This window comes from Colius striatus, unplaced genomic scaffold (genome assembly GCF_028858725.1).
Source record: "Colius striatus isolate bColStr4 unplaced genomic scaffold, bColStr4.1.hap1 scaffold_48, whole genome shotgun sequence".
NCBI classification, from domain to species: Eukaryota; Metazoa; Chordata; class Aves; order Coliiformes; family Coliidae; genus Colius; species Colius striatus.
This window is the reverse complement of record NW_026908529.1, coordinates 282,407-353,665: the sequence shown is the minus strand read 5'-3', so window position 1 is coordinate 353,665 and position 71,259 is coordinate 282,407. Positions and strand designations below refer to the sequence as shown.

The window sequence follows — 71,259 nt, the reverse complement described above, 5'->3', positions numbered from 1 at the left end:
GAGCTCTGACATGAACGTTTGCTCTCTTACCATACTGTTAGAAGCTCAGATCCTGGTGGCTGTCAGATGTGGGGGTTTCAGAACCTGGCATATTCTCTGCTCCTGACATCTACAGCCTTCACCACAGGACAGGAAAGTGGTGTTTCATTTTTGCTGAGACCGAAAATGGGTTCCTGCTACTTGTTTAGTGTTGAAGAGTGTTTTCAAGGCTGTAATTTGTAGTCTCACCCGCTCTAGTTCACACAGAGGAAGCTGTTACTCAGCCTGTGTGTGTTCTAGGAACGCAGGCAGGGATAATTTGTCCTGTTGTTTATGAATGTAAATACTGTTTTAAGGCAATGGTAACCGAGAGTGTTTTTCCTATTCACAGAGCAAGCTTTACATGGAAGGATTTAGAAGCCTAAAAGAAGGAGAACCAGTGGAATTTACTTTTACGAAATCTTCCAAAGGCCTTGAATCAATACGGGTAACAGGCCCTGGAGGGAGCCCCTGCTTAGGAAGTGGAAGACGACCCAAAGGGAAGACAGTACAAAAAAGAAAACCATTGGGAGATAGGTAATTATGTTACTTTGCTATTCCTCCTTCCCCCCACCACCCCTTTTCCCTTTTTTTTTCTTTGCAAGTGTTTATTGAAAGTCTGTTTTGATCATGTATCCATTTGTGAAGACAAACCCTCCTGTGTACGGGCTCTTACGTGGAACTCGGGCGTTTGGTTAAACCCCTGAAGCTGTTGTCTACGGGACTACATAAATCATCCCCTCCACTGGTTTTACTACAGAAGCTTTTATTGAATTAGAGGCAGCCTGCAAAGGAATGTAAAACTGATTTGCAAATATTGCTGTTAGAAGAGTGGTCAGGCTGAAAACAGGTGAAGTAACGTCCTGCTTAGGTGGGAGCTGTGCGTGCTAGAGGCTCGTGTGTGCAGGGGGCTTTTAAACTGTGCATCCGTGGTTTTAGACAGAGGAAAGGGTAAGTGGTGCACTCAGGGTTGGGATGTGTGTAATTGATTAATTATGTTTTGATGCCTGATGGGCTGAGGAATGGTAATAATCTTTTACACCTTTCAGGTTAGTCCTGAGAGCTGGGCAGCAGTCCGGCTTGCACCGCCTGCTCTCTGCCTCTCATGGCTTGAAGAAGTTCTGTGATCCTCTGAAATAGTTTTTTCTTATGTTTAAATGGAACTTTTTGTGTTCCAGCCTCATCCCATCACCCCTTGTCCTATTGCTAGCTACTGTAGAAAAAAGGGATGTCCCAACCTCCTGACACCCACCCTTTAGATATTTATAAATGTTAATGAGATCCCCCCTCAGTCTCCTCTTCTCCAGACTGAACAGCCTCAGGTCCCGCAGCCTTTCCTCATATGAAAGATGTTCTGTACCCTTGATCATCTTGGTGGCCCTGTGCTGGCCTCTCTCCAGCACTTCCCTGTCCCTCTGGAGCTGAGGAGCCCAGAACTGGACACAGGACTCCAGATGAGGCCTCAGTAGATATGGCAGAGTAGAGGAGGAGCAGAACCTCCCTTGACCTGCTGCCCACACTCTTCTTGATGCATCCCAGGCTGCCATTGGCTTCTTGCCCACGAGGGCACATTGCTGGTTCATGCTTAAGAGCCTCCTACAGCTCCAGCTGAGCCGATGTGGGTAAGGAGATGTGAATAAGGGGAGTGGAATGAGCTGGAAAGGAGAGCCCTGAACTGTTACCAGAATGAGAGAAGCTCATAGAAACCGTTCTTAACAGATGGATGGGACCAAGGCAGATGGGGAAAGTCCTGCCACCCAAGAGCTGGGAAGCAAGGCTGGGCTGGTGGTAACACGTAACTGCAACACAGCGGACACGTCCACTCCTGCACTTGGCCAGCCCCAGGGACCTACTTCAGACAGGTCCTGAACAGCACCAGGGCAAAACAGGGGACAGACCAAGGGAGAGTGCCCAGCTGAGCAGAGGAACAAAGCACAAGTTTGGGCACTCACAGCCTTTGGCACAGAACGGGGTCAGTATGTCACTGTCAAAGGGCCGAACTTTCCAGCTGCTCTCCAAGACAGGTTGTGTTCCCAGCTCTGCTGTTTTCTAAAGAGGAAGCTGGCACAGAAGTACTGCAGAAGTTGCATGGCTTCTACAGTGATTTCCTCAAAGGAACTTACTCAGGGCTGGGATTTCAGAAGGTAAAGCATGAATACCTCCTCCTCCTCCTCCCTCCTGACTCATTTCACCTGGTTTGAGATGCTAAGAATTCTTCTACTTCTGGATTTCATTCCTGCTTTTCCCATTTTCCAAGCACAGGGCATTTTTGTGGCTGTTTGCTTTTTCCTTGCTTCACAGTGATTCGGGTGGATGTTTCATTCCTCCTTCCAGGGGCTTATGGACTGCAGAGACCGCTGTAGCTGTGTTCCCTTCCATGCAAACTGCCATGTGAAATGAGGTCCCTCTGGCCTACTAACCCCTTTCCAGCAGCACTGTGCATTTAAGGAGAGACTGTAAGAAATAGGGAGGTATAGCTCAGGCATTTCTTCAGTATCAACACTTGAGCCACAAAAGACAATTCAGGGATGTGTTAAGTATCTGAGCTGCAGGATGCAGCTTCCTCTCGGATCCTCAACCGACACTGGAGATGATTTGTGCAGAACTGATGCTGTGAGTAATCTGCACACTTAGACAATAGGCTAGAAAGGGGGAGAAATACAAGTCTGAGATGTGCTTTCTTGCATGATGTTATTGGCCACAATAAGCCACAAACCTAGTGGGAACTGCTTGTAATAGGAGCAGCAAAATGTTGCTAGATTTAAGGACAAAGGGGGAAAAAAGGCAAAAGCCAAGATGCCTGAGAGCTTTGTGCTGCTCCAGTACTCGTGATATCTTTGCTGGAATACAGTCAGTTAGGGACACATATTTGCTCTGTTTTTCAGGCTGACAACTTTTTGGGAAGTTTATCAACAGCTCAGTTTTTTCCAAGAGTGGGACAAAACCAGAGGGCACAAAAGAGGGGTTAAAAATAGGTAGCTCTTAAAAATAGCTGCTGCTAGATGCTGTGGATTGGAGGCTTGAAAGCTGGCTTGAAGGTGAATCTCTAGGGCAAGGGGTTAATCTTTCCTTTTCTTTGTGCAAACCCATCCAAGTCTAAGTTAGAAGCCTCTGAAAAGTGTTACTGCATGTATTCATTAGACAGCCCTTGTTAAAATCTGCATCATCCACCTGTGTTTAAGAGCTCAGCAGCCTCAGCCCTTCCTGCATACCAAACATACAGTGTGCTTGCAGGACTTGGTCCATCCAGCCTGATGAGAATAGAATCAGATCTCCAAGACCAAGCATTTATTCCACTAAAAGATGAAAGGAAGAGGGCGTAAGGGAGGAAAGACAAAACAACTACCACTGAGTCATAGAGTGGTAGGGTTGGAAGGGACCTTTAGAGATCATCCAGTCCAGCCCCCCTGCAGAAGCAGGTTCACCTAGATCAGGTCACACAGGAACGTGTTCAGGTGGGTTTGGAAACCTCCAGAGAGGAGCCTCCACACTGTCCCTGGGCAGCCTGGGCCAGGGCTCCCTCATCTCAGCACTGAAACAGTTTTTCCTGTGTGTATAGCACCCAGTCTGTATGGACCATACAGTGTTTGGCATGATGTCATCTCCAGCCTAGGGTGGAGATAACCTTCAGTCTTCTGGAAGTGACAGGTGAAGAGCTGCGCTAGAATAGTGCCCCAGAGTGAGAGCACAAGTGGGGAAGCCTCGCCTGTCTGCAGCAGACTCTCTCCCCAGGTCCAGCACACAGCATTAGGAGTTACTTTCCTCAAGAGAGAACAGATTTGTCTTCCTGCCTGTTTCCATAGCTCCAACAGTCAGGAGCCAGACTGCAGGGCCCAGAGATCAGCACTTGAATGCTGGAGCAAGGGACTATCTTTCAGAAGACCCGGAGGAAATCCCATGCCAAAGCTTCAATGCAGAGAACACTGTTTAGTTTTCAAATCTACCAAATCCACCACATGGTCACTTGAAATAAAGACTCCTCCTTCCCATCAGAGGTGCCTTCCAAAGGAGCTCTTCACATGCTTTGGGTGAAGGCAGGTTTCTGTGCTGAAACAAGACCAAGCAACAGCCAAGCCTAATTTTCTTTGCTGCGAGCTTGTGTTAAGAACAGAGTAGAGCCTGAATAAAGTTGTCCTTGTTTTCTGTCTGCATGCCTGTACACATTTTTCACAGTGTTTATAATAAGGAATCCAAATTCAGTGCTAGAGTGAGTAGATGCCATTCTGAAAACGTGCAAGGAACAGATGAAGGGAGTAGGAAGGTGTCGTTTGTGCGCAGCCTCATGTAGAGTAAAACAGTCCCTGCGCAGCAGATGGGTTTCTTAAGCACATACACTGGGTTTGGAGTGCGGAATGTTTCCTTTAATCAGATGTCTCCTCAGGCCTCGTGTTTTTGGAGTATTTCACCCTCTGTCGTCGAGAGAGGAGCCTTCTCTCACTTACAATGAAGCACCGGCATATATATTGAGGCCCTTGCTGTGGTGAGGTGTGGTGTAGTGGTACACGAAGCGATGGCACTGGAGCCTTGTCTCCAGTAACGATTCACCATATCTGAAGGGATTTAGAAGCACGAAGGAACTGAGAACTTTGGTCAGTTTGACAGAGGTGATAAAAAACTTCAGTGGCATGTATGTTAAAAGCATTTCTGTCTCTGCAGGACTACCTGATCCAACTGGCATCTGCCACCTTAGTGAACGTTTCCCTTGCTGGTTAGTTTCTTGCCACTATGCTAATACACTGCTTTCAAGTGGGCAAGAATAAACAGAAAAGTACATACATTTTCAGGGCCCAGCTCAGTGAAGCCTGTGCTTTGAAAGGGGTAGGGAGAGGGCATTATTTCACAAGGTTTCTTAGATTGGTGCTGACCCTGACTGCAGGCTGTGCTGCTTTATGCTTACCTGACTCGCTCCAGCTCTCAGTGAACTGGAAACAAAACTACTTGCAGGATGAACTGTTAAAAAGATGCAGTCTGGGCTGTGTTTTACTACAAACAATACCCAGTGTAAATAACTAAACCCCAGACCTCTCTTATTTTAGGAAAACAGTTGCATGTCGTTACTTTCCCTTGATATGTTGCTCTCCAGCCTCACCTAACAAATATCCTCAAAGCACATGCTAAATATGTAACACCAAGGAAAGATTATAGTGGCGATGCCAGGGGGTGGAACAATTGTTACACGTCTTGGCCTGTTGAGAAAGACCCCAACAACTTGAAAGTGGGAGAAAACTGAATTACAACATAGCTGCTAAATCAGGTATTCCCACAGCGTTGCCTCTCTGATTTATCGCTGTTGATGCATGTGAAGCTCTTCAGAAGGAATAAAAGTTCTGGAGCCCTTTAACTTCAAATGAGTAAAGTCTGTACAGTAATATCATTCCAGCTGTTTCTTTTATTAGCTGCGGCTTCATGTTTCTGTCCTTGACACTTGAAGATCAAACCTACTGAAATATGAATCATTGGAAAATGTGAGTTTACTTCAGCGTCTCATTTTGTCAAGAAGCTCATTATGTAAGAGGAATGTGTCATGGAGGTAGTCATCCCCGTGGTGGGGGTGCAGGCATGCTACTGCTCTTCCCACCGTGCACACCCCCCTGAATACACCTACGGGCTGCTGTTGATGCAGGTAATAAGACATAGGCTATGTCTTGAAAGAAATCGTGGGTTTAAGAGCTTATTTGCCTCAGGAAAGGTAGGTTTATTTGGGGGGGGGGAGGGAAGCACCAGTTTAAGTCAGCCCTGCACAGCAGTGGCACAGCCTCCATCCAGACGTAGCAGGGCTGAGTGGGACTTTGCAGTCGTTTCCTCTGGTTCTGGGAAGCTGTTCAGAGAAGAGACGGTGAAGCTGAAATAGAAATGCTCCTGTGATGTCCCTGATCCCACTGGCAGAGTCACAGGAAGGACAACGGATAGAGAGAAGATTAGGATGGAGCAGGAATACAGAAAAACACAAACAGAGGGGAAATTAAGGAGAGGGAAGGGATGGACTTGGGGAGGGGAGAACAGAGCACTGAAAATGGTGTCAATAGGAGAACCACCTGGTTTTCCCCAGGCTCCAAAGGATCACCTCAGAAGCTGTTAGTTAAGGCAGTCTTCAAGGAGGGAAGAAAAGCCTGAATCCCCCCAGGGCACAAACAGGGGTCGAAACACAGTTTCCTCTGCTTTGGCTGCAGGGCAAGAGCTAATGCAGGAGGAGCTGAAGAGGTGGGATGTCAGCTCCTGCCTGACAGCCCTGGGAAGGCTGGGGATCAGCCAGTGGATCTGGGGTGGTTGGTCTGAAATGGGGCTTTCTGCAGGAGTGAGCTTACTGTGTGTTCCTTGTTTACTGGGAGACACACGTGATACATCTGGAGTTTGTTTTGCAGAACAGCCACATGCTCCCAAATGTAACAGTTGCTCAGTTTGAGCTTTGCCCTAAACGTATCAGATCCTATAAAACACTACAGTGCTCTGTGGACTTTACTGTTTCAAACTGGGCACCTAGAATAAGGCTCCTCTGGAAGATTATTTTGACTTTTGGTTTATTTTCCTGCTGCTCTAGAGTCTTGTGCATTTCATTGGGGCCAGTGAAACCACACCATTTCATAGAGCCCGTGCAAAGTAATGAACGTGGGCCATGCATGACAAGATTGTAGTGAGAGCCTCAAAGTCAGTACTGCTGTGTTGTGCTCGGGGTTTAGCTGGGGGCCCGAGCACTGAATTGAGTAAGTTGAAGAAATATACAATAACTGTCTTCTATTCTGTGCAGCAAGAGATAAAATGCCATAGAGGAGAACTCATGTGTTGGTTCACAGGCTGTTACTACAGTGCAGACTATTTCCTTGTCTTTTGAGTGCTGAGTTTGTAAGTAATGAGTAGAAATTAGCCTGAAACCTCCTCCTACAAGCAGCTGGGCTTGGGGATTTGGACATGTTTGTCCTTTAAGCTGTGCTGGGACACTGTAAGATGAGGATGAAGAGACTGATTTCACAGGAGAAGTTGCACATACGTGTGCAAGAGAGAACAAAGGTGGTCACGGCCAAGCTGGAGAAACAGGGAGCCGAGGCCAGCGTCACTGATGGAGCAGAGGGACCTGGGTTTGCTCAGTAACAGACCAGGGGAACAGGTGAAGAGGAAGGAGTTGTGAAGGGTCACTATGAAATATGGGAGTGAGCCAAACAATTTCTTTCCTTTGATCTCCATTCATTTATAACCATGTTGGTGTTGAGTCTCCTGGCACTAGTGTTTTTACAATGAATAGCTGAAAGGACAAAACCAGGTCTAAATTGTGCTGGTCTTGTGCTGAATAGCTTTCTGTAGCCTAGAAGTTACTTGGAGTTTTTACTCTTTTAGCTGTTGGACATTTTAAATGCGAAGCATGCAATTTACTTCAGACAGCTCTGAAAACAATAGCAAACTACAGACTGCTCTTATTCCATTGTCTGCAGGGACGGTTACAACAGCCTTTGCATCAGCCAGAATGCTTTTATTTCTTTAGTGAGAAATGCCTTATCTTTTGACAGACAAGAAAAGCTGAGATGGTTCAGTGTTTCAGATTCAGTTCCAGATTTGCTGATGTTTAAAATTAGCACCTCTGCATTTTTGCTGTGCTGAACTGATGATGTGAACACAATAGAGTGTTTCAGTCTGTGCATCCTGAGATGAGTTGTTCTGTAGTTACCCAGTGTTACTTCTTCCATTAACAGGAGGGAATCCTCCCTAGTTGGCAACAGGATTAGAAACTGTGTGTAGCTCAGATGTAAGCCTGGCTCTTTACCTTTTTAAAGGTTTCGTTTTCTTTATACCCCTTTTCCCAAGTTGTTTGTTGTGAAACGTTCCAGTGAGTGTTTGAGAAACGTTTAATTTCCTGCTGATGGGGCGTATCTTTCCATGCAGTTGTGCTTTGACTTATTTTTGGGGAACCCTGGTTTGCTGCTCACATCGTAACATGCCTGCATCTCCTTTTAATAATCACTTCAAGTGTGCTGAGCACTTCAGTTTCCTAAGTCAAAAAAAGAGACTCCACAGAGCGTTCTAACTTGCTTTGTTAAACAGTTCAACGCGACTTTATGTTGTTAACTGTGGGGGTATTGTTACTCCACTTTTAGGATGTTTGTACTTACATACATTGTGCACATTTTACTTGGAGCTCAGAAGTTATTCTCTCTAACATTTTGTTCTTGTTGTTTCTCTGTATTTCTAACTCACTTTTACAATCTATACATTTCATTTATGCTTTAGAAAAGAAACATCTGGTAGGTTTTTTTAACGAGAGCTTAGTGTTCATTGATCAGACAAGCAGCAAGGAATCTGCTGTATGGCTGATGATGGCAGGAAAACGAGGTGGTAGTCTCACTAACAATCAGTAAAGTCTGTATAAACTGGTGCTGCCTCATTTTCCAGGTTAGCTGAGCTCAGACTTGCACGCTTACAGGAAAACAAAAATGGTGTTTAAAAATGCCTGACTTGGGAAAAATACTCTTTTGAGACATAGAGATTAGAAACATTTAAAACACTCACACGTCTGCAGTTAAAGATGCTCACTCTTCATCCTCTCATGTCTAGAGCTTTCCTGTTTTAGCTTTGAGGTTCGGTCATCGTGTCGATGCCACTGGTTTTAGTCAGTTTTGTGTCCTGCAGAAATCAATTCATATTGTTCAGATACAACCTTCTAAGAATATTTCTGAAAGTAACACATCAACAAGTTTCTATTTTACACAGCCTGTGGAGCTGGATTTTGGAATTTGCTTTTTTAGTCATTCTTTTGTGGAAGAGAAATCTTTCAGGCATGAATTGATAGTCCAGATCTTTTGAGGTCTGTCTTTTGAGGTCTGTCTGTGCTAACCTATCCCTTCCACAAGGCTGTTTTTCTTAACTGTCTTTTTCCCACTCTTTAAAAGGAGCTTGTAAGATCTACAGGTAAAAAAACCACTCCAGTGGAGAGTAGGGTGCTGGAGGTTTTTCATCCCTTGGTCACTCTTGCACTAGTCCTAAATGCACAAAGAACTGCCTCCCCAAGTTTTGCATACAGTAGCTTGCAGGGCAGAGCCGACTGCTTGCTGAGTCTGTAGAAGGGCTAATTCAAAATTCAGAGCAGTTATAATACAAATTTTAAACACCTTAGAAATGACATTTGACTTTTTATGATGAAACCCTGTGTTTTTTGCTTGGTCGGTATGAGAAATAGGTAGAGAATATATCCTCACTTCCCTCACGTGTTCTTTTCACACCAAAAAATTGCTGCAAGGATAGACAGAACCTATAGGGTTACTGCAAATTATTATCTTGGTGCTTACGTGCTTGTGAAGGTTGAAATTTCTGGCGGTGCAGCTGCATCAGATTTCTGCCTGCAGCCCTTACTGCTCTCGGAATCAGTGTCTCCAAATGGGCTCTGCAGTTTTCCTTAGCTGAGTCACTCCCTCACCATGAACTGCCATAAAGGGATGATTTCTTCCGCTTTGCTTTCTAGGGTTTAGCCTGCACTGCCCCCCTTCTTTTCAGAACAAGAACTCCTCAGAAAATACCTCTTGTAGTAATGCAGTCGAGTTCAGAGGGTTTCAGAAATCTGGATTGTTGGTGGCCTTTTTTGTTGGAGGGACTCTTGGGGTTTGTGCTTCTCATCTGTTTCTAGTTGCTAATTTGAAAAAGAAGCCAGCAAAGCAGCATGTTGGTTTCCTTTGTAAGTGGTGATTGAAGTGGTTCCCAGCTGCCAGGTGAATGTGAATGTCTGTGAGACACTTCAGGTGATAAGTTACCCATAAAATCTTAAGTATATTGCAACATATCCAAGGTGTTTCATCTCATTTTTTCTTAGTGAACCACATTTCTTGCTTAATTCTTGCATAAAACACGGATGAGTCGAACTGGAAAGCTTTTGAATTTGGCAGAATAATAACAGTCTTTACACTGGTTAAGATGCATTTTGTAGAAGAGGGATTTTGATTATGAAGAGCTAAAAAAATGCATGAAATCTGTTGTATACATACATGTTTCTATGTGACCTACTCTAGGAGGTCCTGCTCTGGCAGGGGGTTGAACTGGATGAGCTTTCAAGGTCCCTTCCAGCCCCTGAGGTTCTGTGTTGTACACACATGTAGCATATGCAGAAATGTATACCCAGATTTATGAAAGTTTGCCTCAACTGTGTTGAAGAAAGTGGGTATCAAAAGGAAACTGACTTAGTGAGAGACCAATTCAGAATGAGGTGTGCACGTTGATTACCTCATTGGTGAAAAACAAAGGGATGGCAGCTGATTAGTGCTTCTTTCTTATGCTGGCAGTCATACTCCCTTTCTATTCCAGCCTTCCACCAGGCAAGCTCGGTACAGGTAGTCACATAACAAAGTGATGCTGTGCAATGTATTGAATCCTGGCTTTGTAACCCAATTCACTTCACTGCAGTCACTGGTAGCTAAGGCACTACATGAGTGGCTTCTTCTGAAAGATGCTGCATGTACTGTGTTAGTAGGACAGCTTCCTCTACCCAGGCTGACCCACCACATGTCTGTGTAGTCAGCCTGGCCACAGCACACGCTCCTTTCTCCTGGTTCTCTCTGCTGATGCATCCCCGAGTGCCTTGTTTAACCTGATTTCCCTTTTGCAGCATGAGATGCTAGGCCAGATGAAGCTGTACCTGTAGAGCTGTGCTAGCCTGCTCTCAGCAGGCCAGGGAAGAACAGAAGTCGTGATGTTGCGACGTGCCCTTTTCACACGTGTGATCTTGCCCGTGTAACAGGGTCACGTGGGAGCTCTCACAGACCTGCAAGGTATTCTTGAATTACAGATGATGGCTGAGACTGTAAGTGGAAGAAGGGTACGAATTGAAGGTGGAGTTAGTACTGGAAATGAATTGTGAGGCTGTGTGCACACTAATGGCTGTGGTGGAAGCATCCGGCTGCTGCATTGGGAACAGAGTACCACCGTGTTCCCTTCTGTGGCAGCAGGTGGTGAGTTTGCTTAAGCTTGTGGATTTTCTTACACTGTCGAGGACTACAGTTTGTGTGAGGCATGTAAATCCATTTTCACTTAGCTTGGAATTGTTTTCCTAAAGTAGACTCTCATTGAGTTAAAGCAAAAACCGTTCCACAGGGACAGGTTTACACGTAAAGGCTTGAAACACACCTGGTTCAAGTTTATTGGTATAAAAATCCTTCTTTCCTTGAGTAGCCAGCTGTGACCTCTGAAGCAGTTCATGCATATCACCATGTGAAAGCTAAATGGGACTATCAGGAGCAAAATCAGGATGGAAGTGAAGGTTAAGGTGTGAAGAACTAAAGATGGGGAGGAAACGTGGTAAAAGGGGTCACTGGATATGAACTGGGGAGTTGGTGGGACTTGCACTGGCTGAATTAGAGGTGTGTGGGCAGTGCTTACCTCTCCACTGCAGAGACAGGGCTGCTGCTTCTGACCTGATGCTTTCTGCAGACTGATGACTTCCAGTGCCTGTAGACAGGTCTTTGGCATACTTCTGCCCCAACCTCAAGGGGGATTCTCCTTCCCCCCTCCTCTGCCCTGGTGAGGCCTCATTTAAGAGTCCTGTGTCCAGTTCTGGGCTCCTCAGCTCAAGAGGGACGGGGAACTACTGGAGAGAGGCCAGCATAGGGCCACCAAATGGTCAGGGGACTGGAGCATCTTCCTTCTGAGGAAAGGCTGTGGAACCTGGGGCTGTTCATCTTGGAGGAGACTCAGGGGGGATCTCATTAATACAAGTATTTGAAAGGTGGATGTCAAGGGGACGGGTGACACTTTTTTCTGTTGTATCCAGTGACAGGACAAGGGGAAATAGACAAAAGCTGGAACACAAAAACTTAAGGAAAAACTTCTTTACTGTAAGGATGAGGGAGCCCTGGCCCAGGCTGCCCAGGGAGGGTGTGGAGGCTCCTTCTCTGAAGGTTTCTCAACCCGCCTGGACACGTTCCTGTGTGACCTGATCTAGATGGGACCCGCTTTGGCAGAGGATTGGACAGGATAATCTCTAAAGGTCCCTTCCAGCCCCTACCATTCTGTGACCAGCACAGGTCACAGCTGTGTGCTTTGCACCCGTGGCCCAGCATGTGTGGCTGGCCAGGACTGGGCCCGGCTGGGACACAGCTCTGGGTGCCCAGGGTGCGGTGCCTGTGTGAGCCGGGCTGCAGGCAGAGCTGTGCCAGGCTGTGCTTGCGCTGGAGCCCACTGGGGAATGGCTGGGCACCAAGTGCCAGGCTCCCCAGAGGTGTGCTGTGTCTGCTCTGCAGCCCTGGGGAGCGGCAGGGCCGGGTTCCCTGACTCTATAAGGACTGTTTGAGGAAGGAGACCAAGTGTGTGGCTGCAAGGTTCTGCTGCTGCCACCGAGTGGGATGTGGGTGAGCTGTCTCAGGTGTCTCCCAGGGTGGCCCCTCCTGGGAGAAGACAGGCTGCACTGTGATGGCTGTCAAAAAAGCAGGTGCTTGTAAAATTCCCCTCTGGTATTTCAGACAGACAGCACTCCTGACACTGCCAAATGCAGCCGCAGGCTCATGCTGCTGAGAGATGGTCAGTGTAGCCAGGAGAGGTCTCCTGAGGATGCTGTAACAGATGCAGCCCCAAAGGCCCGTTTGGCAGAGCATGCCAGTTAATTCTGCCTGTGCTGCAGTCTCTTTCTACAAGAGGAAAAGAGCCTCTCTGGAAGAAGGCTGAAGTCTGCAGTCTGGTCAGGTCAGCATTCTCCTGCCAAATGCAATTGGATGTGTGTGTGTCCCCCAGCAGACTTGAGAAGGTACAGAGATTCCCCCTGGGCCAGCTCCAGGGGGAATTCCTTCAGATTTGGAGGGTAAACTTAACATTTCCTCCATCAATAATGGTGTTTTCAAACGTGCAGTCAATGTGTACATTTAGGGTGTCCTTAATGTAGGCACTGAACATCCTGAGATGGTTTTTCCCCCTTTGTGTATGTTTGTCAGCCATATATGCTGAGATATCAAGAGCATAAACTCCCAGCTGATTCTGTATCTCGTGCTTGTGTCTGTTTATACATAGGCAGGTCTTTGGACTCTTCTTCACACCCCTGGGGACACACAGCTAGTGTTTAACTGCACCTAGCTGAAAGCAGCACGTCCATTAGAACACGGTTATATCTGGGGCCAGTATCTCCACTCTGCATGTCTCTTCTTTATGGCCTCGATACAGGTGAAGCCATCCAAGGGTGAATTGAAGCTGCCACAGGGTGAGGAGCAAGGCTGGCGCTGGCAATCGCCTCAGGATGAGGAGGCTGGTACTGGGATCGCCTCAGGATGAGGAGGCTGGTACTGGGATCGCCTCAGGATGAGGAGGCTGGTGACCTCCTCAGTGTGAGGAGGCTGGCGATCGCCTCAGGATGAGGAGGCTGGCGCTGGGATCGCCTCAGTGTGAGGAGAGGCCGGCATTGGGAACCGCCTCAGTGTGAGGAGGCTGGCGCTGGCGATCGCCTCAGTGTGAGGAGAGGCCGGCGCTGGGATCGCCTCGCCTGCTGCCGTGGCCCCGCGGCCGTGCGGCGCTGGGTGCCTCGCTGCGGCGGGATGGATGCCTGGCTGGCTGTCGCCCTCTGCCGGGGCGGCCCGTGCGGCTGTGAGGGGAGCTGGGATGGCGGCCCCGGGTACAGGATCCCGGCCGCACGCACCGGGTGGGCTTTTGGCGCCGGGGCGGCAAGGGAGCACCTGCCGAGGGACTGGGAAAGAGATTCTCAAATGTAGCTCGGCCTTCATCAAGAAGGACGCAGGAGCCGCTGCTGTTTCACCAGCAGACACCGTGCCTGCTGGTTCTGAGCCTTCCTGACAACAGAAAACCTGAGCTGTCAGCTCCCAGCTCCAGAGGGACAGGGAAGTGCTGGAGAGAGGCCGGCACAGGGCCACCAAGATGATCAGGGGACTGGAGCATCTTTCATACGAGGAAAGGCTGCGGGACCTGGGGCTGTTTAGTCTGGAGAAGAGGAGACTGAGGGGAGATCTCATTAATATTGACAAATATCTCAATGTCAGGAGGTTGGGGCAGCACTTTTTTCTGTTGTATCCACTGACAGGACAAGGGATGATGGGATGAAGCTGGAACACAAACAGTTCCATTGAAACATAAGCAAAAACTGTGTCAGTGCTGAGGTGAGGGAGCCCTGGCCCGGGCTGCCCAGGGAGGGTGTGGAGGCTCCTTCTCTGGAGGTTCCCAAACCCACCTGGACACGTTCCTGTGTGACCTGATCTAGGTCTAGGGACCTGCTTTGTCAGGGGGTTGGACTGGATGGTCTCTAAAGGTCCCTTCCAGCACCTACCATGCTGTGATTCTGTGGTGCTGTATTTTATAACCAGTTGCCTGTCTGTCTTTGTTTTCAGTGAGATCCATGCAGAAGAGCACTTCGATCCGCAGGGAAAGTTTTCATCTCACGAGTTTGGAGCAGAGGGCCCGTGGGGCAACATGGCCGAAGGTTAATTTTCTTTTTTTCTATTGTTTTACTATGATTTTCACTCGCTCGTTCGTTCTCTCTAACCCCCCCCCTTTCCCCCCCTCCCCCTTTAACCCAACTATGCATTACCCTTTTTTAGCAGCTCGCGCAAGGGGGCTTTCTCCTAACCCATTGTTACCCAGCTAAGAAACTGTTCCGTACCGCCCACACCGATTCACAACTTGAAAAGCTTTCAGGGGGCTATTGTTTGAATTGTTCCTGTTTGATTAAGCACAGTTGCCGTGGTGGGATGAGAGAAAACGGCCGTACACCTGTCCCAACTTTAATCGAAAGTTTATTCCAAGGAGAGATGGAGACACGGTGCAAAATAGTGGTTTCGGCGCCGCATGTGCAGTAACTAGTTGTGCAATCTACCCAATTTGGCTTATTCTCTCTCCTGCACCCCTTCCCCGACCGGCCTCTCCCCCCTCCCTCGGGTCCTGCGCCTTGCGAGGAGAGACTAATTGGGCTGAGAGTTTTCTGTTGAGAAATGGGATCGGTCTTAAACCAGCAATATTCAAGTAAAGTATCGCGTTCCGGGCTGTAATGTGGCTGAAAGATGGAGTTAAATGGAAAAATGCACGTATGTACAGCAACGTGGGCTGCCCAGGCACAGAGGGCGGGGGAGAGGCTCCGTGCCGCGGTGCTTCCTCCCTCTAACCTCCGGGCATTTTCATTGCCCTTTTTTATTCACGCATTTTGGGGAGAAGTTGCTTGTTTTAGGGCTTAACGAAAAAAAAATATCTTTCGTCCGTTTGCGTTTGCATTCTTGTTCTGTTCGATTTTTTTTGTTGTCGTTTCCCCCTCGTTCCTTCTGTAGTGACCCCTTCATACAGCGCCAATTCTGTTACCAGAATTTAACTCTATCCTTTGCATCTTGTCCCCCACCTTCCTTCTTTTTCCACCCCCCCTCTCCCCGCACCACTCCCAACCCCCCATCCCGCCCCCCCCCGCCTTTCCCTCTTCCTCAGCAGGGGCAAGTAAAGGTGGAGACAAGCCCGGGAAGTTGCCGGAGCAGGAGGAAGAGGAGGAATCCCAGGTTTTGCACGGAACCGGCCATTGCAAATGGTTTGATGGGAGAATGGGATACGGGTATATCTCCATGAGCAACCGAGAGGGAAGCCCCTTGGAGTCTCCAGTTGATGTCTTTGTACACCGAGTAAGACTCATTTTTTTTCCCCTGCCTTCCATCTCAGGCAGCCACGTTTGGCTGAGCTCAGTGGGGCTCCGGTTTCATGCGAAGAGAAGTAAGCTTGGGTTTTTTTTTCCTAGGTCTTTAGGTACATCTGTAATTAAAAGCGTTGCCTCGGATAGTGGTTTTGTTGGCGGTGTACGATTGGAGTAAATAAGGTCTTTAGATTGCGCTTAGTCTCTGTGGCTGGAGGTTTGAGCGAAGGACTGGTGGTGTTTCTTCACACGGTCCTGCTTGGTTAGGAATTGCTCCCGTGCTTTTTGTTTGTTTTCAAATGCCACGCTTTTGTTTTTAACAAGGTTTATCTTTTGTCACCAGACTGATTGTGAGCTGATGTGCCTTTCTTTTGGAAAAGGGGAGGGGAAAAAAAAGGTTTTCAATTAAACTGGATTAAGCTTGGAAAAGGATAAATAAATGTCGGGTTTCATCCAGATAACGTTTGAATACGACTCCAAACGTTTTTCTTGCTTTTTAAAAGCTCATCTGAGATTAGTTAGTGAAATGAAGACATAATTACAGAGTTATTCTGCAGTAATTGGGACCTGGGAGCATCCCTGTGGTGATACTCTGAAGCGTGTGTGTGGTTTGCTTGGTTGGTTTTAAAATACTCCTTCCTAGACAAAAAAAACAAACCCCAAACCTGGTAAAGGTGAAGGAACTGGGACCAATTCTGTCGTGCTGCTGGGGAGAGGAGGGCCGTGTGGCCCTCGGGTTTAGCTTTAAGCAGAGCAGCCTGGACGTGGGAGCTGGCATGAACGCCTTCACGCACGGGAGCCCCAGATGCCAGACACGGACAAAATGACAAAGCTGAGGGAGCTATTCCCAAGCTCTGTGGTGTGGTTTGTGAAGCAGGAGCCCTTCTGTTAGTCTGCAGTTGCAACGACGTCTTCTCTGGGATCAGAAGAGCGCTATCAGCTAGAGAGACCATTTTGGGTCTGGCTAGGGCCATGTTAGGAAGGCAGAAAGGCATCTTAACTTTTTACGTGGTTGGCCATTTTCTGTGACGTTGGCAGTGACGGGGCAGGGGGGTGTTCCACGATTATGCAGTGATTCCCTTTCACTGTTCCCTGCGATGGCTTGGCCATATCTGTGGTAATTCTCATCAGGCTTCTTTAAACAATACACCTTTCATTAGGTTAATTAGAAGGTGACCGAAACATGGGAGGAATGCTGCTGCTGTTGCCGTTGCTCCTTGCTGGGGTGCATTTCTGATCCTACTGTCTTACCCTGGCCCTCAGGGCCTGAATATCAGTCTTACCTGCTTGCATTTGGAATTATCCACAAAGCCTAGAATCCGACAGAGAATGTACCAAATTCTTACACTCACTGCTTTGTACTGGCACGGGAGGTGCTCTCTCCCCCTCCCCCATGCCCCTTGCTGCTGAATGAATGCAGTGCTTATCAAAGGAGGAGCACCCTTCCTCCTGGTTTCCCCTCTTTTCTTCCCTCCTTTCTACCTTTTCAGTTGGTGAAACTGCTCTTTACAGCTCTGTGAATTTACTTCAAGGATAAAATGCCCTTTTTTCCATCCGATTTTCTGTCATTCTGTGTCATTCTTTTTGCTTCCCAAATAATAGAAACTTATGAAGAATGGCAGCGTTGTTAATTAAAAAAACAAATGCATTTAGGAACAAAGATATCCTTAGAGCTGTGGAAATAAAATCCAAGTGCATCCAACTGCACAACAGTGCAATGCATTTAAATGTGAATAAGGTGTGCTGTTCCAAACATGGAAAGCAGTAATGGAGAATAATCAACAAGCATGTGGGAAGCATGAAGTTGTGAGCCCTAAAGGAGGGAACAAGAAGGAAATGTGAGACATCTTTGTTTATGCTTTAATCATCTACAGTTTATCAGTGTCTTTGGGTTTCTAAGACCTATCACAGTGTGAAATGCAGTGAAAAAGAGTGTGTGTCATCGCATGGGAACCCTGTGCCTGGGTCATTTGGAGTATTACTGAGAGATGTGTCTTTCTGAGTGAAGATATTACTTATATATGTATATATAAGTATAAGTGTGTGTGTGTGTATGCAATGCATGGCTCTTATGACAAAACACATTTGTCACCTTTTCCTTTCTGATGAAATCTAGGATATACATAAAGTAATGTGAATCTTCTATCAGTCAAAAGCAGTTTGTCTCCGTTTCACGTGCAGCAGCAGCATCTGTTTTGTTTCAGAGTACATTTCAGGTCATTTCTATTGCTGTACACAGTGCTTCCATGTTAGCTGGCTAACTGACCCGTGGTAACAGTAGTAGCCAGCGCACAACCATGCCTTTAAATGAGTGATGTTGCTCAGCAGTGCTGCTTGTACAACAGAGCCCGTTGCCTGAAAGGTGGTTGAGCCCCTCTTCCTGTTAGTTTCATTAATCTGAGAAATTTAGTCACCAGAAAAGGCCTTTTCAAGGCAAAGGTGTTATCTTATGAATGTGTTGGAACAACATATTGCTGTTCAAAAATGCCTTGAACACGCTTCATCGTGGGTTTGTGTGTGCATAGTGTTGCATGAGTTCAGGCCTTCTGCAATCTGTGTAGCTACCAGTATCGTTTTGTACAGTCCAGGCAGAAGAAAGAAGCTTCTCTCTTACACAGTCCAGCTCCTGTCAATGCAAGCTTGAACCCTGCAACAACATCTTTCCTTCCTTTACCTTTTCATGGTGAGGTTGTGCTCAGTTGATGAGATCTGGCTGTGGGTAAAATACTTACTGGATGTGGAGTCAAAATTCCTGTAATAGTTGAGGAAATTAACTGTTGAGTCTCATTACACCTAGAGTTCTGAGCTTGCAATAGATAATTTTACTCTCTTGTCAGAGTTCCCCCCTTGGTTGTGAGCAGATTACAGTCACAGATGGGTTTTTTCCTCCAGTCAGTCCTTTGCTAATTGTGCATATTGATGTACTTCTGATGGATGATGCTTTTGTTGGGACTTCTCTTCCCCTTCACCCAATGAAAGTTCCCTTCATGAAACAGCCACGCTATGGAGTTTTCAGCTCTGCCTTTCAAGTCCTTCCTTCAGCATTGATCATTTTGATTGATCTGCTCTGAACCACGCTCAGGTTGCTGTTACCCTTCTGGTGATAAGGTGCCTGGAGCTAGATGCATTATTTAAGGTCGGAGCACGTCAGCCACGTGTGTGTGTGTGTGTGCAGTGTAAATATGGTGCCCTTACAAACATCTACACTCTTGCTCTTTTTCAGCTTTGTCCTGATACACCTTCTAAGCTTGGGTGAAGTGTTTGAGTCAGTGTCGTATCAAAATGACAAGTCCTAAAGCCCGATTTTGCTTTCCAAAGACAAGCCATGCCCAGTGCAGCAACGTGCCTTGTCCACTGGGTTTCTTGTAGATGGGAAACAAAAAGAGGAAGAGTAGCAGTTGGTCCTTTGTAACACTGTTAAATCCAAGGAATGTTCACCTGGGTGAGTTTGTCTCAGTATGGTCATTTGGGCTTTCAGTAAGTCGGCATGGAGTGAATAATAGAGTTTGCTTGTCTGTTAGGAGCTGAATTCTGCACATAGCTGCGTGTGAACAGCTCTCCCGAAGTTGTAGGAGGAGATCTGTTTGTCAAAGGGTAAAGCAGACTGGAGAGGTGAGGCGAGTGGAACCCTGTGTGGTGCACATGAGCTTTCCCCAGGTCAGAGAAAAGGATGAGGCTTGTGGATCTGTTTCTGTGCTGAAAAATGGTACTCGCAGCTTTTTTTGGATGCTGGCAGTGAGGCTGAATGCTGTGGCTTCTTTTTACTTGCATGTACTGGAAACGTGTCTGTTCTCTTTTGCTTGGTGTAAGTCTCAGATGTTAAAGGTGGTAACGGAGGGAAGGGTGCTGGAGGTAAACAGATGCAATGAAATAACGCAGTTGTGAGTATCAAGGGTTGTGATTTGCCAGTCTCTTCCTGAGCAGTGTGGTCTCTCAGGATGAGATGGGTTGTTCCATTTAGAAGATGTTTGTTAGGACCTGGCTCTCAAGTCCAGAGCTGTTGCCATGTTAAGGGACTGCGACAGGATTTCTGAACTGGGACCTTAAACCTGATCCTCCTTTGGGATCGTCTTTCATGAGGTGGTGAGAGGAAGGAAGGGAGGAGCAGCACGCAGGGGTTGGTGTGTTTTGTTTTCTCCTTGAAAGGAACATGGTTGGTTTGAAATTTTTCACTTTCATCTGAAAATTCTTAATGTTGCTGCAAGTTACTGCCAATATAAGGTTTGTAGAGATGGAAGAGAGCCTTTTTTCTTTCGTGGAGTCCTCCTGCACTGTGCTGTCCTATAGATGTTGTAATTTTTGCTCCTGTTGTTGTACCTGTAACAAAAGAAGGAGGGAAAATTACTGAGACTATTCAGGTATGATTGTGAACAGAGGAATGAATGGAAAACTAGACATGTAAGCAGCATCTGAAAAGAAACCTTTTCCCTTAATTTGACTGACCATCAAGTGTCTGTTCTTCAAATTCCTGGTATTTTAGCCACAGTTTAACTACTTTATCCTAAGATCAAGTTGGGCATGACATGACACGCTGAATGCTGACTGGCATATATTATTACACATGTGACCTCGTGCTTTTGCAAGGATGCATCCATTCATCTAGCACATCTTTGCCATTTCTGCATTGTTATGAGCCTGTAAAAAGCTTCTTAATTGCCTGGGGAAACTGGAAGTTCTGGGCAAGCAAGTGGGGTCAATATCACATTGCTTCTCATTGTTAAATAGTACATACCAGTGCTTGTTTGAAGTGCAGAAGTCTCCATGTAGAGCGTATTATTGCAGGCTTGTCGTCTTTGACTTCTACTGGGGACCAGGAAAGCTGAGTCCTAATCAAAACAGAAGTAGCTAGTGGCATTTGGAGAGGGAAGCTGAGGAAGGAAGCAAACGGGGAGTAAATGTGTGTCTGCAGTGAGCACGTGTATCAGGGATCTTGTAGAACCTGGGTGAGTGTTGGAAATCCAGAGCTGAGCTTTGGCACTCGCTGGCTGTGCTGGAGCATACAGAGAAAATTGGCTTGAGGTGATGAGGACAGTGGGTTTGTGGTGTGGGGCAGAACAGCCTGGTTTGGGATTGCTCCTTCCTTATTTGTTTATTTTTGCTACTAATTAGGCCCAGTCCTACATTTCAAATCCTAGGCAGATGGTGAAACACTTCACTGAGGGCTTGATGGTTTAAGGTGATTGTCTGAAGAAGCTTGAAATTCAGTACTAGAGTTAACAGAGCCGCCACCATCTGTGGAAACACCCTCCAGATTTCATCTGTCTACATCAAAACCCTACGTTGCAGTGCATTTTGATGAATAGATGCATGTGGTATTGAAGTGCATGGAAAGTTCTGTTAAACCTGAATGCTGTTCAGTCAGATTTTGTTGAAGAGGTTGAAATGTTGACAAGCAAAAATCAGACAGAGGCCTGCAGTGGGGTTATTTTGTCTCGAGAGGTTTTCCTCTTTGGCAGAGTAGTAGGTATATACACTTTCCAGGGCATGCTATCCTCTCTTTCTCCAAGGCTGAGGAAGTTGTGCACAGGGGCTGGGATGCTGGAAGGAAGAGGATATTTTGTCTGAGGCACAAACATAAGATATCAAAGCAGATATATGAACCAAAGCTAAAAGGAAGTGAATTGGGGAAAAAATGTTATTGTTGCTCGTCCTGGTTTGCAACTACATTACTGAGGTAGTTAGTAAGTCTATCTGGAGCCATCCAGAGTTTTGATTTAGAGTCTTTACAAAGTATACTCTGGTGTAAATGTTGTTTAATCCATCTTCCTTATGTAACCTGGTAATTCCTGTCACTTTTCTCCACTAATTATCAACAGAAGCAAAATCAGGCCCATCAGTTTCTGCAAAAGTGTATAAAAGTGACCTTAAAGGTGTGATTTAAGAAAGTTCCTGTGAACCTATTAGTGTTTATAAATCCATCAAGGGTGGGTGTGAGGAGGCTGGAGCCAGGCTGTGCTCAGGGATGGCCAGTGATAGGACAAGGGGAAACAGGGACAAGCTGAAACAGAAGAGTTTCCAAAGAAACACAAGGAAGAATTTCTTCCCTGTTGAGGTGAGGGAGCCCTGGCAGGGGCTGCCCAGATGGGCTGTGGAGGCTCCTTCTCTGGAGACATTCCAACCCAGCTGGATGAGTTCCTGTGTGCCCTGCTCTAGGTGGTGCTGCTCTGGCAGGGGGGTTGCACTGGATGAGCTTTCCAGGTCCCTTCCAGCCCTTGAGATTCTGTGGTTCTGTGAACCTAGAAACAGAAGTTAAAGACCATTTATGATGTTTCTTAAACAAACACAGAGGAATACAGACATACCATATATACACTTTTCATTCCCTGTATTTAAGGGTGCTTTTCCCTCCCCTTTTGTTAAATCAGCTGCAAGTTATCGTAACTGGTAGAAAGGTTTTATGTGATACTTAGGGTTTTTTTAAGGGACAGTAACTCAGGACAGGTCTATGCTAGCTTTTGCTTGCTAGATACCACCAGTGAGAACTGCAAATCCTTGAATTGCTTTTACATCAGCAGAGTATCAGTGAACACCTCTGCATGCAAGGTGCAGAAGTGTCTCCTGAGACAGTTCTCGAGAGCGCATTTAGTTGGAGAAATGGATGTGCAGGCTATTCCTCAGCTTATTTGGGGAGTTGTAAAAGGGGAGGTGAGCTCCTTGGGAGATGGCTAGAGGGAATGGCAGACCCTCCCTCCAGAGATGGCTCAGCTGCTCACAGAGCAGCTGTGGAAGCTGCCACAGTCCGCTGCACTAGGGAGAACGGGCACTGACTAAGATGCAAAGCTGTAAGATGCAGCAGGTCAGCAGCTGCTCTGCAAGCAGCTGAGCTGGCTCTGCCGTAGCAGCGTGGTGAACAGGTGGAGGCTGGAACTCCTGCAGTCACCCTTCTCGGTGGGAGTCCTACAGCCATCTTACTCTCACATTTGGCAGCGCTGCTGCTGCCTCAGTAAGCTTCAGGGGCTTTTATAGCACTCTCCTTGTTGGGCTAGCCTAAGTGCTTGTGAAGCTGCGTGGCAGACCCAGCTGGGGAAATTTGGTATCTGATTTTTGCCACTGTTCACATCAGAGAAGCTCCATGATCCCCACAAGTCAGAGTGGTCAGTGTCTGTGCCATAGAAGGGTGGCCAGGGATGCAAACAGCTGCCAGGGTGAGGTGGAGGTATAGGAGGAAAGTGAGCTGGAAGCTACTGTCACAGAAACATGAATGAAACTGCAGTCCCTTCTGTTGCAAAACAGCAGAATGTTGGTGTTGCCTTCAGCTGGGGATGGAGAGACAATGGAAATGTTAATAAATCAGTTAATAAACTGATTGCTAATAAGCTAAATATGAGCCAGCAATGTGCCCTCGTGGGCAAGAAGCCAATGGCAGCCTGGGAGGCATCAAGAAGAGTGTGGGCAGCAGGTCAAGGGAGGTTCTGCTCCCCCTCTGCTCTGCCCTGCTGAGGCCTCATCTGGAGTCCTGTGTCCAGTTCTGGGCTCCTCAGCTCCAGAGGGACAGGGAAGTGCTGGAGAGAGGCCAGCACAGGGCCACCAAGATGATCAGGGGACTGGAGCATCTTCCTTATGAGGAAAGGCTGCAGGACCTGGGGCTGTTTAGTCTGGAGAAGAGGAGACTGAGGGGAGATCTTATTAACATTTATAAATACCTGAAGGCTGGGTGTCAGGAGGTTGGGACATCCCTCTTTTCTATAGTAGCCAGCAACAGTACAAGGGGTGATGGGATGAAGCTGGAACACAAAAAGTTCCACTTAAACATAAGAACAAACTGTGTCAGTGTTTCCGTGAGGGAGCTCTGGCCCAGGCTGCCCAGGGAGGGTGTGGAGGCTCCTTCCTTGGAGGGCGTCAAGACCCACCTGGACACGTTTCTGTGTGACCTGATCTAGGTGACCCCGCTTCTGCAGGGGGGTTGGACTGGATGATCTCTAAAGGTCCCTTCCAGCCCTACCATTATATGATCTATGATCCGCTGAGGAGCTTATCAGGCATGAGCTGTATATAGATTTGGTATATATGTATATATATTGTCCTTAAATTGTGCTGGAATATCCATTTGGTGGTTTATGCTGCTTTGACTCTCTTCTAAACTAACAGCTGAATTGAAAATGCAAACATGTTACTGATGCAGACTAATCTTGCATCTCCACCTATTCCTAGTTTTAACTGTCTGAGGTCTTTAATCTGTGGAGAATGATGTATCTCTCAGCTCTGTGTCTGTTCTCTCTTTCCTGTGCATTGAAATGTCCCAACTCTGCCACCAACTATCCGCTCCCTTTCTTCAAGTTTCTCCTTCTCACTGTTAGCCTCGGGGGCTCAACTCTCTGGAAGCACAGAGGGTGATTAATCAGTCTAATCAGTGTTACCTTTAAAAACCCACACAACCTGACTGTAGTTTTGTGTAGTCTTGACTTCCTACTTCGTGTTAACACTTGTTTTGTAAGAATGATTCTTACCTCAAAAGTGTCTCACCTGTCTACATAAGAGACAGTTATGCACCTGGTTACTCTGAAGAACGTTCCCGTGTCCATAACAAAATCCCACGTGGTGTATGAGCTGCAGCAGCTTCACAGTGACTAGTGATGGCCACAAGAATGCAAGGAAAGGGTAAGGTTAAAGTGAATATTCACACGATGGGGCATAGCTGGGAGATGCAGCAGCAGTGTGAGCCTATAAAGAAAAAAGCTGTTTATGAATCTGTCCTTAAGATGCATTGAATCAAAGGGGTATGTCTTTTGGGAAAGAGAGATTATATAGGGTTGGCCTCAGAATCATTCACATGTGTTCAGCTGAACAAATGTGGTTAAAGTCTCCTGAGTTTTGTGTGGGTTTCTTGGTTTTGGTTTTTTTCCCATCTCAACCCATGATCACGTTTTGCTCATGAGCAGAATGTTTACCAAGCCTACATGGTCCTCTAGACAAATGTGTCCTGGTTTAGGGCCACCTAGGAACAAAGGACCACCATCAGCCATAAGTACAGAGGGCCTTTGGAATCTCCAAGGACAGGGAGAGCTCACTTGCCACTTACGGCCTCAAGTGAAAACAGACAGGACTGCTCAGCTTGGGGAAGAAAACAAACATTAATTTAATCCGGTGTCCAGTTCTGGGCTCCTCAGCTCAAGAGGGACAGGGAACTGTTGGAGAGAGGCCAGCACAGGGCCACCAAGATGATCAGGGGACTGGAGCATCTTCCTGATGAGGAAAGGCTGCGGGACCTGGGGCTGTTTAGTCTGGAGAAGAGGAGACTGAGGGGGGATCTTATTAACATTTATAAGTATATAAATGGTGGGTGTCAGCAGGTTGGGGCAGCCTTTTTTTCTGTTGTATCCAATGACAGGACAAGGAGTGATGGAAAGAAGCTGAAACACAAAAGGTTCCTTTGAAACATGAGGAAAAACTCTTTCAGTGTTTCAGTGAGGGAGCCCTGGCCCAGGCTGCCCAGGGAGGGTGTGGAGGCTCCTTCCTTGGAGGGCTTCAAGACCCACCTGGACATGTTCCTGTGTGACCTGATCTAGGTGGGACCTGCCTTGGCAGGGATGTTACCTGTGTTGTCTACTTACCTGTGTCTTGAAAGAGGCAGTTGTTCACCTGTCCTAACTGTCCTGTGCGAGGTTTCCCCTGGGGGGTGTGTGTGTGTACTCAGAATATGCTTCAGCTCACGGCATCCACTCTCCAGCTGTGATTGTGTGGCAGTGCCTGCTGGTTATGTTGCTGCTCAGCCTTCATGCAGTACTCTGTGCAGCCTCATAGCCACAAATCATAGTGTCCTCTGACACTGAAAAGGTGGTGCAGAAGCATTGCCATCCTCCCTGTGCTGTGTAAGGCAGTGGCCAGCTTCTGGAATTAGTGCATTATTTGGTGGATGCAGCCATTAGTAGTGTACTTTGTGAACTTGTCTAATATCAAACAAGCAGGTTGATGAGGTTAAATTTGGCAACATACTGAACAGAAATGCAAGAGCTCTACCACAGAACGTTTTCTTAGACTGTGCCTTTCTAATCAGAGAGGCATTGACTGCATTATCCAACATTGCTGGAACTCAGCCTTACTGAGGTATCAATACCTTGTTGTCCTTTGGTTGATGAAATCCTTACCTGCTCATGCATTTATGCCTTTCATCCTACATGTGTTTTGTAAGAGACAACGAGACTTTCCGTCGTTATCTGTAGCAGTTTTGAGTCCTCACCTGAAGGTGGAGATCATTTTTTTTGACTGAGTGAGCAAAATCTGACTCATCTAAAGGAGTAAGCGTGTCCTCCAGCTATCCAAGCCTGGTGGGAAGAGAGCACAGCATCTGCTCTGTGTTCACACCACTGGTATGTGTATCCTCTCTACTTCTACGTTGTAATGTTTTCAGGGATCTGACTAAGGTGGAACACAGAGAGCCCTGCAGGTGGGACTCCCACTCGTGTTGATGTCAGCCTGCTTGCTGCTCCTGTATTTTTGGGAAGTGGTGTGGTATTTTGGTGTTGCAGAAGACAGTAGTAACAAATCTGCCCTGAAGGGTTCACTGTGTTCCTACTCAAGGTTTTCAAGTTACTTCATGTGCCAATTTCATCTACCATCTTCCAAAACCACATTTACCAAAAGCTGAGCCATTCCCACGCATGGTTTCTCAGTTTTCCCTGGTAGCTTTACTTCCTTGCATCTCCAGCTTCGTTATCTCCACCCCTATATGTTCCATAGCTATAACTGAAAGTCAGAGACTACACAAATGAGTGGTTGACCCACACCCAAGGGAATCTACTGGTAATCACTAGAGCTCATTTGGCCAGAGCCTGAGCAATTGTTCAGGAGCCTTCATTCTCCTGTGCCCCTTTCCCTGATTTTGCTCCCTTCCTCTCCCAATGGGATACTCCTGTGGAAGCTGCTGGTGCAAGAACTGCTGGGCAAATACATCCAGTGTAGGCACTGCCTGTGTTTCCAAAAACCTTTGTGGTTAAATACTGCAACGTGCCTGTTCCCCCTGTAGCATATGTAAGAGGTGTCTAGAGAACTTAAGCTACTGGCAAGTAGTTTTGTCTCCCAGTAAGAGCTTTCTAGCTAACCTTTTATTATACTTGGTAATGGGCACCTTGTGTGGCCCCATGTTTAATTTGGCTTCTCTTTGTCTATTTGATCAAGCTAGGTTATGGAGTTGGCTTTAAATTACATTTGCCTTCACACATGTATATAAACAATGATAAGGGAAAACTGAGTTTGTACAGCCAAGGAGGGACAAACCTAGAAAAGAACTGAAGTTGCACATGCAGCTGCAAGCCTAACCCTTTTTTATTCCTCTCACTTTCATTTGTGCTTACTTGGCTTTATGCTCACCTGCTACCCCCCAACATACTGTGTTGTGTTCTCAGCTACTAATGGCTGCGTCTTACATGGTAGCCTGGGAATAAACGTTGGTGTGAATGTCACTGAAAGGAGTCTGTGAGTAGCATACACAGAATTTACTGTTCCCCAAAACTCAGCTGTATTTCTTGCACCATAGTTATTATGTGATGTACCTCTGATTTTAGCCTCTGGAACTTTCTCTTTGAACAGTCCAATAAAAATGGAGCCTGGAGTTTGTTTACTTCTGACATAAAAAGCAAACAGCTGAGGGAGCAGGCAACTTTTATTGGACCTGTAAAGGAGTAATATAGATGGCAGAGATTTCAGGCTGTATTTTGTCATGGGTTTCAGGGGTTCTGGGGGTACTGAGCTGTTGGTGCAGGGAGGGTTGGTGGTTTTCACTGATTGATTGATGTTGGGCAGTCTTTGAGACCACACTGTTGCATTTGTGCAGGAAAGAGACTGAGTGAAGACATGGTCTTGCAATACCTCGGTATGGAAAGGGTATTTAGAAGAGGAGATACTCAATTTTTGTGCTGCCTTTGTCAGTCTGGATCTGTACCCTGACAGGCAGTGGAAGCCTGTGTGTGCTACCAGTGTCCTGTGAAACAATGTGCTGAATGAAGGATGGTGGAGAGTCTACAGCTCAAATAGTTGTCTTGAAAGGATGCTACTAAGTGATGCAGCTTTTAAACCATGGAGCGTTTCGAAGCATTCCTCCTGTGGAATGTTTGCCTTGTAACTGCATCAGAACTAGTCACCTGCCTGCATTTCGTAATGAGATGTCTGGCATGTCTGAGGTGAAACCAAGCCACAAAAGCAAACACATTCAGAATTAACAGGCTGATACTTCTGCGTCTGCTCTACCCCAGGAGCGTTGGTGGGAGCTGTGTCAGCAGATGGTAAGGGGAAGGACTTGTCCCGAAGGAACCCCTCTGTGTCCTTCTGTGCAGCTGGCCTTGACCTTCTTTCATGAGGTTTTGGAAAACATTCTTTGGCAGAGCGTGCTAAAATTGGGGCATAAAAGTGACAGATTCAGTATCCGGGTCTTAAATAATACTTAAGTAGTCTTTTGTTGTGTGAGCTGAGCAAAAGCCAACATTGCTGTCCTTGGGTTAATGCAGCTGGATATGTGTCATTCCAGTTTCATAATTGCTTCCTCAATAAACAGAATCGGAACTATAGTAATAAGATGCTATTTTAAAAGTACACTTTTTCAAGCATTTCTGAGTACTTCCCCAATACCTGAGCCAATGGGTTTAATTCTTTGTGAAAATCCCTTGTCCTCCTCTGTAAAAATCCTTTTAATCAGCCTCTTGTTTACTTTAGAAGGCTTTTGCCCTGTTTTCTCATTTGTACTGCTGTAAATTCAGAGGTGTTTCACTGAAACATGGGATGTGTCCTTCCTAACAGAATACACCTTATGCTTTGATAATAGAAGTGGCTGCAGACCAGCATTTCTGCCAGCTTTTGGGATGCAGCTGTTTAGAGAACTGTTAAATACGGTTACAAATCAGATGTTCTCCCAACTAATAATTTAAAGTTGCTGCTAAGTTCAAGTCACTTTTTGAATCAACACCATCTCCATCTACTGCTGTGTGTTTCTAAAGAATAATTTCTTGTGAGGTCACCCACTGGTTCCCTGTTATGCCTGAACCATGTGAGACACGTTAGTAGTGCCTCTGCTCTCTGGTGCTGTGACTGCCATATATGTAGGTGATCTGCCACTCCCGTCCCTCCAAAAACAGTGATAAAGGTTTGAAATAGAAAATCTTAGACTCATAGAGTTGTTTTAGTTGGAAAATACTTTTGAGATCGTGGAGTCCAAGCCTTGCCTTCACCCTGCCACAGCCACCACTAACCCCTGGCCCTCAGCCCCACGGCTTTGGGATCCCTCCAGGGCTGGGCACTGCCCCAGCTCCCTGGGCAGCCTGGCACAGGGGCTGACAGCCCTCTCAGGGAAACAGTTCTGCCTCAGCTCCAACCTCAACATTCCATGGGGCAACTTGAAGCCATGTCATGTCATTGATTACTTGTTCAGGTAGTTGCAGAGAATGATCATGTCTCCCCTCAGCCTCCTCTTCTCCAGGCTGAACATCCCCAGCTCCCTCAGCCCCTCCCCATCAGACTCGTGCTGGAGACCCATAACCAGCTTTGTTGCCCATCTCTGGATCCTCTCCAGCATCTCAATGTCCTTCTTGCAGTGAGGAGCCCAGAACTGGACACAATATTCGAGGTGAGACCTCACCAGCACCGAGTACAGGGCAACAATCACCTCCTTGGTCCTGCTGGTCACACTTGGGCACGCTGCTGGCTGTCAACCAAAATAACGTTGTGTTCATTCTTCCTCTAAGACAAAACTGTTCTTTTATTCATAGGTCTAAATATCTAAGCCACCTTTCTAATTCTGGTAGAATTGTATGTAATTAAGGTGCAGATGACGACGTAAGTCGGCAGAACTGATGGGATATTAGGTTAGCTAGTTTAATAATCAGATTTAAATAATCAGAACCTTAGTAAATGTACCATCTGCTGTGCAAGAGTAGCTAAGAGGATTAACCATGATAAAAACCCATGGAAAGACTAGAAAACTTGAATTGTTAGTCAGGGATTGTTAGTACAGGATAAGTCTTGCTGTTTAACGTTTTTATGGTAAGGTATAGCAGACACCTTTATGGTGTTTTGGTCTTACAATGTGGGCAATGTTGTGAAAATAGCTACAACTCAAAAAAACCCCTCATCCTAAATGAAACTGTCAGCCTCTTTAACTCTTCTTTATGAGCAATGACACTGGAATCCCATCGGTTTTGTCAGATACCCTTGTCTTGCTGTTTGTGTGCACGGCGACTTTGGTTTTGGTAAACAAATATTTTAACCACATTTCCGTGTTTCACTTGTGTATTGGCATTTTAAATCAATTGAATTACAAAATAAACACTAAATGTAAGCTCTGACTTCCCAACAATCTGTCGGCGTTGGCGTGCTGCCTGTTGATAAACCATACCTTGGTGTGTCCTTTGTGCCTAGTCTCTTTTTAACTGTGTGTAGTCTCTTAGGATGGTAGGAGGTGGTGAGAGAGGTGGATGGGAAACCTTTATACAGCTAAAACATCTCCTGGCCTAGGGAATTGTCATTCCTGTGCTTGGGGGATGTGTAGAGGGGCACAGAGACCGAGCTTATCGGCGTTGTAGAGTACATGTGGGAAACGGAGGTGCTGCAGTTGCTACTGAAAATGTGGTTAGCGACGCCAGAGAGGTGTAGTAAATCTGGAGGAAGCTGTGGTTTAGTTGTAGTAACTCTGCCATTGAGTCTGTGCGTTACACCAGAGGACATTTCAGTACTTGAAAAACGCAGGAAACTGTGTGGGTTGTACATTGTGCTTTTGCACTTCCACCTGTGTGCATGGGACAATCTACACTGGATCAGTTCCATGCTAGATCCCGTGTGCTCACTGTGCTTTTTAGAACGAGTCAGTCGTAGCCTTGTGTTCTGTCTTCACCATTAAACTCACAGAGAGACTCCAGCAGGAGACAGCTCAGCCATCTCTGAAACCATGCAGGTTTCAGCATGTTTGTCTCTCTTGTGGGAGTAACCAGAGACCTTGACTTGGTGGCACTGATGGATTTTATGGTGGGCCACCCTTCCTATCTTCCACCCCCAAAACTGCCTTACAGCAGCTGAGTATTTGGAACAGAACAGGAGGTGGTTTCAGTTGCATGAAGCGATGGGCTTGCCCAAGAGAGGAGTGGCTCAGTGGGAAGGGAAGGGAAGGGAAGGGAAGGGAAGGGAAGGGAAGGGAAGGGAAGGGAAGGGAAGGGAAGGGAAGGGAAGGGAAGGGAAGGGAAGGGAAGGGAAGGGAAGGGAAGGGAAGGGAAGGGAAGGGAAGGGCCTTTGTCCTGGGGAGATCTGCAGGGCTCCAAATGCAGTGTGGGCAGCTGATGGCCAGGGAACACTTGTGAGGAGGGAGCTTGGTGTTTGGCAAGAGAAGATGCTTTTAAATGCATCAGCTTCAGAGAGCATCATCATCTGGCTGGGATTCACAGTGGGGTTTCAGGTCACCGAGGCAATGTAAGTGGTAAATTGGCCCAGGACAGCTTTACCTGCCATGACTACAGACTTGTGTGACTTCTTTTGGGGTGTGTTGGTGGGTTTTTTGACTCTGCATAGGACTGATTCAGGGAGCAGCAGTGTAGCAGAAAACATGACACTACCAAGTGAGGTAAACAGTTTTCTTCCCGAGTCAATGTGAGAGTGAGGTAGAGCAGGAGGAACCATGCCTTTGAATTCACTGGACCGAATCCTGAAACTCTTTCTTGTGCCTACCATGACATGAGGAAATACTTAAAATAAGAAATGGGAGAAGAGGCCAGCTTGATTTTCATGCCTGGCATTAAAGCACAGGAGAAGGAAAACTGAGTAGAGAAAATTCCATATATGCAGAGAATGGAATAATAATGTTATGAGAGAGGAGTACTAGTAGGAATAGTAACGTTATAGGTAGTCTCTGCAGCAGGCTGGATCTATATTTAAGCACAAATTATATGATTAATAACATGATATTTTGGTGGCTTCTACAGAGGGATTGGTCTAGATGATCTCTAAAGATCCCTCCCAACCCCTACCATTCTATGATTCTACGACAGCACAAGTCCTTGCAGCATCTCTTGTGTGGTGTAACTGGTACCATTTTGTAGTGCTTGCCCCTGTGTGTGCAGCGTACAACACATTCTGGTGCAGGAAAAGGCACTAGATATAGATCCAGTTCAAGGGATTTTGCTCTGTGTCCTCTTGCTCTCTGCTCTTGATGTATTCAAAGGTTGATGACTCTTGACAGAGCTGTACAAGGGTGTTTTGGAGACAGTTTATTAGGATTGTTGGTGTGCTTGGGCTTCAGGATATGCTTTCCTTCATGTCTGGATTTAATTGTAGGTAATTCTGGAGGAAAAAACTGTTTTCTTACCTTGGGAAATGCAGCATTCTTGTGGCATCTGGCCATTGTACCCAGCAATCAATCAGTCACTAGAGAAAGAAGGGGCAGAAATGAGAGATGCAGAAAATAAGTGATCTAAGCAAAATGCCACTGAATAGCTTCTTTCCTCCTCTAAAGGACTGGATGGCTGTGACAGCAGTTGTTCACAGCCCTGACTGGAAATAGCAAGACTGTTGTGAGGAGGCACTTATGGGCAGCCTGTTGTCTGCTCCCCACACGTTAGTGATAGCAGTGTACTCTCATCAGGAGCTGTAATAAGCCTGAACTCCAAACTTCCATTCTTTCCTAGCGCTTGGTGGGAGTTGTGAGCGCTCTTACAAGGTGCCTTTCTTTGGGGCCACCTTGTCCACTCAGTTTCTATTTGTTGTGGTTTGATTTCTGTTTTCTCTTAGCAAACGCTTTCCAAGAACTTGGGATGGTGGGGTTTTTTTTCCCCACTTAGGTTGTGTTACTGGTGATACTCTCACAAAACAGCGTTGAACCAAGGTGTTGCTCACACCAGAGGTGCCTGAGGCTTTACCTTACGGGCTTCAAATAGCGAGAAGTAATGGGATACTGGAAGTGGCCCTGTCAAGTGAAAAAGGGAAAAAGCTCAAGCCTGAAATCACTGTATTGACTGCTGGTAAAAATAACAGCAAAGCCTCTGACAGCTGAAAGAGAGCGAAAGGAGGAAAAGCACGTTGCCTTCAGGTTTTTCCCTTTGTTCATTGGCGCCGTGCCCACACACCCCATTCAGGGCTCTAGAAATGGTTCACTGACTTGAAACTCTGGCTGCTTTTAATTGTCTGGGGTTTATTTGTTTAAGTAATGTGAGGAAAATACCGAGCTAGGTCTCTCAACATTGAATTGTCAACTCTACAGACATTTTTTGTCGCGGCGCTGCAGACAAGTTAAGGAGGATTCGGGTTTTACATTTGTTTTGCTGGATTCCAAATGCTGCTTTTCCACTGTGGCTTTGAATTGTTGTTGCAACCTCAGAGAATCTATTGAGCTGGCTAACAGCATTTACACAAGAAGTCAGCACCAAATCCGTCTGTAACGCTGGAAAGCTGTTGGTGTGTATTCAAGGAGGGTGCTGTGCGAGTCATTTGGAATGGGGTATTTGCAGCATTTTGTGGTGTTAGAAGTGCTGGGGGAAAAAACATACAAAAAAAGTACCCTGGCATAACAGAATTTGTGAAAGCAAAACTGTTCCATTCCTTTGGCTTTTAAAAATACTAAAAATCACCCGTGTAAAGATAATGTTTTGTTTGTAAACAAAGCTCCTGTTGTCAGAGGTAAAATGGGAAGAAGAAAAACATTTTTGAGCACTAATAATGCCCTGTACAACTCCCTGCACCAGCACAGGCTGGGGGTGACCTGCTGGAGAGCAGCTCTGCAGAGAGAGACCTGGGAGCCCGGATTGATAATAAACTGACCATGAGCCAGCAACGTGCCCTCGTGGGGGAGAAGCCAATGGCATCCTGGGAGGCATCAAGAAGAGTGTGGGCAGCAGGTCGAGGGAGGTTCTTATCCCCCTCTGCTCTGCCCTGCTGAGGCCTCATCTGGAGTCCTGTGTCCAGTTCTGGGCTCCTCAGCTCCAGAGGGACAGGGAAGTGCTGGAGAGAGGCCAGCACAGGGCCACCAAGATGATCAGGGGACTGGAGCATCTTTCATATGAGGAGAGGCTGCAGGACCTGGGGCTGTTTAGTCTGGAGAAGAGGAGACTGAGGGGGGATCTCATTAACATTTATAAATATCTAAAGGGTGGGTGTCAGGAGGTTGGGACATCCCTTTTTTCTATAGTATCTAGCAACAGGACAAGGGGTGATGGGATGAAGCTGGAACACAAAAAGTTCCACTTAAACATAAGAACAAACTGTGTCAGTGTTTCCGTGAGGGAGCCCTGGCCCAGGCTGCCCAGGGAGGGTGTGGAGGCTCCTTCCTTGGAGGACTTCAAGACCCACCTGGACACGTTCTTGTGTGACCTGATCTAGGTGACCCTGCTTCTGCAGGGGGGTTGGACTGGATGATGTCTAAAGGTCCCTTCCAACCTCTACCATTCTGTGATTCTATGGTTGAGATTGCATTTTAAACACTTTCCTTTGAAGCAAAGTAGAAGACATCATGTTTTGTGCCTGTCAAGTGTCAGCCTTTTGTTTTATAAGAGTGAAACTCAGAGAGACTGCAAAGTCTTGCTGAGGCTTAACTGTGTCTTTATTAAGGTGTAATTACGCAAAAAGACAAAAGCACATATGCCATGACTGGTGTTACTGAGAAAGAAAGGTTTGTCTGCTTGAGGTTCCCCTTGTGATTAGCACCCATCTGACTTGTCACCATTGTGGAACATTTAATGTACCTTTGAGTTTGGGACAAAGTACTTGTTCAGTAATTTCGTTTTAACAAGGTTTTCTCTGCTGAAGGACTGAAGAGGTATGGGTGGACCTAGAGATGGACCCACAGGACAGGCAGGATCTGCATTTTCAGTGGAGGAGTGGGGATGTGTTCTTTGGGCGTATTCCCAGCTGGGATGACAAAGATCCTCTTATTGCCACACAGACATTGCAAAGTGGAGGGCTTGCTTGAAGTAATCCTGCTTGCCTGGGTACTTGGTCTCATTGCTCTGTGTAGAATTACCATCCTTCAGTTGTATTAGGGACAAATTTTGCACATTTCCTTTTTCATACGTGATATTTTCACGTAGAAAACCAGCCAGGCTCATGATTGATGGAATAGACACCACACACTTCTGCTTTCATGGTTGTGTCCTCCCACGGACTCTCCCTTGCCTTTTAAATACCACTCAAAGAGAAGTCAGCTGTTTGTCTCATGCTTCACACTGTTGTGTTTGTTAGAAGAGCCACGTCCTAACCAGTGGACAAAACAGCCCTGGTCCTAACCAACAGAGCTGTGTTCTTGCTTGCTTTTTGGCTCAGTCAGAGCAGCATTGGTGGTGGTTGATGTGTTATGAATAGTGGCTGCTGGAGCAGTGAGAAGTCACCTGGTCTGGTACTCGGGGCTTTTGGAAGCAAAGGTGAACATGGTTTCATTAGAATGAATATTCCTGGTGGTTTTATCATTTTGAAGTCAGTCTTTGTGCTGTGGGAAGTGGACTTGGCAGTGTTGTCCATCTTCAGAAAGCCACGGGGGAGTTAAATGGCAGAGGTCCCCGGAGGTAACTCTGCTGTGGAAGTGGGGTCTGGAATCCTGCTTTCCCATTCCAGTTGAGAAACCTGACTCACAGAAAGTCTGGGTTGGAAGGGGCTTTTTGAGATTGCCTGCTCCAGCCTTTTACTGAAAGCAAGGAAGGGCCTTTAGGTTATTCAGTGCCCTGCCAAGCTGAATCTGAGCTATTTCCAGCAAAGGGAGCCACGCTCCTTCTCTGGGTTTAATTCCTCTCATAGTGAGCAACGTCTCCTCGTGTCTGGATAGAGTTTCCCCTGAATCAGCTCAAGCCTGTTGCCTCCTGGCCTGTTCTCTGTGCATCCTTGCGAAGAGACCAGCTCCCTCTTTGTGTGTGAGCTGTGAATGCTGTAGCTGTCAGTTCTTGTGCTCCACTGAAACAACGTGAAACACTCACAACATGATTGCAGGGTGCGCATGTCAGGGATTGCCCTCTGGTTTGGATACAATCCCCGGTCGCATTTGTTGGGTGGTAGATGTTACTTAGAGCCAGGAGTGGGATGGCACATCCAGATAAGATTCCCTTGTTGAATGCTGGAAAATGGAGTGAGAGTTGGCCAGGACACATTTTTCTCTTTGCCACGGAGAGTTGTCGAGCAAAGAGAGAAAACATTTCACAGCTGTCCTGCACAAACTGCAAGTGTCTGGCAGTTGACACCCAAACCTAGCTCGTTTAACTCGGCGAGCCTTTTATGTGAGAGCTTGATTCGTCAGGTTTATGCTGGGATGCAGACTTGCTGCTGTATGTAATTTGTGAGGAACTGAGGCATCAGAATCAGTGGTGAGCTGCTGTGAACTTCAGCTTGCCCGAGGCTTTGCTGCTACGGTGTAATATCAGAAGAGTTACCAGTGTGTTTCACTTTCTCTGATGATAACAGTTTCCTTTTCTGTGGTTGAAAATGCAAATTCATAACTAAATCATGCTGACTTGGTAATTTTTGGAGGGTTCTGAACTAGCAGCTCACTAGGGATCTTTGACTTGCCCGTTCTGGTGGGCTTTGTTCTGAGTGCCTTCCTTCTGCTGCTCGTACTCACTGCATCCCTTATTCATTGGTAGAGCAGCACAGCCGTGTCCCAAATACAAGGAATACAAGCTGTGATCATTCTGATCATAAAGGAATGAGCTCTGACATGAACGTTTGCTCTCTTACCATACTGTTAGAAGCTCAGATCCTGGTGGCTGTCAGATGTGGGGGTTTCAGAACCTGGCATATTCTCTGCTCCTGACATCTACAGCCTTCACCACAGGACAGGAAAGTGGTGTTTCATTTTTGCTGAGACCGAAAATGGGTTCCTGCTACTTGTTTAGTGTTGAAGAGTGTTTTCAAGGCTGTAATTTGTAGTCTCACCCGCTCTAGTTCACACAGAGGAAGCTGTTACTCAGCCTGTGTGTGTTCTAGGAGCGCAGGCAGGGATAATTTGTCCTGTTGTTTATGAATGTAAATACTGTTTTAAGGCAATGGTAACCGAGAGTGTTTTTCCTATTCACAGAGCAAGCTTTACATGAAAAGACCTAGAAGCCTAAAAGAAGGAGAACCAGTGGAATTTACTTTTAAGAAATCTTCCAACGGCCTTGAATCAATACGGGTAACAGGCCCTGGAGGGAGCCCCTGCTTAGGATGTGAAAGACGACCCAAAGGGAAGAGAGTACAAAAAGGAAAACCATTGGGAGATAGGTAATTATGTTACTTTGCTATTCCTCCTTCCCCCCACCACCCCTTTTCCCTTTTTTTTTCTTTGCAAGTGTTTATTGAAAGTCTGTTTTGATCATGTATCCATTTGTGAAGACAAACCCTCCTGTGTACGGGCTCTTACGTGGAACTCGGGCGTTTGGTTAAACCCCTGAAGCTGTTGTCTACGGGACTACATAAATCATCCCCTCCACTGGTTTTACTACAGAAGCTTTTATTGAATTAGAGGCAGCCTGCAAAGGAATGTAAAACTGATTTGCAAATATTGCTGTTAGAAGAGTGGTCAGGCTGAAAACAGGTGAAGTAACGTCCTGCTTAGGTGGGAGCTGTGCGTGCTAGAGGCTCGTGTGTGCAGGGGGCTTTTAAACTGTGCATCCGTGGTTTTAGACAGAGGAAAGGGTAAGTGGTGCACTCAGGGTTGAGATGTGTGTAATTGATTAATTATGTTTTGATGCCTGATGGGCTGAGGAATGGTAATAATCTTTTACACCTTTCAGGTTAGTCCTGAGAGCTGGGCTTTGTGTACCAATGCAGCAGTCCGGCTTGCACCGCCTGCTCTCTGCCTCTCATGGCTTGAAGAAGTTCTGTGATCCTCTGAAATAGTTTTTTCTTATGTTTAAATGGAACTTTTTGTGTTCCAGCCTCATCCCATCACCCCTTGTCCTATTGCTAGCTACTGTAGAAAAAAGGGATGTCCCAACCTCCTGACACCCACCCTTTAGATATTTATAAATGTTAATGAGATCCCCCCTCAGTCTCCTCTTCTCCAGACTGAACAGCCTCAGGTCCCGCAGCCTTTCCTCATATGAAAGATGTTCTGTACCCTTGATCATCTTGGTGGCCCTGTGCTGGCCTCTCTCCAGCACTTCCCTGTCCCTCTGGAGCTGAGGAGCCCAGAACTGGACACAGGACTCCAGATGAGGCCTCAGTAGATATGGCAGAGTAGAGGAGGAGCAGAACCTCCCTTGACCTGCTGCCCACACTCTTCTTGATGCATCCCAGGCTGCCATTGGCTTCTTGCCCACGAGGGCACATTGCTGGTTCATGCTTAAGAGCCTCCTACAGCTCCAGCTGAGCCGATGTGGGTAAGGAGATGTGAATAAGGGGAGTGGAATGAGCTGGAAAGGAGAGCCCTGAACTGTTACCAGAATGAGAGAAGCTCATAGAAACCGTTCTTAACAGATGGATGGGACCAAGGCAGATGGGGAAAGTCCTGCCACCCAAGAGCTGGGAAGCAAGGCTGGGCTGGTGGTAACACGTAACTGCAACACAGCGGACACGTCCACTCCTGCACTTGGCCAGCCCCAGGGACCTACTTCAGACAGGTCCTGAACAGCACCAGGGCAAAACAGGGGACAGACCAAGGGAGAGTGCCCAGCTGAGCAGAGGAACAAAGCACAAGTTTGGGCACTCACAGCCTTTGGCACAGAACGGGGTCAGTATGTCACTGTCAAAGGGCCGAACTTTCCAGCTGCTCTCCAAGACAGGTTGTGTTCCCAGCTCTGCTGTTTTCTAAAGAGGAAGCTGGCACAGAAGTACTGCAGAAGTTGCATGGCTTCTACAGTGATTTCCTCAAAGGAACTTACTCAGGGCTGGGATTTCAGAAGGTAAAGCATGAATACCTCCTCCTCCTCCTCCCTCCTGACTCATTTCACCTGGTTTGAGATGCTAAGAATTCTTCTACTTCTGGATTTCATTCCTGCTTTTCCCATTTTCCAAGCACAGGGCATTTTTGTGGCTGTTTGCTTTTTCCTTGCTTCACAGTGATTCGGGTGGATGTTTCATTCCTCCTTCCAGGGGCTTATGGACTGCAGAGACCGCTGTAGCTGTGTTCCCTTCCATGCAAACTGCCATGTGAAATGAGGTCCCTCTGGCCTACTAACCCCTTTCCAGCAGCACTGTGCATTTAAGGAGAGACTGTAAGAAATAGGGAGGTATAGCTCAGGCATTTCTTCAGTATCAACACTTGAGCCACAAAAGACAATTCAGGGATGTGTTAAGTATCTGAGCTGCAGGATGCAGCTTCCTCTCGGATCCTCAACCGACACTGGAGATGATTTGTGCAGAACTGATGCTGTGAGTAATCTGCACACTTAGACAATAGGCTAGAAAGGGGGAGAAATACAAGTCTGAGATGTGCTTTCTTGCATGATGTTATTGGCCACAATAAGCCACAAACCTAGTGGGAACTGCTTGTAATAGGAGCAGCAAAATGTTGCTAGATTTAAGGACAAAGGGGGAAAAAAGGCAAAAGCCAAGAAGCCTGAGAGCTTTGTGCTGCTCCAGTACTCGTGATATCTTTGCTGGAATGCAGTCAGTTAGGGACACATATTTGCTCTGTTTTTCAGGCTGACAACTTCTTGGGAAGTTTATCAATAGCTCAGTTTTTTCCAAGAGTGGGACAAAACCAGAGGGCTCAAAAGAGGGGTTAAAAATAGGTAGCTCTTAAAAATAGCTGCTGCTAGATGCTGTGGATTGGAGGCTTGAAAGCTGGCTTGAAGGTGAATCTCTAGGGCAAGGGGTTAATCTTTCCTTTTCTTTGTGCAAACCCATCCAAGTCTAAGTTAGAAGCCTCTGAAAAGTGTTACTGCATGTAGACAGCCCTTGTTAAAATCTGCATCATCCATCTGTGTTTAAGAGCTCAGCAGCCTCAGCCCTTCCTGCATACCAAACATACAGTGTGCTTGCAGGACTTGGTCCATCCAGCCTGATGAGAATAGAATCAGATCTCCAAGACCAAGTATTTATTCCACTAAAAGATGAAAGGAAGAGGGCATAAGGGAGGAAAGACAAAACAACTACCACTGAGTCATAGAGTGGTAGGGTTGGAAGGGACCTTTAGAGATCATCCAGTCCAGCCCCCCTGCAGAAGCAGGTTCACCTAGATCAGGTCACACAGGAACGTGTTCAGGTGGGTTTGGAAACCTCCAGAGAGGAGCCTCCACACTGTCCCTGGGCAGCCTGGGCCAGGGCTCCCTCATCTCAGCACTGAAACAGTTTTTCCTGTGTGTATAGCACCCAGTCTGTATGGACCATACAGTGTTTGGCATGATGTCATCTCCAGCCTAGGGTGGAGATAACCTTCAGTCTTCTGGAAGTGACAGGTGAAGAGCTGCGCTAGAATAGTGCCCCAGAGTGAGAGCACAAGTGGGGAAGCCTCGCCTGTCTGCAGCAGACTCTCTCCCCAGGTCCAGCACACAGCATTAGGAGTTACTTTCCTCAAGAGAGAATAGATTTGTCTTCCTGCCTGTTTCCATAGCTCCAACAGTCAGGAGCCAGACCGCAGGGCCCAGAGATCAGCACTTGAATGCTGGAGCAAGGGACTATCTTTCAGAAGACCCGGAGGAAATCCCATGCCAAAGCTTCAATGCAGAGAACACTGTTTAGTTTTCAAATCTACCAAATCCACCACATGGTCACTTGAAATAAAGACTCCTCCTTCCCATCAGAGGTGCCTTCCAAAGGAGCTCTTCACATGCTTTGGGTGAAGGCAGGTTTCTGTGCTGAAACAAGACCAAGCAACAGCCAAGCCTAATTTTCTTTGCTGCGAGCTTGTGTTAAGAACAGAGTAGAGCCTGAATAAAGTTGTCCTTGTTTTCTGTCTGCATGCCTGTACACATTTTTCACAGTGTTTATAATAAGGAATCCAAATTCAGTGCTAGAGTGAGTAGATGCCATTCTGAAAACGTGCAAGGAACAGATGAAGGGAGTAGGAAGGTGTCGTTTGTGCGCAGCCTCATGTAGAGTAAAACAGTCCCTGCGCAGCAGATGGGTTTCTTAAGCACATACACTGGGTTTGGAGTGCGGAATGTTTCCTTTAATCAGATGTCTCCTCAGGCCTCGTGTTTTTGGAGTATTTCACCCTCTGTCGTCGAGAGAGGAGCCTTCTCTCACTTACAATGAAGCACCAGCATATATATTGAGGCCCTTGCTGTGGTGAGGTGTGGTGTAGTGGTACACGAAGCGATGGCACTGGAGCCTTGTCTCCAGTAACGATTCACCATATCTGAAGGGATTTAGAAGCACGAAGGAACTGAGAACTTTGGTCAGTTTGACAGAGGTGATAAAAAACTTCAGTGGCATGTATGTTAAAAGCATTTCTGTCTCTGCAGGACTACCTGATCCGACTGGCATCTGCCACCTTAGTGAACGTTTCCCTTGCTGGTTAGTTTCTTGCCACTATGCTAATACACTGCTTTCAAGTGGGCAAGAATAAACAGAAAAGTACATACATTTTCAGGGCCCAGCTCAGTGAAGCCTGTGCTTTGAAAGGGGTAGGGAGAGGGCATTATTTCACAAGGTTTCTTAGATTGGTGCTGACCCTGACTGCAGGCTGTGCTGCTTTATGCTTACCTGACTCGCTCCAGCTCTCAGTGAACTGGAAACAAAACTACTTGCAGGATGAACTGTTAAAAAGATGCAGTCTGGGCTGTGTTTTACTACAAACAATACCCAGTGTAAATAACTAAACCCCAGACCTCTCTTATTTTAGGAAAACAGTTGCATGTCGTTACTTTCCCTTGATATGTTGCTCTCCAGCCTCACCTAACAAATATCCTCAAAGCACATGCTAAATATGTAACACCAAGGAAAGATTATAGTGGCGATGCCAGGGGGTGGAACAATTGTTACACGTCTTGGCCTGTTGAGAAAGACCCCAACAACTTGAAAGTGGGAGAAAACTGAATTACAACATAGCTGCTAAATCAGGTATTCCCACAGCGTTGCCTCTCTGATTTATCGCTGTTGATGCATGTGAAGCTCTTCAGAAGGAATAAAAGTTCTGGAGCCCTTTAACTTCAAATGAGTAAAGTCTGTACAGTAATATCATTCCAGCTGTTTCTTTTATTAGCTGCGGCTTCATGTTTCTGTCCTTGACACTTGAAGATCAAACCTACTGAAATATGAATCATTGGAAAATGTGAGTTTACTTCAGCGTCTCATTTTGTCAAGAAGCTCATTATGTAAGAGGAATGTGTCATGGAGGTAGTCATCCCCGTGGTGGGGGTGCAGGCATGCTACTGCTCTTCCCACCGTGCACACCCCCCTGAATACACCTACGGGCTGCTGTTGATGCAGGTAATAAGACATAGGCTATGTCTTGAAAGAAATCGTGGGTTTAAGATCTTATTTGCCTCAGGAAAGGTAGGTTTATTTGGGGGGGGGGAGGGAAGCACCAGTTTAAGTCAGCCCTGCACAGCAGTGGCACAGCCTCCATCCAGACGTAGCAGGGCTGAGTGGGACTTTGCAGTCGTTTCCTCTGGTTCTGGGAAGCTGTTCAGAGAAGAGACGGTGAAGCTGAAATAGAAATGCTCCTGTGATGTCCCTGATCCCACTGGCAGAGTCACAGGAAGGACAACGGATAGAGAGAAGATTAGGATGGAGCAGGAATACAGAAAAACACAAACAGAGGGGAAATTAAGGAGAGGGAAGGGAGGGACTTGGGGAGGGGAGAACAGAGCACTGAAAATGGTGTCAATAGGAGAACCACCTGGTTTTCCCCAGGCTCCAAAGGATCACCTCAGAAGCTGTTAGTTAAGGCAGTCTTCAAGGAGGGAAGAAAAGCCTGAATCCCCCCAGGGCACAAACAGGGGTCGAAACACAGTTTCCTCTGCTTTGGCTGCAGGGCAAGAGCTAATGCAGGAGGAGCTGAAGAGGTGGGATGTCAGCTCCTGCCTGACAGCCCTGGGAAGGCTGGGGATCAGCCAGTGGATCTGGGGTGGTTGGTCTGAAATGGGGCTTTCTGCAGGAGTGAGCTTACTGTGTGTTCCTTGTTTACTGGGAGACACACGTGGTACATCTGGAGTTTGTTTTGCAGAACAGCCACATGCTCCCAAATGTAACAGTTGCTCAGTTTGAGCTTTGCCCTAAACGTATCAGATCCTATAAAACACTACAGTGCTCTGTGGACTTTACTGTTTCAAACTGGGCACCTAGAATAAGGCTCCTCTGGAAGATTATTTTGACTTTTGGTTTATTTTCCTGCTGCTCTAGAGTCTTGTGCATTTCATTGGGGCCAGTGAAACCACACCATTTCATAGAGCCCGTGCAAAGTAATGAACGTGGGCCATGCATGACAAGATTGTAGTGAGAGCCTCAAAGTCAGTACTGCTGTGTTGTGCTCGGGGTTTAGCTGGGGGCCCGAGCACTGAATTGAGTAAGTTGAAGAAATATACAATAACTGTCTTCTATTCTGTGCAGCAAGAGATAAAATGCCATAGAGGAGAACTCATGTGTTGGTTCACAGGCTGTTACTACAGTGCAGACTATTTCCTTGTCTTTTGAGTGCTGAGTTTGTAAGTAATGAGTAGAAATTAGCCTGAAACCTCCTCCTACAAGCAGCTGGGCTTGGGGATTTGGACATGTTTGTCCTTTAAGCTGTGCTGGGACACTGTAAGATGAGGATGAAGAGACTGATTTCACAGGAGAAGTTGCACATACGTGTGCAAGAGAGAACAAAGGTGGTCACGGCCAAGCTGGAGAAACAGGGAGCCGAGGCCAGCGTCACTGATGGAGCAGAGGGACCTGGGTTTGCTCAGTAACAGACCAGGGGAACAGGTGAAGAGGAAGGAGTTGTGAAGGGTCACTATGAAATATGGGAGTGAGCCAAACAATTTCTTTCCTTTGATCTCCATTCATTTATAACCATGTTGGTGTTGAGTCTCCTGGCACTAGTGTTTTTACAATGAATAGCTGAAAGGACAAAACCAGGTCTAAATTGTGCTGGTCTTGTGCTGAATAGCTTTCTGTAGCCTAGAAGTTACTTGGAGTTTTTACTCTTTTAGCTGTTGGACATTTTAAATGCGAAGCATGCAATTTACTTCAGACAGCTCTGAAAACAATAGCAAACTACAGACTGCTCTTATTCCATTGTCTGCAGGGACGGTTACAACAGCCTTTGCATCAGCCAGAATGCTTTTATTTCTTTAGTGAGAAATGCCTTATCTTTTGACAGACAAGAAAAGCTGAGATGGTTCAGTGTTTCAGATTCAGTTCCAGATTTGCTGATGTTTAAAATTAGCACCTCTGCATTTTTGCTGTGCTGAACTGATGATGTGAACACAATAGAGTGTTTCAGTCTGTGCATCCTGAGATGAGTTGTTCTGTAGTTACCCAGTGTTACTTCTTCCATTAACAGGAGGGAATCCTCCCTAGTTGGCAACAGGATTAGAAACTGTGTGTAGCTCAGATGTAAGCCTGGCTCTTTACCTTTTTAAAGGTTTCGTTTTCTTTATACCCCTTTTCCCAAGTTGTTTGTTGTGAAACGTTCCAGTGAGTGTATGAGAAACGTTTAATTTCCTGCTGATGGGGCGTATCTTTCCATGCAGTTGTGCTTTGACTTATTTTTGGGGAACCCTGGTTTGCTGCTCACATCGTAACATGCCTACATCTCCTTTTAATAATCACTTCAAGTGTGCTGAGCACTTCAGTTTCCTAAGTCAAAAAAAGAGACTCCACAGAGCGTTCTAACTTGCTTTGTTAAACAGTTCAACGCGACTTTATGTTGTTAACTGTGGGGGTATTGTTACTCCACTTTTAGGATGTTTGTACTTACATACATTGTGCACATTTTACTTGGAGCTCAGAAGTTATTCTCTCTAACATTTTGTTCTTGTTGTTTCTCTGTATTTCTAACTCACTTTTACAATCTATACATTTCATTTATGCTTTAGAAAAGAAACATCTGGTAGGTTTTTTTAACGAGAGCTTAGTGTTCATTGATCAGACAAGCAGCAAGGAATCTGCTGTATGGCTGATGATGGCAGGAAAACGAGGTGGTAGTCTCACTAACAATCAGTAAAGTCTGTATAAACTGGTGCTGCCTCATTTTCCAGGTTAGCTGAGCTCAGACTTGCACGCTTACAGGAAAACAAAAATGGTGTTTAAAAATGCCTGACTTGGGAAAAATACTCTTTTGAGACATAGAGATTAGAAACATTTAAAACACTCACACGTCTGCGGTTAAAGATGCTCACTCTTCATCCTCTCATGTCTAGAGCTTTCCTGTTTTAGCTTTGAGGTTCGGTCATCGTGTCGATGCCACTGGTTTTAGTCAGTTTTGTGTCCTGCAGAAATCAATTCATATTGTTCAGATACAACCTTCTAAGAATATTTCTGAAAGTAACACATCAACAAGTTTCTATTTTACACAGCCTGTGGAGCTGGATTTTGGAATTTGCTTTTTTAGTCGTTCTTTTGTGGAAGAGAAATCTTTCAGGCATGAATTGATAGTCCAGATCTTTTGAGGTCTGTCTTTTGAGGTCTGTCTGTGCTAACCTATCCCTTCCACAAGGCTGTTTTTCTTAACTGTCTTTTTCCCACTCTTTAAAAGGAGCTTGTAAGATCTACAGGTAAAAAAACCACTCCAGTGGAGAGTAGGGTGCTGGAGGTTTTTCATCCCTTGGTCACTCTTGCACTAGTCCTAAATGCACAAAGAACTGCCTCCCCAAGTTTTGCATACAGTAGCTTGCAGGGCAGAGCCGACTGCTTGCTGAGTCTGTAGAAGGGCTAATTCAAAATTCAGAGCAGTTATAATACAAATTTTAAACACCTTAGAAATGACATTTGACTTTTTATGATGAAACCCTGTGTTTTTTGCTTGGTCGGTATGAGAAATAGGTAGAGAATATATCCTCACTTCCCTCACGTGTTCTTTTCACACCAAAAAATTGCTGCAAGGATAGACAGAACCTATAGGGTTACTGCAAATTATTATCTTGGTGCTTACGTGCTTGTGAAGGTTGAAATTTCTGGCGGTGCAGCTGCATCAGATTTCTGCCTGCAGCCCTTACTGCTCTCGGAATCAGTGTCTCCAAATGGGCTCTGCAGTTTTCCTTAGCTGAGTCACTCCCTCACCATGAACTGCCATAAAGGGATGATTTCTTCCGCTTTGCTTTCTAGGGTTTAGCCTGCACTGCCCCCCTTCTTTTCAGAACAAGAACTCCTCAGAAAATACCTCTTGTAGTAATGCAGTCGAGTTCAGAGGGTTTCAGAAATCTGGATTGTTGGTGGCCTTTTTTGTTGGAGGGACTCTTGGGGTTTGTGCTTCTCATCTGTTTCTAGTTGCTAATTTGAAAAAGAAGCCAGCAAAGCAGCATGTTGGTTTCCTTTGTAAGTGGTGATTGAAGTGGTTCCCAGCTGCCAGGTGAATGTGAATGTCTGTGAGACACTTCAGGTGATAAGTTACCCATAAAATCTTAAGTATATTGCAACATATCCAAGGTGTTTCATCTCATTTTTCTTAATGAACCACATTTCTTGCTTAATTCTTGCATAAAACACGGATGAGTCGAACTGGAAAGCTTTTGAATTTGGCAGAATAATAACAGTCTTTACACTGGTTAAGATGCATTTTGTAGAAGAGGGATTTTGATTATGAAGAGCTAAAAAAATGCATGAAATCTGTTGTCACATGTCACATGTTTCTATGTGACCTACTCTAGGAGGTCCTGCTCTGGCAGGGGGTTGAACTGGATGAGCTTTCAAGGTCCCTTCCAGCCCCTGAGGTTCTGTGTTGTACACACATGTAGCATATGCAGAAATGTATACCCAGATTTATGAAAGTTTGCCTCAACTGTGTTGAAGAAAGTGGGTATCAAAAGGAAACTGACTTAGTGAGAGACCAATTCAGAATGAGGTGTGCACGTTGATTACCTCATTGGTGAAAAACAAAGGGATGGCAGCTGATTAGTGCTTCTTTCTTATGCTGGCAGTCATACTCCCTTTCTATTCCAGCCTTCCACCAGGCAAGCTCGGTACAGGTAGTCACATAACAAAGTGATGCTGTGCAATGTATTGAATCCTGGCTTTGTAACCCAATTCACTTCACTGCAGTCACTGGTAGCTAAGGCACTACATGAGTGGCTTCTTCTGAAAGATGCTGCATGTACTGTGTTAGTAGGACAGCTTCCTCTACCCAGGCTGACCCACCACATGTCTGCGTAGTCAGCCTGGCCACAGCACACGCTCCTTTCTCCTGGTTCTCTCTGCTGATGCATTCCCCGAGTGCCTTGTTTAACCTGATTTCCCTTTTGCAGCATGAGATGCTAGGCCAGATGAAGCTGTACCTGTAGAGCTGTGCTAGCCTGCTCTCAGCAGGCCAGGGAAGAACAGAAGTCGTGATGTTGCGACGTGCCCTTTTCACACATGTGATCTTGCCCGTGTAACAGGGTCACGTGGGAGCTCTCACAGACCTGCAAGGTATTCTTGAATTACAGATGATGGCTGAGACTGTAAGTGGAAGAAGGGTACGAATTGAAGGTGGAGTTAGTACTGGAAATGAATTGTGAGGCTGTGTGCACACTAATGGCTGTGGTGGAAGCATCCGGCTGCTGCATTGGGAACAGAGTACCACCGTGTTCCCTTCTGTGGCAGCAGGTGGTGAGTTTGCTTAAGCTTGTGGATTTTCTTACACTGTCGAGGACTACAGTTTGTGTGAGGCATGTAAATCCATTTTCACTTAGCTTGGAATTGTTTTCCTAAAGTAGACTCTCATTGAGTTAAAGCAAAAACCGTTCCACAGGGACAGGTTTACACGTAAAGGCTTGAAACACACCTGGTTCAAGTTTATTGGTATAAAAATCCTTCTTTCCTTGAGTAGCCAGCTGTGACCTCTGAAGCAGTTCATGCATATCACCATGTGAAAGCTAAATGGGACTATCAGGAGCAAAATCAGGATGGAAGTGAAGGTTAAGGTGTGAAGAACTAAAGATGGGGAGGAAACGTGGTAAAAGGGGTCACTGGATATGAACTGGGGAGTTGGTGGGACTTGCACTTGCTGAATTAGAGGTGTGTGGGCAGTGCTTACCTCTCCACTGCAGAGACAGGGCTGCTGCTTCTGACCTGATGCTTTCTGCAGACTGATGACTTCCAGTGCCTGTAGACAGGTCTTTGGCATACTTCTGCCCCAACCTCAAGGGGGATTCTCCTTCCCCCCTCCTCTGCCCTGGTGAGGCCTCATTTAAGAGTCCTGTGTCCAGTTCTGGGCTCCTCAGCTCAAGAGGGACGGGGAACTACTGGAGAGAGGCCAGCATAGGGCCACCAAATGGTCAGGGGACTGGAGCATCTTCCTTCTGAGGAAAGGCTGTGGAACCTGGGGCTGTTCATCTTGGAGGAGACTCAGGGGGGATCTCATTAATACAAGTATTTGAAAGGTGGATGTCAAGGGGACGGGTGACACTTTTTTCTGTTGTATCCAGTGACAGGACAAGGGGAAGTAGACAAAAGCTGGAACACAAAAACTTAAGGAAAAACTTCTTTACTGTAAGGATGAGGGAGCCCTGGCCCAGGCTGCCCAGGGAGGGTGTGGAGGCTCCTTCTCTGAAGGTTTCTCAACCTGCCTGGACACGTTCCTGTGTGACCTGATCTAGATGGGACCCGCTTTGGCAGGGGGTTGGACTGGATGGTCTCTAAAGGTCCCTTCCAGCCCCTACCATTCTGTGACCAGCACAGGTCACAGCTGTGTGCTTTGCACCCGTGGCCCAGCATGTGTGGCTGGCCAGGACTGGGCCCGGCTGGGACACAGCTCTGGGTGCCCAGGGTGCGGTGCCTGTGTGAGCCGGGCTGCAGGCAGAGCTGTGCCAGGCTGTGCTTGCGCTGGAGCCCACTGGGGAATGGCTGGGCACCAAGTGCCAGGCTCCCCAGAGGTGTGCTGTGTCTGCTCTGCAGCCCTGGGGAGCGGCAGGGCCGGGTTCCCTGACTCTATAAGGACTGTTTGAGGAAGGAGACCAAGTGTGTGGCTGCAAGGTTCTGCTGCTGCCACCGAGTGGGATGTGGGTGAGCTGTCTCAGGTGTCTCCCAGGGTGGCCCCTCCTGGGAGAAGACAGGCTGCACTGTGATGGCTGTCAAAAAAGCAGGTGCTTGTAAAATTCCCCTCTGGTATTTCAGACAGACAGCACTCCTGACACTGCCAAATGCAGCCGCAGGCTCATGCTGCTGAGAGATGGTCAGTGTAGCCAGGAGAGGTCTCCTGAGGATACTGTAACAGATGCAGCCCCAAAGGCCCGTTTGGCAGAGCATGCCAGTTAATTCTGCCTGTGCTGCAGTCTCTTTCTACAAGAGGAAAAGAGCCTCTCTGGAAGAAGGCTGAAGTCTGCAGTCTGGTCAGGTCAGCATTCTCCTGCCAAATGCAATTGGATGTGTGTGTGTCCCCCAGCAGACTGAGAAGGTACAGAGATGGCCCTGGGCCAGCTCCAGGGGGAATTCCTTCAGATTTGGAGGGTAAACTTAACATTTCCTCCATCAATAATGGTGTTTTCAAACGTGCAGTCAATGTGTACATTTAGGGTGTCCTTAATGTAGGCACTGAACATCCTGAGATGGTTTTTCCCCCTTTGTGTATGTTTGTCAGCCATATATGCTGAGATATCAAGAGCATAAACTCCCAGCTGATTCTGTATCTCGTGCTTGTGTCTGTTTATACATAGGCAGGTCTTTGGACTCTTCTTCACACCCCTGGGGACACACAGCTAGTGTTTAACTGCACCTAGCTGAAAGCAGCACGTCCATTAGAACACGGTTATATCTGGGGCCAGTATCTCCACTCTGCATGTCTCTTCTTTATGGCCTCGATACAGGTGAAGCCATCCAAGGGTGAATTGAAGCTGCCACAGGGTGAGGAGCAAGGCTGGCGCTGGCAATCGCCTCAGTGTGAGGAGGCTGGTGCTGGTGATTGCCTCAGGATGAGGAGGCTGGTGCTGGTGATCGCCTCAGGATGAGGAGGCTGGTACTGGGATCGCCTCAGGATGAGGAGGCTGGTACTGGAATTGCCTCAGGATGAGGAGGCTGGCGCTGGTGATCGCCTCAGGATGAGGAGGCTGGCGCTGGGATCGCCTCAGGATGAGGAGGCTGGTACTGGGATCGCCTCAGGATGAGGAGGCTGGTGACCTCCTCAGTGTGAGGAGGCTGGCGATCGCCTCAGGATGAGGAGGCTGGCGCTGGAATTGCCTCAGGATGAGGAGGCTGGCGCTGGGATCGCCTCAGTGTGAGGAGGCTGCTGATCGCCTCAGTGTGAGGAGAGGCCGGCGCTGGCGATCGCCTCAGTGTGAGGAGAGGCCGGCGCTGGGAACCGCCTCAGTGTGAGGAGGCTGCTGATCGCCTAAGTGTGAGGAGAGGCTGGCGCTGGCGATCGCCTCAGTGTGAGGAGAGGCCGGCGCTGGGAACCGCCTCAGTGTGAGGAGGCTGCTGATCGCCTCAGTGTGAGGAGAGGCCGGCGCTGGCGATCGCCTCAGTTTGAGGAGAGGCCAGCGCTGGGATCGCCTCGCCTGCTGCCGTGGCCCCGCGGCCGTGCGGCACTGGGTGCCTCGCTGCGGCGGGATGGATGCCTGGCTGGCTGTCGCCCTCTGCCGGGGCGGCCCGTGCGGCTGTGAGGGGAGCTGGGATGGCGGCCCCGGGTACGGGCTCCCGGCCGCACGCACCGGGTGGGCTTTTGGCGCCGGGGCGGCAAGGGAGCACCTGCCGAGGGCCTGGGAAAGAGATTCTCAAATGTAGCTCGGCCTTCATCAAGAAGGATGCAGGAGCCGCTGCTGTTTCACCAGCAGACACCGTGCCTGCTGGTTCTGAGCCTTCCTGACACAGAAAACCTGAGCTGTCAGCTCCCAGCTCCAGAGGGACAGGGAAGTGCTGGAGAGAGGCCGGCACAGGGCCACCAAGATGATCAGGGGACTGGAGCATCTTTCATACGAGGAAAGGCTGCGGGACCTGGGGCTGTTTAGTCTGGAGAAGAGGAGACTGAGGGGAGATCTCATTAATATTGACAAATATCTCAATGTCAGGAGGTTGGGGCAGCACTTTTTTCTGTTGTATCCACTGACAGGACAAGGGATGATGGGATGAAGCTGGAACACAAACAGTTCCATTGAAACATAAGCAAAAACTGTGTCAGTGCTGAGGTGAGGGAGCCCTGGCCCAGGCTGCCCAGGGAGGGTGTGGAGGCTCCTTCTCTGGAGGTTCCCAAACCCACCTGGACACATTCCTGTGTGACCTGATCTAGGTGGGACCTGCTTTGTCAGGGGGTTGGACTGGATGGTCTCTAAAGGTCCCTTCCAGCACCTACCATGCTGTGATTCTGTGGTGCTGTATTTTATAACCAGTTGCCTGTCTGTCTTTGTTTTCAGATGCTACAACTGCGGTGGCCTCAACCACCACGCTAAAGAATGTAGTCTACCTCTGCAGTGCCATTACTGTCAGAGCATCATGCACATGCTGGCTAACTGCCCCTACAAAACTGTCTCGCAGCAGCCCGCCAGCTCTCAGGGAAGACACGAAGCTGAGCCGCAGCCTTCCACGTCCGCGTTCCCGAGAGAAGGGGGAGGAGCGCACGGCTACTTGTCTCCACCGCACTCTCAGAAAGGCAGGCTGGAGGTCTCGGAGCGCTCGGGCTGGTCACCGCAGGAGGCTTCGTCGAGCAAGCTGTCGGCATCGCCCGAGGAACCCAGCAGAAAGGGGCCTTCTGTGCAGAAAAGGAGAAAAACTTAGAAGTATTTGTCGTAACTTTTCGTTTCCTTTATCCTCTCGGGATGTCTACCTCATGCAAGTACAGGGGAAATATTTTTCATTATCAGTAGCTGACCTGGAATTTTAACTACTGTTGAGGAACTGTGAATATATATTTTTTTTCTTTAATAGACAAATCACTCCAAGCAGAGTTTCACGTGAGCAGGGTGTGCTGTGTTCTGCCTCCTCTGTGTGTGTGTGGGTGTGTTACGTATCTAGGAGCGTAATTGTTCTTTCCCCATCAGATCGACTCCCCCAAGACATTACTGTGAAGCAATAGGCACAGTATCCACAAACATTCCCAAACTCCTCCCCAGAACCCTTTTTTTCCAAACGTGTTTGAAAAACGACCAAGAGATCTCACTGGGAAACAAACCCGATAAACCCCACGTGGAAGTGAGATCGAGACTGTTACTCCTCTTGTGAACCAAAGGATACTTTCACATTTTAAAGCTGCCATATGGTACTAACGATACTAAGACATCCCCCTTACAGTCAGTTCATTTTCCTTCTCACCTCCACAAAGTACCAAAGCTCGTCCCCTCCCCGTGCTGGGCAGAGCCATGACCCAGCACGGCTCCCACTGCCACCGTCCTTTCCTGGTGAAAGGGGTTCAGAGCTCTGGAAAGGACAATGAGTGTGCAGTTTCTGTGCTGGTTTCTCAAAAACCTCTGCTAAGATTGAAGTGGATGTACCTGTAATTGAGATGGCTGTTGTGTAGGGGAGAATGTGTGTTACCGAGTGGGATCAGGAGACCATCCTGTTTAACCCCTTGTGTTCTGTGAATGTTTAGGGGACCTTGGTGGCAGTAGCAGCAGCAGCAGCAGCAACTTCTCATGGTCCCAAGTAGTGCCCCTCGATTTGAAGGGACTTGACCCTTGTTTTCTGTTGAGATGCCATGGAGAGAACTCCCTAGGGATTTTTTGTTGTTGTCTTGTTGTTGTCAGTTCTGGTTTTAAAGAAAAGGAAATGCAAAGCTAATGAGGTCCTGGGATAAATAGCTTTTTAAGAATAAAGGTAGATGGGTGCTTGTGGTTGCTCAGCCAGCCTCCCTTGCTGATGACATGACTTTTGTCCAGCCAAGAACAGGTGTCTGCTGCAGACAAGCTCAAATGAGGGGACCTGCAAAACTTGCCAGAAGCCCTGGGCATTGTCTGCTTCTTGTGAGCTGGAGGCTGTCGCTGACCAGCCTCAGTCCGGAGTGTGCTGGGACCACACACCTCTGCATGAAAGAGGAGACAGGTTGGTGGCCTCAGAGCGAGACTCCCTGGGCTGCAGCCCTTGCTCGGGGTTAATAGAGTTGGAGCCTATCAAAACTCCAAGTCGCTTCCCATTTGCAGTTCCGGAGTTACCAAGTCACACGTAAGATAACGTACTCTGACAAATCCCCTTGCGGGTGGAAGTTAATTAGAGAAACCTGTATAATCCTTAACATTGGCAAGACCAGACCTAGGAGAAGAATCAAGACCTACCCCTGGGACAGGTACCATGTCATCTAGACTACACCCTCTCCCAAACTGTACTCTTAGCTGTGAAAGCAGATCCTCTAGGTCAGGACTAAATAACATTGGTGCCTTGCAAGAACCCAGCTACTTCCCATGTTGCAATTACCATATATCTGATTGTCTTTCAGAGGACTGTAATTATTTTATTGGGGTTACACTTGATCATGCAAGGGCAAAAAAACCAAAGCAAGTATAAACCCCACGTGTATCAGCAAATGTCCTCTGCTTTTTCCAAGCATGTCTTACCCACTACTTGCTTTGCATGTCTTCGCTGTCCCAGGCTGAAGAGAGCTCAGCTTTCACCTCTCTCAAGAATGCTTTATCTCTCTACTTCTTTCCAGGCTTGTCTGTTAGCTTTCCTCCTTTCTCAGAAGAAAGCAAGCTTTACATTTTTAATAATGATCGAATTGTCTCCTCTACACTAACCATAACACACATACAGTTAACAATAGAAGCAAAAGGTTGAGCAAAGCAAAGGTCATGGCAATTGAGCCTGATTTCATGAGACAGTGTGGGTATGTTATTGTTCCCAATGCAGAAGTCTAGGTTTGAAGGAAGATAATGCATTCATGAAACTGGGCCACAGGAAATGATCATTCTGCCATTGCTTTGGAGTGACCTGCAAATGCTGCTTTCATTAGGGTCACAAGCAGCCACCTGAAAATGATATAGGAATGTGCACTCATCAAAATACTTCACAAACAATTAGATTCTTCCACACCTAGCTACTGGGTAAAATGTTCCAGTATGAATGATCAATCATACCGGTAAGGGTAGAAAAGCCTCTCCACTGATTTGTATCACTTCCATTTTCCTCACTTGGTAATAAGAGAGGAACGGGAAACTCAGGTCCATGGGTTTTTGATAAACCATGGGATTAGGAAGGGATACTTTATCACATGAAAACTGAGGCATGGCACTTAAAGAAACACACAAAAAGAGCAGCTTTCAGCTCCTTAGAGAAAGGATCTATTGCTGAAGTCCAGACAAACTGCTTAGGGAAAAAGGACAGGGTTAAACGATGGAAGTTACACACTTGGCTGCTTAAACATCCATCAGTCTGTACAACTGCAGTACTGGTGGTCCAGCATAACTTCTTTGATACTTCCATTGCCTGCAGTGGAGTTTTTCTAGCAATGCATTTAGCTCTGCACTTTAGTAGCCTAAAATACTAAGCCTAATAACATCAGAGTATCAACCAGATGAAGCCAGTGCGCTGTTCCTGAGAGTGAAAAATACCAGGCACCTGGATGGCCTTTATATATTCAGCTCATCAGCCAGCTTTCCAGCTGCTGAATGTCAGCCCTGCCTCCCTTCTTCCCCTCTGTCCACCTGGCTCTGGCACAGAGTCTTCTCGTCAGTGGCTTCATTAAGCAGTCAAACATTGCCAGTACTCACACCACTCGGCCCTTCAGTGACTGTCAGATTTTTGCCGCTCCAGTTTCTCTGCCCTCCTTTTCATCACCAGGAATTCTTCCCTGACTGCATGGTGGATCTTTGCCTCCATCACCATTCTGTAGCTGACTTGTCTCCATTATTTTCAGCCTAAGACATGTCTTTGTTATTTACACTCCAGAATCTGTTGGAAAAAGTCCTGAGATCTTTCTGCTCCCACAGCAAGCTGCTCCTCCACTTCCTCGCTTAGCTTTCCCTTTGGCCAAGCAGCACCTCTTTTTCTTTCCTTATTCTGTGGGTTTTATCCCTGGCTGTTATATGTCACTTTTTGTTTTGGATATCTAAAAGATTAAATAAGTAGGATTTGCTAAGATCTCCATTCCATGCTTCCTTCTCTATTCATGTTTAAACTTGGACTCTGTCTGCCTAAGTGTTTTCCAAACTCATTCTGATGGGAAGTAGAATGGGATATTTAAAGGCAGTCAGAAAATAACTCAAAATGTATTAAAATGCCGTGCTGCTTTTCCAATTGTCTTTCATTTCATTAGAAGGGTATGGGAAATATGAAGGGAGACTCTCCTGTATGAAAGCAGTCTCCATCTGAACCAGTGGAGCTTTCGGTTCACCCTTTAGCCATGTGGTTTACTTCTGCAGTTTAATCTACGAGTGTGTCGTGGTTTAGGCCCATCAGGGAACAAAAGACCACGATTAGCCTCGAGTACCGAGGAGGCTGAGAATTGCTCGAGGGCAGGGAGGGCTTAATTGCCGCTTAAGGTTCAGGACAAAGCAGACCAGGCCACTTGGTTTGGGGAAGAAAAAAAACCAGAAAATAATTTAATGCAACATCAACTAAAACATACCCACAAAAACCCAAAACATAACCAAAAAGAAACAACACAGAGGAATACGTCAATGAAGAGTCCAACCAGCCTTTTTAAGAACACCTTCCCGCCACACCTCCCCTCTTCCCGGGCTCAGAGCCCTGATCCCGGGGTTTTTACCTTGCCCCCCCCTGAACGGTTCATGGGGGGCAGGCAGTGGAGGTCTCAGTCAGTCTGCTCCCAATAGCTTCTGCCGTCTGTCCCTCCTCAGGACGGGTGAACTCCACACCAGTCCTCCCTGCGAGTCCGTGGGGTAACTCACACACATGGCAGCCCTGCACGGGCTGCTCCGACGCGCACTTATCCCAAAGGCTGCAGCTCCTCTCTGCCTCTCGTGTGGGGCTGCTCTGTGGCACACAGGCTCTCCAGCACGGCCTGGGCCATGGCCGTCTCCCCACACAGTCCCTCGCCCGTCCGGGCTCACTCACATGGAGCTGCTGGTGGCTCTCAGTCCTGCCACGGATCTCCACAGGTTTCAGGGGCACAGCCTGCATTCTCGCCACGGCCTGCAGAAGGGTCTCCGGTCTACTGCTCCTCCTTCCTTCCTCCTCTGGCTGAAGGGTCCGCGTGGTCGCCTCCATCTTGTATCCCTCTTACACCTCCTGACTCGCATTTCAAATTCCCGTCCCCTAAATAGTGATCGCAGAGGCGCCAGATTGGCCCAGCCGGGCCGGAGGTGGGTGTGAACCCAGGAGCCGGGGGAGGGTCCGCAAACTCTTTACCGGGTCTTCACTGCAACCCGCTCCCCCTGTTACTAAGCCAAAAGCTGCTCCTTGCTAAACCAGAACAGAGTGAATTCTGATTGACTGAACGTGAAAGGGGCAGAGGCAAGCCACAAGTAAAACAAAATCCTTTGAAATGGTATTTTTGATCACTTTTAGCCTTGGTTACCAATTAAGGTTTCACTCCTTAAATTTGTGATTGCCAATAAAAGCCACACTGCAGACGAATGCTTGGAAACTATCACTCCAGTGGCACGTTACTCTAGGCCAGTGGGGATCCAGTGAAGCTCCTTCCAAACCATGGTAACTTCTCAACCTGTTTTTTCAATATGTAACAGAACAGAGAAAGGCTGACCTAAATGCTTGTAATTATTTCTCATGATTGAAGCGAGGGTAGATGAAGAACCAAAGTGAATGTATAAGCCAGCTGTGGCTTACCACCCACAGATGCAGAAGGCGGGCGCTTTCTCACTCTACGTCCCCAACTCAAGTAATCATTTCCTTTCTTCACCATTGTATACTTTGAAAAATGGTCTGTATTTTTTTTTCCTGCCAGCTAACAATTCAGTTTTTGGAGCCTGCAGTTCCCTGAGGAACATTAGTTCAAACTCCTTAAATCAAGCTGCTCTAAAGAGCCAGACAGTCTGAGCTGATCAAAACTGCATACAGTGCAGTGCGATAAAATCCACAGACCAGGCTCGGCCACAGCAACACAACATTTATTCCTAACATTAAGCTCACATTTTCTTATGGCTGTTTTTCTTAAAGTCCATACATATTGATTTAAAAAGCATTAAAATGTTAATGGTCAACCAAGCACACGCCACTGAATTCCTAAGAAAGTATTTGAACATGACTCTGGTCCTTGTGAAATAATCGTTTAAGCCTGAAGATCTTGTGCACTAATTCAGCTTTACCTGAAACCCCTCATCCTGCACCAGACTTGTTGCTGTTGCTTTTGCTGAGCATATGATGAAAAGCTACCTATTATTCCTCCTTTTTCAAAAGTGCCATCATCCCCACTGATAATTACTCTGTAGAGGTGCATTCTCAGACTTTTTGGTTTGAACTGGACCAAACAGGAGTCAGAATCCTGACATCAGAAGTAGAACAAGCATTTCAAAACGTGGCTACAGACTACCCCTTTGGGTAGTCAGCTGGACACAAGGAGACCTGAGCTTTCATTCCCACACTCCCATCTTTTTTGTCTTTGGTGTCAGTGTAATGTAAAACATAGAGGCAATTCAAACTGGGAACCACTCAAATATTAGTCTCTTTTTAGGGCTGGCTCTTACAGAAGAGGTCCTCATCATAGAGACCCACCCCCTTCCCCACCTCTCATCAACCTGATTGTGGGGTCAAGATCCACAGGCCACATCAGTCCTGGGAAATAAAACAGCTCAGGGCTCATTTGCTGACCCTGTGACTAACTAGCCTGATGTGTTCTCACAGCCACACAAGAGTTTAAATAGGTTATCCCTGCAACCAGGACAAAAGCAATCTGCCTACTAGGGCTTAGTCCTTGGTAGTTCTCCATCCACAGCCTGGCAATAGTTGTTTTGCCAGGGCTTAGTTGGCATAAAAGCACTTCATGGACTGCTGGCAACCAGTGCTCAGGCATTTCCCCTGGCCCTGGTAATTTTGCTAATTCAGATGGAGCCAAAGAGTCTTCACATCCCTGAACAGGCAGATCAGCAGTGAGGACCTGGGCACAGGATTCTCCATCCATGAAACACACATGATGGGGGGAACAGACGGATTGAGAGCAGTAATCACAGACTGACAGCATGGTAGGGGTTGGAAGGGACCTTTAGAGATCATCCAGTCCAATCCCTGGAGTTATATATGCTGCCTCAGTCTAGAAAGCTGATAGAAAGAGTTTACAGCTTCCTCTTTGGTTTGCTCTTCCTGATCAACCCATCACCAGTGGATGCCATGGTAAGTTTCTGGATGCACACCACTCAGTTTCTGCACCATCTTAAATAATGAGCATAACCCCAACTTTCAAATTAGTGTATCTGAGTCACAGAGCAAGGACAGAAATGATCAAGCATGGAAGAAGAAATAGTTATTGCTTTGGAATTAAATGTAGTCTTGTGAAGGTGGTGACTACTGGTTTAGAAAAGGTGTGGAAAAGTCAACAGCTGAGGCTCAGCAGAGTGCTTTCAGCATGCTTGTAACAAAGGCTGCACTGAAATGCAATTAACTTGGCTGCAACAACAAAAAAATGTCTAAAAAGGCATTTGTGATAAAATATTTGTCTCTGATGACCATATTGAATGTCATTGCCAGCTAAGAAACAGAAGAGAGTTTAGACTTTCATGAGGCACAAGCGGGTCTGGGGAAAAGAAAACAAGAAACAGAGAACATGAGCCTCACCAGGTCCTATCTCACACTTGATCTCGGTTTTGCTGCCAGCATGCTGGGAACACTTAGCTTTGGAACTGCAGCAATTTTCCTTTGATTGAGTTTGACAGTACACCTGAAGTGCTGTGGTTTGATTGGGTTTTTTTTTAAAGAGGTGTGAAATGGAGTATATGGGAGTCATATGATTTGCCAGCAGGCTTCAGCCCCATAGGGTGTAGAGCTGATAGACACTTTCCAAAGCTGAAGGAGCAATCTTATTGCCATCTTTCTGCATTAGTGCCCCTGAGACCACTGGTGAATCATGAAGCTGTATGAAGAGGTCCACAGCAAGTCTGCAGTGCCACGGGCAGTGAGAGAAGGCTGCTCCTCTGGGGAAGGGGGAACAGGAAAGCCTGAGGGGCAGGGGCCTTGAGAACACAGGCACAGAGCAGGCCTGTTGGTGGCAACTAAGGCCAGACAAGCCCATGAGGATGAGGTGGATCCAGGGACAAGCCTGTCACCCATCAGTGTCCAGATAAACAGGCATGGCCATGGCTGCAGCACAGCTGCAATGGAGCTTAAGCTGGGAAGAAGGGTGAGAGCCTCAGCCTAAAAGCAGCTCCCTGGCAAAGGAGCATCAAGCCTCCACTGAGGTTTCATCTAGCAAGCTACCACCTATACTGTCTCCTAAGTTAGCCCTGAGCCCAGCCAGCCACATGCCCAGAAGGGGGGATGCAGACAAGATCGCCCCACACCAGCCATATATCCACTCTAAGTTTTCCCCACATTTCTGTTTTGCTTTTGTCTACAACAGCTCCTTATGGTATCTGTTTCAACACTCTTGTAATCTCCATTCTGCAGACAAGCATCTAAATTACTTTTTTCCTCTCTGCTGCATTTCCAGGCCTTTTTTCTCTTCATTCTTTTAGTGTATCCTATGTATCCTAGTGTATCCACTAACTTCCCACACTTCCCTCATGGTTTCACAGTCAGTCTCCCCCACGCATAGTCCCAGTCCCTGCTCCTCACAACGAATAGGAGAGATGCTGCTGCCTCCCACAGATCCCTATGACAGCTCTTCCAGCCAACAGGAACCCTGCTCTTCATTATCTCGTACTTCACATATTGTGGATTACACTGTGATGGCAAATAAATACCAAATAAAGTCTGCCTCCGCTCTTCAGTTCCTAGACTTAGGTTTTTGCCCCTTGAACAGTCCTGATCTCAGGAGACTCTTCCTCCTAATCTATTTTCCCCCTCATCCTGCTCTGGCATTTGTCTTTTTTTTCTCCATTTGACTCAGACAGCTTCTTCCTTCATGCTTTCAGAGTGTTAGCAGTAAGGTCATTAAAAGGACATGAGAGGGTAATTTCTGGTTCTTATTTCCCAAGCAAGAACCTGTCTGGGAAAAGGAGCAGCTAAAAGCCTCCACAGAAAGTTTTCCTTGAGATTCTGCAGCCTGGACAAGGAGGAGGAGCCTGTACATGAACTACCCATCTGCTGTAGAGGACCCAGTGCACATAGGGCTGCTCGGTGTTCACGGTTGGAAGTGACCTGGGGTTTTGTTTTGGATGCAAGGCTTAGTAGATTTTCATAGAATCACAGAATGGTAGGGGTTGGAAGGGACCTTTAGATATCATCTAGTCCAACCCCACTGCCAAAGCAGATCCACCTAGATTTTAGCTGTTAAGATAGTGTGTCAGTGTGTGCAAGCTGGGGTTTGGCAAAGGGTTGTACGGCTCAGCCAGAGCTGGACAGAATACTGGCACAAACGGCATTTCCTTGCCATTACACCAGATTTGAAGTGCCGGGAGGGTGGGCGGCGCTGAGGGGGCTGCCCTGAGGGGGTTGCCGGCGGGCGGGCGGCGCTGAGGGGGCTAAGCGTGGGCAGGAGGCTCCCGGGGATCGTGCGGGCGGCTCTGAGGGGGCTAAGCGTGGGCCGGCGGCTCCCGGGGGTCGGGCGGCACTGAGGGGGCTGCGCTGAGGGGGCTGAGCGCGGGAAGGCGGCTCCCGGGGGTCGGGCGGACGGTGCTGAGGGGACTGAGCGCGGGAAGGTGGCTCCCGGGGGTCGGGCGGACGGTGCTGAGGGGGCTGCCCGCGGGAAGGCGGCTCCCAGGGGTCGGGCGGGCGGCGGCCCCGCCCCTCCCCGCCCGCTGGGTCGCGCTGCCCTCGAGCGTTCCTCGGCGTGAGCGACCGCCCGAGCCCTCCTGCCGCTGCGGCTCGCCTCTCTCCACCTCCTCCGTTCCATCCTCCCGGCGGGCTCAGGAAGGCAGCCGCCGGCGCAGCCCCGCTTAGCCCGGCCACCATGGCGCGCGGGAGGTAAGCGAGCTCCCTTCACCTCTCCTCCGCCGCGGGTCTCGCCCCGCCGCCGGCGCCGCACCTGCCGGGGCGTGCGCGGGCCCGTGTCCCGCCGCGGCTGTGGGGAGGGAGCGGGCGGGCGGGTTTCTTTCCGAGGCCGGAGCGAAAAGTTGCGCTGGGGCGGAGCGGAGGCGAAGCGGCCCCGCATTGTTGTGCTCGGGCGCGGGTGTTTCCCTGCGCTGCGGGCGGCGGCGTGGCGGGTGTACTTCCGGGTTCGCACCTTTTTTTCCCTCGGCCGCCGCTCCGCGCCCCCTCCTCCGCCGCTGCCTTCGAGGGGAGCCGCTGTCAGCACCTGAGCCGCGGCTCCCCCTCGAGGGCGGGGGGCGGGGAAGGGTGCGGCGGGCAGCGGCCGCACGTCAAACACGGACGACGACGGCAGCCGTAGCGGAGGGACGGGCGAAGGTACGGAGCGCGGAGGGGGCGCGGGGCGTCGCGCGCGGCGGCGTGTGCGCGGTGCGGGGGGCTCAAACGCTGCGCCTTGGCGGGGCCGCCATTTCGAATGTCTCCCTGCCGCGCCGCGGGGAGCGCGGGGTCGCGCCCGGCCGCTGCCCGGCCCGGCGGGGCTGCGCGGAGACGGCCCGTGCGGGGGGAGGGGGCTCGCCGGGTAACGCTCGCGGCCGGCTCTGACGCGGAGTTACCGCTGCCGGCGGGACGCGGGACGAGGAAGAACAAATAAAAGTGCAGAAGTGCCTCCGAAACGCCTGGTCTGGTCTCACGCCCGCGGGGGAGAGGCGGCGGAGTCGGTTCGGGCGCTTCTTCGCGCCCGCCGGCTGGATACCGGGTGGTGGCTGCATGCCGGGGTGTTGGGCTGAGGCTGCAGCGAAGCATGCAGCGGGTCAGATCAACAGCGACTAAATTAACCTAGCAATAAGCAAACAGCAGAAATGCACGTAAATATCTCGCTCGAGCCGTGACTAAATACGACATCGGCGTAGCTAAATAAATCTAAAACCTCGAGGTTCATTTCAGTGTTTTGTAACGTGGGGGTTTTTGCTTTATCACGAGGGAATTGCCCGTTTTAATCTGATACACGTAGTAAGGTATTTGATTCATTTACTTGTTTCTCTCTCACCGGTTTTTAGCAGTTGAGTTGATTACGTGTTATATTCTTACAGCGATGGGACACAATAGCCGTGCACTCGTCCATTGTGTTTGCAGACTTGGTGCTCCTTCCTTACATAACTGAACTTGCTGTGGTTTGTAAACAGGCCATGTACGGGGCTGGGGAGTTTCTCCCCATCTAGTAGCCTGGTTTGCAATATCACATCTTGAGTAGAAACAATATGAGTAATTGCAGGTGCTGAAAAACGTCCTGTCGCGAGCAAGTCGCCAGATGCTGAGGCAATAATTACAGTTAAATTTGGTTGTCATTCATTTAAATGCAGCTGTGTGTAGTTTCCTTGGTAGCTAGGTATATCCTATTGTACTGAAATGCAGTAGTTCATGTTTACTCTTGCATCGATACCCGTGTGCTGTGCTCTACAAAACTGCAAGTCATTTGTGGTTTTTTTAAAACACACTGAAAACAACCTTAAAGCTTAAGAGGAGACAACCCTGATGAGCTCGTTCAGGAAACTATTTGTAAGATATGCATCCCAGGCATCATCCTATGAACAGTGATGGGTTTTCCCCTTGGTATAGAGTAGTAAGAATTAATATTGAATTAAATTATGACCTTAATTATTAATACAGCAGGAAGCCAAGTTTCCTCTGCTGTACTGAAACAAATCGTGCATGTAATGGCACAAGTAGTGATTAGGGCTGATGTTTGCTCCATATAAGTAGTTGCAAAAAATGCAGCTGTAGTAGAAAATCTGCCTGAGTGTGTATGACAAAAATAGCTGTCTCCCACTGTGCTCTGAAATACATCCTGTGACAGGCGGGTGCTGGTGTCTCAGTTCTATCCAGCCTTCTTTTAATCTGAAAATGTGTTAGCTGGCACGTATTTAAAACTTGAGAAGAGGAAAAATAGTGATAAGTAAATGAAGGAGGATGCACCAAACCCTCTCCCTCCTAGGCCTGCAGGGCTGCAGCCTCAGCTATTGCCAGCTGTTTCCAATCGCATCCTCAGGCGCAGAAATGAGTTTTTAAACCCCAAGCGGGTGTCTTCTCCTTTTGCTCCAGTTCCCAGTAAGCCTTCTATTCCAATCGCAACTTACAGCCCGCGGCAGGCGTTGCCATCGCGGAGCGCTGTGGGTGGGGGATAGCTTCCCAAGGAGACATCTTTCCCTGGGCAGGGAGGGCGGCGGGGTCGGCGTGTGTTGGGCCGGAGCTGCGCGGCGGCGGCCGGAGCTGCGGGGTCGGTGCGGGGCCGGGGCTGCGGCCCCTCCTGCGGCCGGCGTGGCGAGGCGCGGCGCGGCGCTGTCCGTGGTGCTGAAGGCCGCCAGCCATGTTTTCCGCGGCCGGGGGGCGAGGGGCGGCCGCCCCTTGCCCGTCCTGTCGTCGCCGCGGAGTCGTCGCCTGTATTTTTGCGTCGTTCACAAGGAGGGGGGGGGTCACAGTAGGGAAATGCTTTCACCTAAAGCTTTTGTGTCATGCACTTGTAATCGCTCCGGTACTGCGTGCTGGCAGTGATATCCATGGGAGACTTTCCCCCATGGAAAAAGGGCCCTTCCACCAGAGAAAACAATATATGCAAAAACTGAAAGCAAATTGCAAAGCATAGTGTTACATGTATAAAATGGATGCCCAGATGAAAGCAAGAAACTAGGGAGGAACTTGCTGTTTGCTATTTTTAACCACAGGCTCAGTTTATGAAAGGACACTCTGAAAGGTAATATCCAAACAGCACGTCATCCATGCGAACACAGTCACCAGTGGTAGGTGGTACGGGGATGCTTCAGGAGAAAAACAAGTATCCATTATCAGCAGTATGCACACAGGCACAAGACATTTTTTTTCCTTTCTTTCTCTCTGTAGGAAAAGACAGATACATTTTAAAGTGCATGCAATGTAGATGACTCTTTTATTTCTTTCCTAAGTTCACTTTAATGTCCTTCAGCATACCCAGTACATTAAAAGGAAAAAAAAGCTGTTTTTTTCACCCCAGAGACAAGTGTTCATGTTCTGTAATTGCACAGTGGGTGTTTCCAATAAAAAAAAAAAGCAAACATGCTACTCTGGTTTGATGTGGAGAGGCTGAAAAAAAAGACAGAAAAACACAACCCTGATGTGTTTCACATGGGAGAATAATAATGTTTAAAATGTATGGACTTTTTAGCATTCTGTTTCTAAAAATAGAATAAATTGTTATGCAGGGGCTTCAAATCAAAGGTCAGGGGTGAGAAACGGGGACAAAGGTCATGCAGCTCATTTTCAAGCAATCAGTTTCTAGTGTTTTCACCGTTGAACAAAAGCTTAATTATACAGAAAAATGAGGACTCTAATATTGAACTAGTCGGTTTCAACAGAGAAATGGAGGTACAATTCCCTCTTTTCTTGAATGTGGCTGTAATAGGGAACTATCTGTGCTACTGCTACTGACACAAAAATCAATCTGTCTAGTTTTAAACGTTTAAAACCGTTCCTTAGTTTAGCATTTGATAACCTGAAATTGTATTTAGAATTTGTGCTCGGCAGGGAAGGGAAGAGTGTGGAGCCATTTTCTGCTTTCTCAGTGAGCAAAGAATGAGGTCATTCCCAATGATGCACGGTGTGATTTCAGTAAAGTTAAACTGCAGGTCCGTGCACTTTGGAACTCATGCACATACTTCTTATTTCTAGCAAAGAACTTCCCTTCCTAAAAATCCTGCTTCCAGTCTGCAGCATTCTCCCTGTCATTGTACAGTAAATATACAGCCCAAAACCCCGACTGTTTTAACCAGTATGTGTGTGTGGTTATCATTTTGTAACATGCAGTGTAATATTCCTCCCCTCAGATTCAGGATCTTTAACAGTGTTTATATTTATAGGATCATACTCACACTAAACTATGTTTTGGTAATATTCTAAAGGTCTTTAATAAATATTCTATGGGTAGCATTTTATATTTCCTACAGCACGTTCAGTATTGCAACATCAAAGGATAAGACCCACAAATTACACTGCTGAAATTTGCACACTCACTGCTGGTTTTGAATCACACCCCAGGGTTTTGATTTTCTTTCAAGCACTGTGTCTCCTGTACCTGCTTCAAATAGTGATGTGTGCACCACAGTTAAAGATTTGCATCTTTGGTTTTAGAGACTGAGAACTGTTAGATCTTCCTGTGTTTTGGGTGGTTTTTGTCTGGTTTGAATGAAGGACCTGTCTGCACTAAAGTCTCTTAGAAATGGCCATTGTATGACTTTATTTGTTCAGTGGTTTGAAACAGTGACTCAGTCAGAAGGTATGATGTGCAGGACTGCTGTCCACTCTGGTTAGAATAAGAGAAATGCCATACACCCTGAACCATTCATCATTGTAGGAAAGTGAATATTGGTGTTCAAAATACACTCACTCATCTATTATTTTACTTTTATAAGCTTTGCTTTGGTTGCTTTAATACACAATATCCATAGCAGTATTTGATCATGTCACAAAAGATAAATGACTGTAAAATACTCTCAAGTAATAATTCAGTGATTAAAAAAAAAAAAAAACAACAAATCTTACAAACCAAAAACAAGAAAGAAGATTCTGTATTTTGTAGGTAAAAGGCTTATTTGTTCGTAAAGCAAAAATCCCATGCTGTGTAAGCTCTGTGAAAATAAGTGCGAGGTTAATGTTAAAAAACCTTCAGAAAGGAGGTCTGAACAAACTGTACTAAAGAAGTTGTTACAGGAACAAGTGAAAACCCACAGAATGTATTTTTAAAAATAAAACTTGTTGCAGTGCCATCACTTCTGAGAGGGTGATGTTAAAGTCTTAATTGCTTAGAGTACTTTTGCAGCCTAAACAAAAGAGGTAAGCTGTACCATTTGTTTACAGTACAGATGGTTATGTATTGAGGGAAAAAAATGTACAATTCTGGATTAAAAATGTACCATGTCTACATTGAACATGAGCAATAAACACTCAGCTTAGTGTAATCAGGGGAATGGAAGAAACAGCATTTATTTTTAAACTAAAAAGTGAAATATTGAATTCACCTCATTGCCATAACGGCTCTTTCTTAATTTGGCCTTTAATGTGTATCTTTTTCAGGGCTTTATTTGGCATTGTTTTGTTTGCAAATAGTTTTCCAGTGAGGAAATAAAACCTAACTGTATGTGTATATCTATTTAGATATAGTTTCTCATAGAATTAACTACAAAATAAATCCATAATAGAGCTCTGAAAAATATCTGTGACTTCAGAATTGTAGCTTTTAGAGTTTTTCCTTAAGTAAGTACTGATACTCTTTAATTTTAAAAACACAAAGAAAATTCCATCTGAAAACAAATAATAAGGTCACAAGGTGGTTTTCTCACAGGTTCATTTGCTGTGTAGCAAATCAGTCTGTGGCAAGGTTGATATGCCCATGCTGACAGTAAACTGGGAGCCAAATACTTCAAATGTGAAGCAGAAAGAAAAACAGAACTAGCACGGCGGCGCGTGTCCACACACACACTCACACACACACACATGTCGGTCCGTCCCTCGTCAGCATCCCGCGTGTGCGCGGACTCGCACACACACACACACACACACATCTTTTTTCTATCATAAAACCGCCCTGGTTCTCCTTCCTGTCAGTGCTCTACTGAAGAAAGGATTCCCCATTAGGATAATTGCCATCTCTGTGTTTGTGGCATTGTTTTGTGGGCCTGAAGCAACCTTGTAAACTGTGGGAGCCTACTGTGAGAAAGACAGTCCTGTGTTAACAAATCTTTCTTGCTTTTCGTTGCTGTGGTTGTTGTTAGGGCTGCTTCTACTGTAACTTCACTTTTAAGGGCTTTTTGTGGTTTCATCATCTCACCAGGTGATTAACATCTGGACTCTTCTGTCGTGTTTAAGTGAATTTCCACCGTGCTTCTGAGGTGAAGAAATACTTGTTATGGTTGCACTAATTTAGGCATTCGAAGAACATGCCAAAATGAGAGTGTTGTTAGCAAGAGCCAGCTCATACATTGTGTATATTTTATGTGCCTGGAGATATGGATGTGTGAGCTTGTGTACACATATCAGGTGCTGTCGGGTTTTGTGGCTGTTGTAACAGGAGCACGTGTAGCAGGGGGGACCCAAGAGCTGCAGCACTGTGGATCAAAGGGCTAATAGCATCCCTGAAGGAGAGTGGGGTGAGGAGTATGCCATATGGTATGGTTCCTTGGGAAAGAATGCATTTAAGATCCAGGGGTGTGCCTGTTTTCTTGGTAGGAGTCATTGATGAGTAATGAATATAGAGATGGTAAACAACACTGGCTCTAGGCACACCCTTGACTGGCATGTGGACCTGCCAGGAAACACTTCAGACACACCCTGGATTTGGTTGGTAACAAATAAACATCCACAGAATCAGAATCTCAAGGGCTGGAAGGGACCTGGAGAACTAATCCATTGCAACCCCCCTGCCAGAGCAGCACCACCTAGAGCAGGGCACAATGGAACCTAGACTATAATAAATACCACATTTGGGATTTCTCAGACATGGGTGTTGGAGGGGGAGAAAGTAAATCACATAAGGGCTTTTGCTGTTGTTGTGTATCTGACTGCAAGCTTTACTTTCTTACTGTTTTATCCAGAAGGTGGATGGGGAAGCTGAAGGGTAGTTGAGAGGACTGAATGCCACTGGGAGGCGGGGGATCGCTGCTCTGAAAATATCAGAAAGAACTCAGACACTGTTCAATAACTTCCCACTTTTGGGTTCTGTTATAGGGGAAAGAGCTTGATGTTTTGGTCTTAGATCAGGCCGACTGCAGTTTACAACCGATTTAGTATGTCCTTTTACTTCCCATGCTAGGGAAATCAATACTAAAGGACAATGGGGCTTGTACATGTTGTTTTCTTCTTGATTCAAGGGAAGCTTTATGTTCTGTGTCTCGTCGTGGGTTATTCTGTAGTATATGGAGACAGACTAAGGGAAGCAGAGTCCTCAGATTCCACTGGAAAAACCACACAAAGCTCCAAAGTGCAACGTGACATAGAAATGGAAGCAGGTCACTTGAAGTACATTATCACAGTTATCAGGGAATGGCAAGGTTTGTTTTTCTGCTGCTTACTAATTTATGGGGAATGTGTGCTACATTTAATTAATGCTTTCCATAAGGATTATAAAGGTCTGACAGGAAATGACTGTGTGCAAGTTTTGCAATACTGGCAGATGCCATTGGGCTATTGTTATTCGTCGTTGGCCTACTTAAAGTCAAGATGACTAGTGTCTTGCTAATATTGAAGATGCTGATGGTTAGATTTGAAGAGGGAGATGCTGAAGCATCATTTGCTATAGTGGATTTGCAAATGTCAATGTCCATTTTGCAGTCTGTTTGAGAACAATGCATGTTTTATCAATAGCATCGCTTTGGAAGGTAGATTCTGTGGGTAGATTCTGGACTAGACATCTTGATTTTCTACAGACTGGCAGCAACCACTGAACAATGGGTGAAACAGTGCCCTGTTCCTTTCCAGGAATCTTGAGCATTTGAAGTGTTTTGCCATTGGGCTTGAGACAGAAGATGGTGCACTGTTTTGTACATGCAGTTAGTTACAGCTACGGTCTGTTTTAATCCTTAGTTGATTCCACCGGGGCTAAATATTTGTGCAACCACTTTTAAGTGCATTGATGGTGAAGAGAAAGCTAGAAAAGAGAAATCATTGTTTCAGTTCTCTCCAGTACCATGTCTATGCTTTCAGTGTGACTTTAATAAAACAAAGAAACAGAAGCCATAGAGAGCTTAGTGCTGAACATCACTGGCATAGAATCACCATGCCAAAGGCATGTAGTTAGTTGTTGGTATCATGGGTTAGAACTAATGTAATCCAAGGACTGGCATTCCTGGTGCGTGTTACATAGCAAGAGGGTTCAATAAGGGATTGCTGGAGGTTTCTTCCAGACTCTAACTGGAAGACTGTTAGACTGGCTAACAAGGCTAAGAGAAGAGTGTTTGTGGACTTCAGCCATGTCTGAGCGCTAGGGAGGAGGCCTGCCTTGCCCGTGTGGGCTGGAGTGGCTCCTGGGCAGCTGTGTCCCATTGAAGACAGCACCCCGAGTAACCACCACTTGCACATTTTCAAGAGAAAACCAACCAACCCTGTGTTATGACTCTTTGCCAGCTCTTGATGTATTTTCTTCTGAATTGAAACCTAAGTGCCGTTAGGAACCGTCTGCAGCACAAGCACTGCAAAAGCTTGTGTCAGACCCTTGCCTTGGCTGAGGCAGAGGCCGGGGCAGGGGACCTGGCCCTGGGTGAGAGCCTGGCTCGTGACAGGGCACTGCATCCCTCCACCACCATGCTCGGGTTTCCCTGGCTGAAAGCAGCACGTCCATTAGAACACGGTTATATCTGGGGCCAGTATCTCCACTCTGCATGTCTCTTCTTTATGGCCTCGATACAGGTGAAGCCATCCAAGGGTGAATTGAAGCTGCCACAGGGTGAGGAGCAAGGCTGGCGCTGGCAATCGCCTCAGTGTGAGGAGGCTGGTGCTGGTGATTGCCTCAGGATGAGGAGGCTGGTGCTGGTGATCGCCTCAGGATGAGGAGGCTGGTACTGGGATCGCCTCAGGATGAGGAGGCTGGTACTGGAATTGCCTCAGGATGAGGAGGCTGGCGCTGGTGATCGCCTCAGGATGAGGAGGCTGGCGCTGGGATCGCCTCAGGATGAGGAGGCTGGTACTGGGATCGCCTCAGGATGAGGAGGCTGGTGCTGGAATTGCCTCAGGATGAGGAGGCTGGCGCTGGGATCGCCTCAGTGTGAGGAGGCTGCTGATCGACTCAGTGTGAGGAGAGGCTGGCGCTGGTGATCGCCTCAGTGTGAGGAGAGGCCGGCGCTGGGAACCGCCTCAGTGTGAGGAGGCTGGCGCTGGCGATCGCCTCAGTGTGAGGAGAGGCCGGCGCTGGGATCGCCTCGCCTGCTGCCGTGGCCCCGCGGCCGTGCGGCGCTGGGTGCCTCGCTGCGGCGGGATGGATGCCTGGCTGGCTGTCGCCCTCTGCCGGGGCGGCCCGTGCGGCTGTGAGGGGAGCTGGGATGGCGGCCCCGGGTACGGGCTCCCGGCCACACGCACCGGGTGGGCTTTTGGCGCCGGGGCGGCAAGGGAGCACCTGCCGAGGGACTGGGAAAGAGATTCTCAAATGTAGCTCGGCCTTCATCAAGAAGGACGCAGGAGCCGCTGCTGTTTCACCAGCAGACACCGTGCCTGCTGGTTCTGAGCCTTCCTGACACAGAAAACCTGAGCTGTCAGCTCCCAGCTCCAGAGGGACAGGGAAGTGCTGGAGAGAGGCCGGCACAGGGCCACCAAGATGATCAGGGGACTGGAGCATCTTTCATACGAGGAAAGGCTGCGGGACCTGGGGCTGTTTAGTCTGGAGAAGAGGAGACTGAGGGGAGATCTCATTAATATTGACAAATATCTCAATGTCAGGAGGTTGGGGCAGCACTTTTTTCTGTTGTATCCACTGACAGGACAAGGGATGATGGGATGAAGCTGGAACACAAACAGTTCCATTGAAACATAAGCAAAAACTGTGTCAGTGCTGAGGTGAGGGAGCCCTGGCCCAGGCTGCCCAGGGAGGGTGTGGAGGCTCCTTCTCTGGAGGTTCCCAAACCCACCTGGACACATTCCTGTGTGACCTGATCTAGGTCTAGGGACCTGCTTTGTCAGGGGGTTGGACTGGATGGTCTCTAAAGGTCCCTTCCAGCACCTACCATGCTGTGATTCTGTGGTGCTGTATTTTATAACCAGTTGCCTGTCTGTCTTTGTTTTCAGTGAGATCCATGCAGAAGAGCACTTCGATCCGCAGGGAAAGTTTTCATCTCACGAGTTTGGAGCAGAGGGCCCGTGGGGCAACATGGCCGAAGGTTAATTTTCTTTTTTTCTATTGTTTTACTATGATTTTCACTCGCTCGTTCGTTCTCTCTAACCCCCCCCCCCCCTTTCCCCCCCTCCCCCTTTAACCCAACTATGCATTACCCTTTTTTAGCAGCTCGCGCAAGGGGGCTTTCTCCTAACCCATTGTTACCCAGCTAAGAAACTGTTCCGTACCGCCCACACCGATTCACAACTTGAAAAGCTTTCAGGGGGCTATTGTTTGAATTGTTCCTGTTTGATTAAGCACAGTTGCCGTGGTGGGATGAGAGAAAACGGCCGTACACCTGTCCCAACTTTAATCGAAAGTTTATTCCAAGGAGAGATGGAGACACGGTGCAAAATAGTGGTTTCGGCGCCGCATGTGCAGTAACTAGTTGTGCAATCTACCCAATTTGGCTTATTCTCTCTCCTGCACCCCTTCCCCGACCGGCCTCTCCCCCCTCCCTCGGGTCCTGCGCCTTGCGAGGAGAGACTAATTGGGCTGAGAGTTTTCTGTTGAGAAATGGGATCGGTCTTAAACCAGCAATATTCAAGTAAAGTATCGCGTTCCAGGCTGTAATGTGGCTGAAAGATGGAGTTAAATGGAAAAATGCACGTATGTACAGCAACGTGGGCTGCCCAGGCACAGAGGGCGGGGGAGAGGCTCCGTGCCGCGGTGCTTCCTCCCTCTAACCTCCGGGCATTTTCATTGCCCTTTTTTATTCACGCATTTTGGGGAGAAGTTGCTTGTTTTAGGGCTTAACGGAAAAAAAATATCTTTCGTCCGTTTGCGTTTGCATTCTTGTTCTGTTCGATTTTTTTTGTTGTCGTTTCCCCCTCGTTCCTTCTGTAGTGACCCCTTCATACAGCGCCAATTCTGTTACCAGAATTTAACTCTATCCTTTGCATCTTGT

General features: G+C 47.4%; 1 protein-coding gene across 1 annotated transcript; it reads left to right on the top strand.

The window, feature by feature from the left end:
- Positions 1–15,004: 15,004 nt before the first annotated feature.
- On the top strand, positions 15,005–51,220 carry LOC133629498 (protein lin-28 homolog B-like). The gene is given in 5 exon segments (XM_062020155.1): positions 15,005–15,031; positions 15,033–15,054; positions 15,274–15,578; positions 36,546–36,730; positions 50,860–51,220. Coding segments are annotated over 5 exon segments (900 nt in total).
- The last annotated feature ends 20,039 nt before the right edge of the window (positions 51,221–71,259 follow it).